Consider the following 61,165-nt stretch of genomic DNA (forward strand, 5'->3'; position numbering starts at 1 on the left):
CTGCCTCTCTCTCTAAGTCTATCATGAGTGAATTAAAAAAAAAAAACAAACTGTAGTTCATTCATTTTTCTTGCTTTATAGTAATCCATTTTAATGAATCTATGACGATTTATCTGTCCTGTCTCTTTGCTTTTTTTTTTTTAAAGATTTTATGTATTTATTCATAGAGATGCAGAGAGAGAGAGAGGCAGAGACACAGGCAGAGGGAGAAGCAGGCTCCATGCAAAAAAGAGCCTGACGTGGGACTTGATCCAGGGTCTACCAGACCACGCCCTGGGCTGCAGGCGGCGCTAAACCCCTGCGCCACCAGGGCTGCCCTGTCTCTTTGCTTTCATTTTTATGTAGGTATAATTGACATACCATAAAGTGCAAAGCATAAAGCTTTATTTATTTATTTATTTATTTATTTATTTATTTATTTATTTGAGAGAACGAGAGAGAGAGAGCGCACATGAGCTTGAGGAGGGCACGAGCAGGAGGGGAGAGAATCTTCAAATAGATTCCTTGCTGAGCACTGACGCAGGGCTTGATCCCAGGACCCTGAGACCATGACCTGAGCCAAAATCAAGAGTTGGCCACTTAACTGACTGAGCTACCCAGGTGCCCCAAGTGCAAAACCTTTAATTAAGCACACGGCTGAATGAGACATGTTCATAATAGAATTTTGGGGGTACCCCTGCGTGGCTGTGTTCTGTCTTGTTTCCAGTAGATACCCACCAAGTGGAACCACTGTTCTGACTTCTGTCATCTAGAGTACTTTTGCCTGTTTGAAAACACACAGAATCATATATTATATATAGTATCCATTATTTTTCTAAATTCTAAAACTTTTGAGGGGAAGTGATTTCAAACACTCAGAAAAGTTTCAAAAATAAATCTAGTACAGGGGCATCTGAGTGGCTCACTGGTTGAGCGTCTGCCTTTGGCTCAGGGTGTGATTCTGGGGTCCCTTCAAGAAACCTGCTTCTTTGCATGTGTCTCTACCTCTCTCTCTCTGTGTGCCTCTCATGAATAAATAAATAAAAATTTAATAAAAAGAATATACATATATTACAAATAACACCCATTGTACTCTTTACACAGATTCACACTGGTTAACATCTTACCCCATTTCCAATATAATTTGTCCTGTCTCTCTTTCTCATCTATCTACCTTACACTTTTTCTGAATCATTTAGGGTCAATCACACACAACGTGGCCCTTTACACCTAAATCCTTCGGTGTGCATTTCCTAGCAACAGAGATATTCTCCAATATAGCTGCCATAGTTATCAACTTAAGTAAAGTTAACATGGATACAATACTTTCATCTCTACTGTATTCTAATTTTGGCAATTTGAGAAGCAATTTGAAAACTTTGAAAAGAAATGGCAGACTTATTGTCATCCAGAGGCATTACCATGGTTAAAGGGAAAGTCTCTGCAACCAGATCACCGAGGTTTGATCCAGCCTCTGCATCCCATCAGCAAAGAGACCTTGGTCAGGTCACTTAACGTCTTGATTCCTCAGTTTCCCCAACAGTAAAATGGAGATACTTCCTAGGGATACATAACTAAAAATATTTATAGGCAAGTTGATACAATGTCTGGGCTTTGTTTCAAAACAATCCAGATTTTTGGGAGGTTGTGGGGAGAAGATTGTCAAGATTGGCCGTAAGTTGATCATTGCTGAAACAGGATGATGGATATATTGTATATCTACCTTTGTATGTGCTTGAAATCTTCCACAATAAAAACCTTTTTTAAAAAAATAAATAAATAAATAAAAACCTTTTTTTTTTTTTAAAAAAAAGGATTTTATTTATTCATTTGAGATAGAGACATACCAAGAGAGAACATGAGCAGGAGGAGTGCAGAGGGAGAGTGAGAAGCAGACTCCCCACTGAGCAGGGAGCCTGATGCCAGCTGGATCCCAGGACTTCAGGACCATGACCCCAGATAAAGGCAGACTCTTAAACATTTGAGCCACCCAGGCGCCCCTAAAATATTTTGTTTTCAAAGAAAAAAAAGTAAAATAAACATGGGGAGGGGTGGAGGTTATTATTAGTCACCTCCATTTAAGGGTAATTAATAATTGGGGTTAGGAGGAAGCATTAAACAATTTAATTTAAATTAAATCTAAATTAAACATTTAGAACAGTGCCTGGCACATGGCAAATGCTGTTAGCTATTACTTTTTATTTTGTTACCACCAAGTGGTGCTGTCTCCCAGCAACGCGGGAAGCTGGGCTGGGGAATGATTATTAGCCTTGAGTTTGAATTCTGCTCTGCAGCTTTCTAGCTGAGATTTGAACATTCATTGTCTCCGAGCCTTTATTCCTTTATAAAATGGGGACAATCATAGTATCAAATTCTGAGTTGTTAGGATGATTCAGAGACAATGATATAAAATGCCTGATGAAGTATCTGGTGTATATCTTTCTGGACACCTGTTTCTGGGGCTGGATCTGCCTCTGGGCGTAGTGTTCCTTGTTTTTCCTATGGAGATTCTGCTACCTGCCTGAGTGATTGTGAAACTCTGGAGAGGTTACAAACAGGGCGAGAACATTCTCCATTCCTATGGCAGATCAGTCGTCCAGCCATGAGATGAGGCTGGTCTTTCCAGAAGATGGGAACTTTTAGAAATCCAGTGCTCGGGATCCCTGGGTGGCGCAGCGGTTTAGTGCCTGCCTTTGGCCCAGGGCGCGATCCTAGAGACCTGGGATCGAATCCCACGTCGGGCTCCCGGTGCATGGAGCCTGCTTCTCCCTCTGCCTGTGTCTCTGCCTCTCTCTCTGTGGCTATCATAAATAAATAAATAAAAATAAAAAAACCCCTCAAAAACAAAGAAATGACGCGTCTTTCTTCTACATCTATTGTGTCATCCCCCCCATGAAGTGGTAATTGTAAAATATTCTCGTTGGCCAAATGGTCAAAGGACCAAAGACATAGGAAGCAATAGAATGGAATCAAAATCTTGGTTACTAGATCTTGGTGACTGAGTTGGGGGCTCTAGTGGGAAACCAGTGGCACCCTCTAGCCAGGTAGTTCGGGCGAGTTTCATAAAGGGACTCTGTCAGTTTGCTGGAGCTGCTATAACCAGATACTGAGTGGCTTGAACAATTGAAATTTATTTTCTCTCAGTTCTGGAGGCTAGAGGTTCAAGATCAAGGTGTGGGTAGGGTTGGTTTCTGGCAAGGCCTCTTTTCTTGGTTTGTGGATGGCAACTTCTTGCTGTGTGCTCCTTCCTCTATGGGCACGTGCCCTTGATGTCTCTTTGTGTGTCCAAACATCCTTTTCTTTTTTTTTTTTTTAAGATTTAATTTATTTATTCATAAGAGACATAGAGACAGAGGCAGAGACAGAGGCAGAAGGAGAAGCAGTCTCCTTGCAGAGAGCCCAACGCAGGACTTGATCCCGAGACCCAGGATCATGCCACGAAATGACAGCAGATGCTCAACTGATGAGCCACCCAGGTGTCCCCAAATATCCTTTTATTTTTTTTTAATTTTTATTTATTTATGATAGTTACACAGAGAGAGAGAGAGAGAGAGGCGCAGAGACATAGGCAGAGGGAGAAGCAGGCTCCATGCACCGGGAGCCCGACGTGGGATTCGATCCTGGGTCTCCAGGATCGCGCCCTGAGCCAAAGGCAGGCGCCAAACCGCTGCGCCACCCAGGGATCCCCCAAATATCCTTTTCTTATAAGAACTTCAGTCAGATTGGATTAGGGCCCACCCTCATGGCCTCATTTTCACTCATGGTAATTCTGAGAGATTAGGGGTTAGGGGTTCCACATATGAATCCAGCTCATAGCATCAATCCTTCCCCTCTTCCCTCCTTCCCTCTAATTTTCTGTTGTGGTTTCTCTTTAGCCACACCCAACTGGAATCAGACTGTCCATGCAATCCAGCCTCTGGTACCCAGAGCAAGGTGGAGGAGGGCAGAGAGTGAATCTAGAAGGCAAATAGAAGTTGTCTTGCAAGAAGAAGAAGAAGAAGAAGAAGAAAGAAGAAGAAGAAGAAGAAGAAGAAGAAGAAGAAGAAGAAGAAGAAGAAGAAGAAGAAGGAGGAGGAGGAGGAGGAGGAGAAGGAGAAGAAGAAGAAAGAAGGAGGAGGAGGAGAATAAGTTGTCTTGCATGATGTTCTCCTTCTGTATTTCCTACCCTACCCCCATCAACTTTTGCCTACACACAAGAACTCAGAATTCCTCTCCCACCATCCACCCCCACCACCGCATTTTAAGAGGATGGGAATCAGGGCTCTAACCCCAAATGAGTTCTTTAAAAAGTGATTCTCATATGAAAACAACAGGTGGCTATGCAAGATCTCTTTCCCCATACTTGCCTCGCCCCCCCCCCCCCCCCCGGCTCTCCAGGTTAGACAGGCAAGCCAGGAAACCAGCCACTACCCAGTCATCCAAAGGACTCATCCTTCCCAACATGGCATGCATCCATATTCTATATTTTTCCAAGAATTTGGGAGCCCCATGCAGCAACCCCTGAGCTACAATAGGCCCCTAATGGAGTGACAATCACCTATCAGAAGCAGCAACTAACTGTCTTTGTTCAGGTGATGACAATGGGCTGTCCAGTCTTTGTCCCTATTCATACCCTCTTCCTCTTCCTCACGATGCCTTCCCGCGGTCCTCAAATGTCTAATATGGAGAGGGAGATGAATGTTTACTGAGCTTGTGCTTCTCTACTGTCCATTTCTTTTTCTAAAAAAAGATATATTTATTTATTCCAGTGGGGGGAGAGGCAGAGGGAGAGGGAGACAAGTAAACTCAATTGCAGGACTCTGAGGTCATGACCTGAGCTGAAATCCAGAGCCAGATTCTTGACCAACTGAGCCACTCAGTGCCCCTCTACTGTCCCCTTCTGTCTTCCTACATTCCTGGTGGAGTCATGGAAATTACCATCCACTGATCCCATCCACAGTGAATTTTCTAGAACACGTCATTCCTGCTTAAAACCTTCCATGGCTCCCCATCATCCTTTGGATGACAGTCACTTCTCAGCCTGACATTGAAGACTTGCATCCTTGAACCCCAGACCCTTCTCCCACCATCTTTCCCGCATGTCTCTTTTCTAAGTAACCCATGCTTTTCACCAGATCCCCAAAACACCATCCATTTTCACATCTGCTGGCTTTTCTCCTGGTGATTATTCTGGAAAGTAAAGGTTCATTCTGGAACCAGGATAAGAACCCAGGCTGCTAATTTTCCAGTCTCTTGGAAAATCTACATTTTGGCAGTCACTTGCTATTTTGAGATTGTTCTGGCTCTGTTCATTTAGACCCAGGGGAGATATTTTAATTTCTAAGCATAAGATATGGAGTTCTCCAGAGGTCACTTCAGCCATGCCCCTGCCTCCACAGTCTATGTCTCCTGCCCATCCACAGAGCACCACATCCCGAGACTCCTGTGATACCTCACTTATGGAAGTCCCTGTGTTTTAGTAGCCTCTCTTGTGCACATATTAGAAGAGGAAGAAAGGGAAAGGATGAGTACATATTGAATTGAAATGACTATGTCCCAGAGATAATCATACACCATCTTTTTCTTTTTAAATATTTTATTTTTTTATTTGACACACATAGAATGCATAACTCTACTAAGTAGAGTAGCAGGCAGAGGAAAAGGGAGAACAGCAGGATCCCCACTGAGCAGAGAGCCTGACTTGGGGCTCGATCTGAAGACCCTGGGATGACCTGAGCCAAAGGCAGATGCTTAACTGACTGAGCCACCCAGGCACCCCCCTCCCACTTTTAAAAAGATTTTATTTATTTGAGAGAGAGTGCGTGGGCAGTGGGGAGAGAGGGACAGAATGAGAGGGAGAAACAGACTCCCCACTGAGCAGGGAACCCAACACTGGGCTCCATCCCAGGACCCTGGGATCATGACCTGAGCTGAAGGTAGACCACTCAACCAACTGAGCCACCCAGATGCCCCACTCATATATCATCTTACTTAATCTTCTCAACAACCTGTGGGTCTCATTATTCCCATTTCATAGAGAGGCAAGGTGATTTTGCCAAGTTACTGACAAAACTGAATTAGTTAGGATAAGTAATACCAATTTTTGTAACAGACTCCCAAAGTCCATTGACTTAACTCAATAAAAGTCTACTTTTCACTTATGTAAAGTCTAGCTAGCTGTACATAGTTGGTGGATGGACTTTCATGTGATCATTTAGAGACCCAGACTCCTTCTGTCTTGTGGATCCATCCTCTCCTGGATTTACAGAGTCTTTGTCACTCAACCAGCAAGAGCCAGGAAGAGCATCGCACGTGGGAGGTTCTTGGAGAGTAGATTTGCAATCGTCAGAAAACACGACTTCTGCTCACATCCCATGGGCCGGAATGTATCATATGACCACACCTCCCTGCAAAGTACATTGGGAAATGCTGTCCAAGCATGTATCCCTGGAGAGGAGGGACACTGGGTATTGGTGTTTGTAGGCAGAGGCCTCTGCCACAGCCACACAGAAGGCAAACTTCAGAGGGGCATGTAATGTGTTGACCAGGGTCCACCAGAAGAAGCAGGACAGGATCCCATGATTGTACCTTCATTGGAAGGAATGGACTGATAGCTGAAGTAATTTGGTGGACCACACAAGCAGATATTAGTAGGCTCCAGTAATGCTGCAGAGGGTGGAGCACAGGGTCTGACCTTAAGGCCTCCTTCTGAAAGGATTTCCTCCAGAGATTAAGGGCGTGGTGCCCAGAGTCTGTATTTGCCCTTAGAGGTGGGCTCAGATGAGGCCAGCATGCAGAAATGTCTACTGAGAAGACGCCTTGGCTTTGGCCCCATGTTCTATACCTTTGTTGGGTGAACTTGATGTTAATTCTTTGAGCTGAAGATCCCACCTCCTTCCAGAAATGACACATTATAGGTCCAAGTAGGGGTGATTTTACAGGTGTCTGAAATCTGTACAATAAAGATAGGCACCTGATAGGTGGGAGGAGCAGAGTCGGGAGGCTGAGCCCTGTGTTAACTCTTTAGGTGTTGGATTCTGGGGAGGTCTGAAGGTGCTGGGGTGGGTCAGATCCGTATGGGAGCCATGAGGGTAGATCCTCCGGGTAATAGTGGCTATTTACCAGCATTACAACCATGTCAGTCTTGATCCCAAGATTCCTAAAATGCAGGAATTTCCATAATTTAAGGACTCCATAGTTCCATATGTCAATGAAGCAATACCCAGGAAGAGCATGGAGTTAAATCTTAGACAGACTCGCCTTCAATTCTGCCCTTCCATTTCCTTCACCTCTTGGAGTTTCTGTTTCATGTATCAAGTCATACATAATAATGCTTGTCATGTACAAACACAGCATTAGTACAAAGTAAATGACCACTTCCTGGAAATGATTGCTGGGTTATTTGGGAGACAAAATGATGTTATGGCTAAAAACTTGAGCTCTGAGGTCAGGCAGACCCTATTTAAGTTGTAGGTCTGCTGCCAACTCACTGTGTGACCTTGAGTAAGGCCTTTTTCCTCACCTACATATCCTCCTCTTGTTTAATTAATTACAGCTACTGGGGTCCCCTTGCTTTTGAGAACACACCATGCCCACCTGCCTCAGGACCTTTGCACTGGCTAGCTCTTCTGCTTGAAATGCTCTCCCTCACTCAGCATATCCAAATGACTTCCAGCCTCACCTTGTCTGGGTCTTTGCTCAAATACTCTCCTTCTCAGGGGGACCTCCCCTCTGCCCAGCATTTGCTTTGTCTCCTTTCTACTTTATTTATCTGATGTACATATATTTTGTTTGTTTATTTACTGTTTCCAAACTCTCCAGACTGGAAACCCTTTGAAGGCAGGAAATTTTGTCTGTTTTATTTGTAGCTCTTGTCCTAGATACATAGTAGGTAGCAAGTAAAATTGGTTGAGTGAGTGAATAAATAAAACTGACATAGGGGATGGATGTATAAACAAAGCATGGTCTAGCCATACAAGGGGCTATGATTCGGTTTCAAAAAGGAAAGAAATTCTGACACATACAGTATGGATGAATCTTGAAGACATTATGCTAAATGAAATTAGCCAGACATAAAAGGATAAATGCTGCATGATTCCTCTTATATGAGGTCCCCAGAATGGAAACATTCATAGAAACAGAAAATTGAGTGGTAGGTGCCAGGGGCTGGTGGGAGGGGAAAATGAGGAGTCAGCGTTTAATGGGTACAGTGTTTCAATTTTGCAAGATGAAAGATTTTTTAAAAAAATATTTTATTTATTAGAGAGAGAGAACATGAACACACACATGAGTGGAGGGTAGGAGCAGAGTGAGAGGGAGATGCAGACTCCCCACTGAGTAGGGAGCCTGACATGGGTCTTGATCCCAGGAGCCTGGAATCATGACCTGAGCTGAAAGCAGATGCTTAACCAACTGAGCCACCCAGGAGCTCTTATGAAGTTTTGAAATTCGAAGGTGGTGATGGTTGCAGAACAATATGAGTGTTCTTAATGTTATTGAACTATACACTTACAAATGGATAAATGGTAAACTTTTACATTATGCGTGTTTTACCATAATTAAAAGTAAATAAATCAGTAATTGGAAACAAATCTTAAATAGGGCTTTTCAGGGATCCCTGGGTGGCGCAGCGGTTTGGCGCCTGCCTTTGGCCCAGGGCACGATCCCGGAGACCCGGGATCGAATCCCATGTTGGGCTCCCGGTGCATGGAGCCTGCTTCTCCCTCTGCCTGTGTCTCTGCCTCTCTCTCTCTCTCTCTCTCTCTCTGTGTGTGTGTGACTATCATAAATAAATAAAAATTAAAAAAAATAGGCCTTTTCATACTTTCCCCACAGTTGTAAAGCTTAAATAAGAAGGTCCATGTGAGCACTCAATAAATATATGTTGTGATTATTAATATAGAGCTCCATATTGTGGGCCCCATCACTACAGGGCTAGCATAGCATTGTGAGGCAGGTACAGTATGAACCCTGACACTCTTGAATAAACCCACTGCCAGCCACACGTGTAGAGAAAGAGTCAGTCCACTTGCCCTTACTCAGTCTCCTTGGTTTTAGAGATCTTGGTTGATTTTGATAACGGACCATTTGGGCCACTTTTTTTTTTTCTCATCCTATGCTTTACATTTCTGCTCTCCTGCTCTAAATTCACCAATAAAGAGTGAGCCCACAAAACCTTAGGTCACCACCCTTAAGACTCCAATAAAAACAGAACCACAGGCCCATGGGTTCCCTGTCTTCTTGCAATCTCACTGTATGGCGCCAGGTGTGCTGTGTAACTGCTAGGTCCTATAAATAATAAATCTTTTATTTTTTCAAAATTTCTTGATGGTTAGTGCTGAAGGGCATCTTGCAATCCTAATAAAAACTACAAGAGCCAGCCCAACCACAACATTGATACTGACAGGATGAGAATGGCACAGAACAATTGGCATAGTCGGTGGTGTTGCATAACTGCCATTGTGATTAATGGCAAATTCCCTTTAACTGGAACTTGTTTACTAACCACCTAACTCAGGTGACTAACAATCGAGGAAAGGAGCACTGCTTGCTGGGGCGGTCTGTCATGCTGCTATGTGCTTTCACATCTTGTTTCTGTCTTGTGTTGCCTGTAGTCTCCAACCCAAAGGTCACAGCTGCCGTGACAATCCACTGAATCAATGGGTCACATGTAGGCTATGTGTCCTAACCCAGAGGAATGAACTAGCATCACAACTAGGAATCAATGGCACCAGCAGAGGGAGAGCATGACCAAAGTCTGTGGTCTCTGTCCTATCACTTTACTTACTACAGTCAATCGTTGGTCTCCTGACCCCATGGGATTTTATGGGTCCAATCCCTGGCATGACGTTGCTAAAAAAAATTAATGGACAGAGACCTATGTCCTGAACATCTGATGCCAGTGCTGTCTAAGGACTCCAGGGAGGCACACTAGCTCCTTGGTAAATGCAAAACTCCATGGGCTCTTCCTGGGCCATGCAAACCAACATGCTAAGACTTCAGAAGCCTAGGGGGCTTTCTCCAAAAACTGCACATATCACGCTAGTGGAGGCAGGAGTAGACCACTCCTGGAGAGGTCTCTTGGAACACCCTGGAAAGGAATGTGGCCACTTACCAAGAGGGCTCATGGTGATATCACCCAAAACTTCCTGGTGACAACATATATGATTAAGGCAACAGGAGAAAAATGATAAGTGGAAACTGAGATAAAAAACTATAGCTTGCAGGACACTGGGGTGGCTTAGCAGTTGAGCATCTGCCTTTGGCTCAGGGCATGATCCCAATCCCGGGATCGAGTCCCACATCAGGCTACCTGCAGGGAGCCTGCTTCTCCCTCTGCCTGTGGCTCTACCTCTCTCTCTCTCTCTCTCTCTCTCTGTCTCATGAATAAATAAATAAAATAAAATAAAACATACCTTGCAACTCTTGATTTTGTGGTTGTGGGTTTGAGCCCTACAGTGGGTGTGGAGATTATTTTTAAAAATTTTCCCAAATCTCTTGGGTAACTTGAAGCTTTGTGGAATTTAGACAAGTTAAATTAAGTGGTGGGACATTCATTGAATATCTAGATTATTTCCAAATAAGATAGAATACAAAACCACAAATTGCTAAACAAGTTTAAGTTAACCTGTTTTTTGACCTCTTCTTACAGAGGAAATAAAAATACTTGCCTCTCTTAGTAAACATATCTTGTGCCATGTTGAAAACTGTGCCTTGAGGAAATGTATGTTTCTAGAAATTATGAAGTGTATTAATAAGTTTGCTGATCTAAAAATGCTGGTATAAGAGGCAGGTCACAATTGCTTCTCAGTTTTTACTAGAAATTAAGGTTTTAAGAGTTGAAAATTCTAATAAATGTAATTTAAAACTACTAGAAATTAAAAAAACTACTAGAAATAATAAGGAAAGTAGGATGAATTTTTGAATAAGAAAGATAAGGGAGTGTGGAAATGCATTTTTAAAAATATTTTATTTATTTATTCATGAGAGACACACAGAGAGAGTTAGAGACATAGGCAGAGAGAGAAGCAAGCTCTCTGCAGGGAGCCTGATGCAGGACCTGATTCCAGAACACCAGGATCATGACATGAGCCAAAGGCAGACACTCAGCCAATGAGCCTCTTAGGAGCCCTTGGAAATGCATTTTTATTAAGGGAATGAAAGTGATTTTGTCCTAAAGCAAAGCTGTTTGTTTCAGAATGAGAAAGAGGAAAAATAAAGGACAAAATGGTATAGAAAGTCGAGAAGAGAGAGAAAGAAAGGGAGAATTTGGGATGCCTGGGTGGCTCAGAGGTTGAGCATCTATCTGCCTTTGGCTCAGGGCATGGTCCCAGAGTCCGGGGATCGAGTCCCATACCAGGCTTCCAGCATGGAGCCTGCTTCTCCCTCTGCTTGTGTCTCTGCCTCTCTCTCTCTCTCTCTCTCTCTCTCTCTGTCTCTCATGAATAAATAAATAAATAAAATCTTTAATAAAAGAAAGGGAGAATTTTACCTTATGTGGTCAAGTTGGCAAAAATCAAATTGTTATTACAAGCATTTTATTTATTATTTTTAAAATTTTTATTTATGTTAGTGAGAGAGAGAGAGGCAGAGACACAAACAGGCTCCATACACCGGGAGCCTGACGTGGGATTCGATCCCGGGTCTCCAGGATCGCGCCCTGGGCCAAAGGCAGGCGCTAAACCACTGTGCCACCCAGGGATCCCCTATAAGCATTTAAAAAAATAAACTTTAATATCAATAATATGCGTATGCAATTTTCTTTCATCTGCTGAAAGAACTACGTTTTCTTTAAGTATTTGTTAGCTCCTGATAAAAAATTGTGAAAGATTTTCTTTACATTTTAAGTAATCTGCCTAGAAAGCAAAAAGTTTGTGTCCCATCTAAATAATTTCCTGTGGGGGCAACTAGCTGGCTCAGTCAGAGGAGTGTGTGACTTTTGATCTCACGGTTGTGAGTTCAAGCCCCACATTGGGTGGAAAAATTACTTAAATAAATAAAAAAATTAAGGAAAATTTCCTGTGCTTCATGTCTTACTCAGGTCTTTGATAACTTAACAAAACTGAATCTCAATATTTAAAGAGATAAGTTTTGCTCACAGCAATGTAGCCTTCCATATTTGCTTTAAAAGTATTTTGTCATTTTGGGGCTTCTGGGGTGGTGTAGTTGGTTAAGTGTCTGACTCTTGATCTCAGCTCAGGTCTTGATCTCGGGGTCGTTAGTTCAAGCCCTATTTCAAGCCAGGCGTGAAGCCTACTTAAAAAAAAAAATTTGCCACTTTTGTTATTAGATAATTAAGAATTGCTTCACAATGGTCTGTGATCCTATTTAGTCAAGTGTCTGAAACGTCTTGATATTTTTCACAAACTTCTCAAAATCCAATTCTAAAGTCTTTTTGAGGGGTGCCTGGGTGGCTCAGCTGGTTGAGCGTCTGCCTTCAGCTTGGATCAAGCCACATATCCGGGGGCTCAGGGAGGAATCTGCTTCTCCCTCTCCCTCTTCCTCCCTTCCCCACTTATGCATGCTCTCTCTTTCAAATCAAATAAATAAATAAATAAATAAATAAATAAATAAATCTTCAAACAAAAACTAAAGTCTTTTTGACCTTGGAAATAACTTTGAGATGTTTCAGAGGGTCCCTGGAACATCTCAAAGGATTTGTTCTTTCTCCTTATAAAAAGAGAGGTATTGCATTAACTGGGCTTATTTGACATGTTAAATTGCACAGGAAGCAATGTAAATAAGAAATAATGCCAAATTTCTTAATGAGTATCCTTGTATGGATATATGTTATTAATATAAGTGTTCCAGAAATTACATGAATCCTAAAAAATCAGATGTGTACTATTATCAGTCATAATTCCAATTATCAACTTAAAATATTATTTATCACAGAAATAAATTTTCTTATCAATTGCATTATAATGAACTCTCATCAGATCTTTTTTTTTTTAAGATTTTATTTATTCATTCATGAGAGACACAGAGAGAGAGGTAGAGACATAGGCAGAGGGAGAAGCAGGCTCCTTGCAGGGAGCCCAATGCAGGATTAAATCCCCAGACCCAGGGTCATGCCCTGAGCCGAAGGCAGACACTCAACCACTGAACCACCCAGGCTCCCTCTTGTCAGATCTTTAACCAAGGACATTTTTTTTTAATTTTTAATTTTTATTTATTTTTGATTGTTACACAGAGAGAGAGAGAGGCAGAGACATAGGCAGAGGGAGAAGCAGGCTCCATGCACCGGGAGCCCGACGTGGGATTCGATCCCGGGTCTCCAGGATCGCGCCCTGGGCCAAAGGCAGGCGCCAAACCGCTGCGCCACCCAGGGATCCCAACCAAGGACATTTTTAAGACTTTTTGTCATTATAGTTATTGTTTTCCTCTGATGCTTTTGTAAAAGTGCTTCATCTTCAAAGAGATTCATGAAAAGACCTCTTACAAGTTTCTGATAACTTTCAGATCAGATGACTATACTGGGTAAGAATAGAACTCTAAGGAAAGACTGGATTCATAAAACTGTTAGCAAAAGTTCAGATCAAGAATTAATTATATAGGACTGAATGGGGTGATGAGGATGATTACAATTTTTTTATGACGTTTTCTTTGAAAGAGAACTGGTTCTTTATTCTTGTTTTCTAGATTTAAGGACACTTTTTCTCTTAGGCTTACTCTGACTTACAGCAATTTAGTAAAATATACTTTTGGGAATGAGGATGAGACAGTTACCTTTTCTTCCTACTTGATCCATCCAGAATTTGGAAACTCTCAGTGAGTATTCTTATTTTCATGGCAATATAGTTATTTGCATAAGCTTCATAAGAATCTGTTCTCAGGGTGCCTGGGTGGCTCAATTGGTTAAGCATCTGCCTTTGGCTCAGGTCATGATCTTAAGGTCCTGGGATTGAGCCCTGCATTGGGCTTCCTACTCAGAAGGGACCCTGCTTTTTCTTCTCCCTCTGCTGCTTCCCCTGCTTGTGCTCTCTCTTTCTCTGTCAAATGAATAAATAAAATCTTTAAACTTGAACAGACTCCCCCCAGGGTCACTGACCTATTTTCAGGGCTAGACCCTTTCAAGTTGAGGCAATGTCTACAGACTGGATTTCAAACTGCTTCCTGGATAATTCTTATAAGATTTGCTACTATATCCCTGGGTGGCGCAGCAGTTTGGCACCTGCCTTTGGCCCAGCGCGCGATCCTGGAGACCCGGAATCGAATCCCACGTTGGGCTCCCAGTGCATGGAGCCTGCTTCTCCCTCTGCCTATGTCTCTGCCTCTCTCTCTCTCTGTGTGACTATCATAAAAAAATTTTGCTACTATAATACTTTCTGGGTTTAGGGTACCCAGGTCTGGGTACCTGGGTGGCTCAGTGTCTGACTCTTGATTTCGGCTCAGGTCATGATCTCAGAGTGGAGATCGATTCCCATGTCTAGCTCTGTGCTCAGCTTGGAGTCTGCTTGAGATTCTCTCTCTCTCTCTCTTTTTTAAAGATTTCATTTATTTTCATGAGAGACAGAGAGGGAGAGAGAGAGAGAGGCAGAGACATAGGCAGAGGGAGAAGCAGGCTCCATACAGGGAGCCCGATGTGGGACTTGATCCTGGGACTCCAGGATCATGCCCTGGGGCAAAGACAGGTGCTCAACCACTGAGCCACCCAGGCTTCCCAGATTCTCTCTCTTTCTTTTTCTTTTATTTCCCCCAATCTGTCTCTCAAATAAATAAATAAATCTTTAAAAAGTGCATTCTGGGTTACTATGTGCCCTACCTCTGATTTAGCACATCTGCAACCCAAGCAGTTAATGGCCTCACCATTGACTCTGAAGACTTGGCATCACAGGGTGTGTTATAGTGTAAACCTTGACACATTTTTTTTTCTTTTTCATTTTGTAATGCAAGTGCCTGACTTAAGATTTGGTTCCTGAGACATTTAGTTCAATGGTTCTCTCAAATAAGCACAGTGCCAGCCAGAGGCCTAGGTAGTCAGGCCACCTCCCCCTATTCAGATTCTTTAATTTTAGAGATCTTGGTTGATTTTGAGAACTGACCATTTGGGCCACTTATTTTTGTTTTCTCTTCCCCTGATTTAAATTTCTGCTCTTCTGCTCCCAATTCACCAATAAAGAGTGAGTCTACAAAATCCTAGGCCACCACCTGTAAGATCCCAATAAAAGCAGAACCCCAGGCCCATGGGTTCCCTCTCTTCTTGCAACCTCACTGTGTGGCCCCAGGTGTGCTATGTAATTGCTAGGTCTTGTAAGCAATCTTAATTTTTCCCATTTCCTGAATGGCATCTTGCAATCCTAATAATAATTACAAGGGCCAGCCCAACCACAACACTGATTCTTGATAGGCTGAGACTGGCACAGAACAGCCGGGCATTTCAAATCCTGGCTTTCCCACTTATCAGGGGTAATCTCTGTACCTCAATTCCTTCAGCTGCAAAATGGAGAGAACAGTACTCACCTCTTGAAGCTGTAGAAGGATTGAATTAATCACTGTAAAATACTGACAGCATTGCCTGTCACAGAGTAAGTGGTTAATATTTTGGTTGTTTGAAGAGCCCATGATTCTCGCATTCAACCTACTTATGATATTAACTACTTACTCTTAAAGCCCCTAAAGCCACTTTTCCCCCCAGATAAATGGGCTGTAAAATCAAAGCTCATTTAAATTAGAAACCATACAATTTATTGTCTGCACCAGGATTGTTTTGAGAGCCAAAGAGGCGCTATAAATAATTAAGCCATGGGATGCCTGACTGGCTCAGTTGGTGAGCCTGGGACTCTTGATCTTGGGATTGTGTTTGAGCTCCATGTTGGATGTAGAGATTACTTAAAAATACAATTTTTTAAAAGATTTTTTATTTATTTAAGAGAGACAAAATATAAGAGAGAGAGTTGGGGGAGGGGCAGAGGGAGAAGGAGAGAGGTAATTAAAAAAAAAGACATATTTATTTATGAGAGAGATAGAGACACAGACAGGGGATGCTCAACTGCTGAGCTACCCAGGCACTGATGCTGGGAGAGAGCTAATTTTAAGTGGGCTCCCCACTGAGTAAGGAGTAAGGAGCCCAACATGAGCCTCCATCCCATGACCCTGAGATCGCAACCTGAGCTGAAATCAAGAGTCGGCTGCTCAACTGACTGAGCCACCCAGGCACCTCAATTTTTTTTTTTTTTAATAATTGAGCCAGGACAAGGAGCGTCAACTAGGCTGTCCTGCACTCATTGGGCCAAGAATCATCTTTGGTATAACTCACCCCTTTACAGGGCGACAGCAGAGAGTGAGCCTTTTAGGCTGATCTTAAAAAATAGATTTCAGGACGCCTGGGTGGCTCAGCAGTTGAGCGTCTGCCTTTGGCTCGGGGCTGATCCCGGAGTCCTGGAATCGAGTCCCGCACTGGGCTCCCTGCATGGAGCCTGCTTCTCCCTCTGCCTATTTCTCTCTGTGTCTCTCATGAGTAAATAAATAAATCTTTAAAAATAAAAACTTAAGTCAGGGGCGCCTGGGTGGCTCGGTCGGTTAGGTGTCTGACTTCTGCTCAGGTCATGATCTCTCCAGGACCTGGGACACATTTTCAGAAGACCAATTTTACTTTTACCTGTTTATGGTAATATCTGCAATGTTAGAATGTCCTTAAGTAATATATAATTAAGTAAATCAAATAAGGAACCAGAAAGGAACGGGTTATTGAGTTATTCATAGCACACATTAGAAAATTTGAGAACACATATTAACAACAACAGCAATAAAAAACACTGGCAAGCTCAAATGCAAGTTTATATGCTGAGTTTTTTTTTTAAGATTTTATTTATTTATTCATGAGAGACACATGAGAGAGAGAGAGAGAGAGAGAGAGAGAGAGGCAGAGACACGGGCAGAGAGAGAAGCAGGCTCCATGCAGGGAGCCCAATGTGGGACTCGATCCTGGGACTCTAGGATCACACCTGGGCTGCAGGCATTGCTAAAACGCTGCGCCACTGGGGCTGCCCTATGCTGAGTTTTCTTAAAGATTTTATTTATTTATTCAGGAGAGACACACAGAGAAGCAGAGACAAAGGCAGAGGGAGGAGCAGGCTCCCCATGGGGAGCTGGATCCCGTGGCTGTGGGATCAAGAGCTGAGCCAAAGGCACATGCTCCACTGAGCCACCCAGGCACCCCTATGCTGAGTATTTTTAAAGGATTTAAAAAACATGCTCAGTTAGCATACAGCCTTTTCTCACTTATATAACAGATGCATTTCTATCTGCTTGCGTACTGCAAAGGGTTATAAACCAAATCAACTTACTTATGACTGCAGAAATGTGCTATGTGAGAAATGTATTCCATGGAATTTTCTTCACTGCTCTTACCACTGATTCTTCAAATAAGCAAAGTCCAGAGGGCCTCATCCCTTGAAACTGTTTTTAAACACCACCACTTTAAATGGAAAGATAGGTAGAAACCTAGCACTTCCTGGTATAGCACTTGGACTTAGTCTTAATTAATGTAGGAGTTGAATGTACAACAGAAAATCTATCATTCCTTTATCGTTGGAGTAGAGGAAGGGAGAAAAAGAAGAGGTGGGGGATATGGTGCAGTATTTAAGAGCTAAATAGGAGCGTGGTGACTCATAATGCCATCAATTCTACAATGAAGAACCATGGATCTCATCAATTTTATAATTCATGTTGGATCAAGAAGTTTGGTTCCCCTCTGTATATCAATGAATTCAAACCTCATACTCTCCAAAACACGAAGATGAATAATATAAGATAAACTCCAACTGCAATAGGTATATCCTAAGAAGAAGACGGAACACCAGAGGGAATCCCTCCTTCCAGCATCTTTTGATGTGGTAAAATTTTGCCAAAGTGGAAACCTAACACTTAAATATGAAATTGCTTGGCGAAGTAAGAAACTACAGCTGTTGTGGGTATTACCTTACATAATCACTACATGTATTATATATTAAACCCAGCATTACATATGCTTGCACAATTGTGCTGTGAATGATGATAGTAGTGATGATGTCCGTGAAAAAGGACCATCTTTAGCCCCAAAAGAGTACTGGGGTGGGGGCGGTGTAAACAAGTAAAAAGCATACAAAGAGATGGGTATTTTCTGGCCAGGAAAGATCAGTCTAAACACAGATATAGGGGCACCTGGGTGGCTCAGTGGTTGAGTGTCTGCCTTTGGCTCAGGTCATGATCCTGGGGTCCTGGACTTGAGTTCCACAGCAGGCTCTACACAGGGAGCCTGCCTCTCCCTCTGCCTGTGTCTTTGCCTCTCCCTGTGTGTCTCTCATGAATAAATAAACTCTTTTTTAAAAAACCCACAGAAATATAAAAAGAAAAGTATTCCCTTGTTTCCCCTATGTGAAAATAATGCAAAACATTTATATTGTAAATCAGACAAGAACACAGCTAAGTAATCCAATTCTACTGTACATTATAGAAATCATCCCTTCACCACAGTATAAGATTTAAATGCATCTGCAAAAGGGTGCACACTATATAAAAGGAGTAAGGTTGCTGCTGCCCTGCTACGCAGTTCTGGTCCCTCCCCAGGTCCTACTGTAATACTGATGGTCCCAATGGTTTTATACAAATAAATTGTGTTTAAAAAATAAAGCACTTATTTTTTTAAAAAGACTTTATTTATTTATTTGACACAGAGAGAGAAAGCACAAGCAGAGGGAGCTGCAGGCAGAGGGAGAGGGAGAAGCAGGCTCCCCGCTGAGGAAAGAGCCCAGGACCCCACGATCATGATGCTTAAGCATGATGACCCCAACAGCAGATGCTTAAGCAACTGAACCACCCAGGTACCCTCAAAAATAAAGCGTTTAAAAAGACAAGTCAAAATGCCTCAGTAACCACATCTCCGACTCAAACTTCATCTATTTAAGTGTTATATTTGCCTCCTGCTAATAAACTTTTATTTCACTCAAACTGAGCAATAAATCTTCCATGCTGAAGTGTGTTCCTTGCCCAAATAATCCAAAGGGGAAAAATGGAAATAATTAGTAGAGAAATGTAGGGACTACTAACACCCCCTTTTAATGTTTTTAAATATTTTTAAAGTTTAAAAAGTGTTTAAAGGACATCTGGGTGGCTCAGCAGTTGACCATCGGCCTTTGATCACGGCCTTTGGCGTGATCCCAGGGTCCTGGGATCAAGTCACACATTGGGGTCCCCGCAGGGAGCCTGCTTCTCCCTCTGCTTGTATCTCTGCCTCTCTCTTTGTGTCTCTCATGAATAAATAAATAAAATCTTTTTAAAAAATGTTTAAAGTTTGTAATTCCTAGTTGGAAAACATTATCTGAATGGATACCCTAATGGCAAACCACTGTAGAATGTTTCAGTTGCGTGGGGCTGAGGGTAAGGATTCGCTTCACAGCATTCCAGCCTTCTTCACGAGAAGGTCAGAGGTACACTGGTTTGTATTATTGCGACATCTATTAGGTGATCAAAGTTGCTTTTCCTTCAGCAAGGGCTTTATTTGTCAGAAAGATGTTATGCTTGACCTCCAAATTTGGCTGGCTATTTACTGATGAGGTTCATAACCTTTGGGTTGCTCTGATATTTTCACATATGTGCTGGATTCTGGGCTACATCCTGGAAGGCCACCATAACTTCTGGATCCTGCATGGCTGTGAAAACCTCTGGGTCACTAGAATTTCATTGAGCCCAGGTGTTCCTGCCTTTCCAGGCATCACCCCTCCCCTGCTATTCCAGGCATTCCTCCGGGAAAATTACTAGGCATTACCCCAGGAAAGCCACCTAGGAGAGAGCCATACTGAGTTCCTTTTTTTTTTTTTTAAGATTTTTATTTTTATTATTTATTCATGAGAGACGCAGAGAGCGCGAGAGAGAGGCAGAGACACAGGCAGAGGGAGAAGCAGGCTCCATGCAGGGAGCCTGACGTGGGACTGGATCCCCGGTCTCCAGGATCACGCCCTGGGCTGAGGGTGGCGCTAAACCACTGAGCCACCTGGGCTGCCCCATATTGAGTTCCTAATTGTCATCTGGCTTCTTCCTCCCTCTGGGTTCTCTGATTTTCTTCCTGAGCCTTCTTAACCCTTTCTATTCTTTCTTTGCTCTCTCGCTCTTCACGTTTTCACTCATACTTTTTCCTATGTTCAGCAATTTTTTGGGCCCTCAGTTGAGCTTCTTTCAGCATTGCACTAGCATCTTCATCATAATTCAGTTTATGAGCAAGGTCATGATCATATCCTGCTTCTTCCCAATGACCCAGAAGCCTGTGTGCTTTCCCTCACCACTTGAAAGGCTGAGCTGAATCAGGATTTATTTCAATAGCTCTGTTAGAGTCTCGAATGGCATTTGGCTTCTGTAATTTATTTATTTATTTTAAAAAGATTTTTAAAATTTATTCATGAGAGACACAGAGAGAGAGAGAAGCATGTTCCAGGCAAGGAGCCCGATATGGGATTCAATCCTGGGACTCCAGGATTACACCCTGGGCCGAAGGCAGGCACTTAACCGTTGAGCCACTCAGGGATCCCTGGCTTCCGTAATTTTTTTAAAGGATTTTATTTATTTATTCATGAGAGACAGAGAGAGAGAGAGACGCAGAGACACAGGCAGAGGGAGAAGCAGGCTCCGTGCAGGGAGCTCGACGTGGGACTCAATCCCCGGTCTCCAGGATCACGCCCTGGGCTGAAGGCGGCGCTAAACCGCTGAGCCACCGGGGCTGCCCCATGGCTTCTGTAATTTAATGAAGACACTGGCTCTCTTGGGATACAGAATGGCCAAGCGAGGATTCAGTTTGATGGCATCTGTGAACAAGTCAATGGCTTTCTCTAGTTCGCCATTATTTAGGGCGTCAATGGTGGCAGCCACTTTTTTTTTTTTATCATTTGCCTGATCCATCATTTCCTAAGTTATCTCTACATTTTCATCTCCCATTCCTTGAGGGGCGTCAGTATCTGACTCAATCACAGCTTCATTGTCAATTTCTAGATCACTTTCCTCACTTCATTATGTGTCCTTTTTTTTTTTTTGATGTGTCTGTCTTTATGTTTTCTTCCACCTTCTTACTATCTGTTTTTTCTTCCTTGATATTGTCTTCTGATTTCGTTTTATGAATAGCAGGTGGTATTTTACCCCCCATGCTCTCCACTCATTCCCACAGGGAGCGTATTTCCTCAGTGTGCAGAACACTTGGATCCTGCTTACACATTTTCAAGAAGGCCTGAAGCTTGCTCATTTTGTGGAGGTCCACGGTCCAGAGGTGGTGGCAGGCTGCAGGTGCAGCTGAGATTGCGACCTGATTCCAGGTGCGAGTACTAGCTCAGTGTGACCATCCAGAAAGGGGCAGCTACTGTGAGCAAGATTTACTTATTTTTAGAGAGAGAAGAAAGGTGAGCATAGAGAGGAGAAGGGAGAGAGAATCTTAAGCAGACTCTGCGCTGAGTGCAGAGCCCTATGCAGAGCTTGATCTCAAGACCTTGAGATCATGACCTGAGTCAAAACCAACAGTCCAACGCTTAACCAACTGCGCCACTCAGGCACCTCTTAGCTAAATCTTTCCTGATTTCCTTCTTGAACATATACCTTCATTCTCCCATGAGCCAGGATGCTATATTCTCTTATCTACCTGTGAGGGCAGGTGCATCCTAGGTGGTCATCTTAGAGAATGTGGACAGCTCCATCTGAGAAGCAAAACCACCCCTCTGTCCAAGGAGGAGCTAAACAATGGCACTTTTTTTTTAATTTCTAGAAACATGTACCTCTTAATAGTACAATCTTTCAATATTGCACAGAACATGTTTACTAATAGACCCAGTTTCTCTAGGTTGTGTTTTCTTAACAGAATTAAATTCTTTTCTACATATGCCCATATTCCTTGAAATGTGTGGGGAAAAATCCTTCTAGAACAGGTTAAATAACCTTAACCTGCTTAAATTTTATTTAGGTAGCTCCAAGTGTTATACAGACTTTATTTTTACCCTGTTTATGGTTCTAGGATCCAGAACAGAGCGCGCGGGGGGCGGAGGGGGGGAGGTTGTATATTTTTTTAATTGAAGTTCAATTTGCCAACATATAGCATAACACCCAGTGCTCATCCCCTCAAGTGCCCCCCTCGGTGCCGGTCACAGTCACCCCAACCCCCCGCCCACCTCCCTTTCCACTTGTTTATTTCCCAGAGTTAGGAGTCTCTCATGCTGTCACCCTCTCTGATATTTCCCACTCATTTCCTCTCCTTTCCCCTTTAATCCCTTTCACTATTTTTTATATTCCTCGTATGAGTGAAACCATTTAATAATTGTCCTTCTCCTATTGACTTACTTCACTTAGCATAATACCCTCCAGTTCTATCCACGTCGAAGCAAACGGTGGATATTAATCGTTTCTAATGGCTGAGTAATATTCCATTGTATATATAGACCACATCTTCTTTATCCATTCATCTTTTTTTTTAATTTTTAAAAGATTTATTTATTTATTCATAGAGACACAGAGAGAGAGAGAGAGAGACGCAGAGACACAGGCAGAGGGAGAAGCAGGCTCCATGCAGAGAGCCCGACGCGGGACCCGATCCCAGATATCCGGGATCAGGCCCCGGGTTGCAGGCGGCGCTAAACCGCTGCGACACCGGGGCTGCCCTCCATTCATCTTTTGATGGACACTGAGGCTCCTTCCAAAGTTCGGCTATTGTGGACATTGCTGCTATAAACATTGGGGTGCAGGTGTCTTGGCTTTTCAGTGCATCTGTATCTTTGGGATAAATCCCCAGCAGTGCAATTGCTGGGTCGTAGGGCAGGTCTATTTTTAACTCTTTGAGGAACCTCCACACAGTTTTCCAGAGTGGCTGTACCCGTTCACATTCCTTTTTTTTTTTTTTTTTAAGATAGTCTTGTAAAAATTTATTTATTTATTCATGAGAAACAGAGAAAGAGAGAGGCAGAGACACAGAAGAGGGAGAAGCAGGCTCCATGCAGGGATCCCGATGTGGGACTCAATCCCAGGACTCTAGGACCACACCCTGGGGCAAAGGCAGGAGCTAAACCGCTGAGACACCCAGGGATCCTCCCAGTTCACATCCCCACCAACAGTGCAAGAGGATTCTCCTTTCTCCACATCCTCTCCAACATTTGTTGTTTCCTGTCTTGTTATTTTTCCCCATTCTCACTCGTGTGAGGTGGTATCTCATTGTAGATTTGATTTGTATTTCCCTGATACCAAGTGATGCGGAGCATTTTCTCGTGTTTGCTGGCCATGCGTATGTCTTCCTCTGTGAAATTTCTGTTCATGTCTTTTGCCCATTTCATGATTGGATTGTTTGTTTCTTTGCTGTTGAGTTCAATAAGTTCTTTGTAGATCTTGGATACTAGTCCTTTATCTAATATGTTATTTGCAAACATCTCCCATTCTGTAGGTTGCCTTTTAGTTTTGTTGACTGTTTCTTTTGCTGTGCAAAAGCTTCTTATCTTGGTTAAGTCCCAATAGTTCATTTTTGCTTTTGTTTCCCTTGCCTTCATAGATGTATCTTGCAAGAAGTTGCTGGTGGCCAAGTTCAAAAAGGGTGTTGCCTGTGTTTTCCTCTAGGATTTTGATGGTTCTTGTCTCACATTTAGCTCTTTCATCCATTTTGAGTTTATCTTTGTGTGTGGTGTAAGAGAATGGTCTAGTTTCATTCTTCTGCATGTGGCTGTCCAATTTCCCCAGCACCATTTATTGAAGAGACAATCCTTTTTCCAGTGGATATTATTCTCTGCTTTGTCGAATAGTAGTTGACCATAGAGTTGAGGGCCCATTTCTGAGTTCTCTATTCTGTTCCATTGATCTAAATGTCTGTTTTTGTGCCAGAACCACACTGTCTTGATGATCACAGCTTTGTAGTACAACTTGAAATCTGGCATTGTGATGCCCCCGGCTCTAGTTTTCTTTTTCAATATTCCCCTGGCTATTTGGGGTCTTTTCTGATTCCACACAAATCTTAAGATTATTTGTTCGAACTCTCTGAAGAAAGTCCATGGTATTTTGATAGGGATTGCTTTAAATGTGTAAATTGCCCTGGGTATCATTGACATTTTCACAATATTAAAGTGTTCTGTAGTTTTTAGGATATAGATCCTTTATCTCTTTGGTTAGGTTTATTCGTAGGTATCTTATGCTTTTGGGTGAAATCATAGATGGGATTGACTCCTTAATTTCTCTTTCTTCAGTCTCATTGTTAGTGTATAGAAATGCCACTGATTTCTGGGCATTGATTTTGTATCCTGCCACACTGCTGAATTGCTGTATGAGTTCTAGCAATCTTGGGGTGGAGTCTTTTGGGTTTTCTATGTACAGTATCATGTCATCTGCAAAGAGGGAGAGTTTGACTTCTTCTTTGCCAATTTGAATGCCTTTTATTTCTTTATGTTGCGTGATTGCTGAGGCTAGGACTTCTAGTACTATGTTGAATGGCTGTGGTGAGAGTGGACATCCTGTCATGTTCCCGATCTTAGAGAAAAGGCTCTGAGTTTTCCCCCACTGAGAATGATATTTGCTGTGGACTTTTCATAGATGGCTTTTAAGATGTTGAGGAATGTTCCCTCTATCCCTACACTCTGAAGGGTTTTGATCAGGAATGGAGGCTGTATTTTGTCACATGCTTTCTCTGCATCTATTGAGAGGATCATATGGTTCTTGTTTTTTCTCTTGTTGAAGTGATCTATCACATTGATTGTTTTACGAGTTTTGAACCAACCTGTCCCTTCCCAGGGATAAAGCCCACTTGGTCATGGTGAATAATCTTCTTAATGTATTGTTGGATCCTATTGGCTAGTATCTTGTTGAGAATTTTTGCATCTGTGTTCATCAGGGATATTGGTCTATAATTCTCCTTTTTGGTGGGGTCTTTGGTTTTGAATTTTTAAAAATTTATTTATGATAGTCACAGAGAGAGAGAGAGAGAGAGAGAGAGAGAGAGGCAGAGACATAGGCAGAGGGAGAAGCAGGCTCCATGCACTGGCAGCCCGAGGTGAGATTCAATCCCGGGTCTCCAGGATCGCACCCTGGGCCAAAGGCAGGCGCCAAACCGCTGCGCCACCCAGGGATCCTCTGGTTTTGGAATTAAGGTGATGCTGGCCTCATAGAACAAGTTTATAAGTATTTTATCCCTTTTCATCTTCCGGAACAGCATTAGTAGAATAGGTATTGTTTGTTCTTTAAACATTTGATAGAATTCCCCTGGGAAGCCATCTGTCCCTGGACTTTTGTGTCTTGGAAGGTTTTTGATGACTGCTTCAATTTCCTCCCTGGTTATTGGTCTGTTCAAGTTTTCTATTTCCTCCTGTTTCAGTTTTGGTAATTTGTGGTTTTCCAGAAATGCATCCATTTCTTCTAGATTGCCTAATGTATTGGAGTATAGCTGCTCATAATACGTTTTTAAAATTGTTTGTATTTCCTTGGTATTAGTTGTGATCTCTCCTCTTTTGTTCACGATTTTATCAATTTGAGTCTTTTCTCTTTTATTTTTAATACAGCTGTCTAATGGTTTATCTATCTTATTTTTTTAATTTTTTATTTATTTATGATAGTCACAGAGAGAGAGAGAGAGGCAGAGACACAGGCAGAGGGAGAAGCAGGCTCCATGCACCGGGAGCCCGATGTGGGATTCGATCCCGGGTCTCCAGGATCGCGCCCTGGGCCAAAGGCAGGCGCCAAACCGCTGCACCACCCAGGGATCCCTATCTATCTTATTAATTATTTCGGAGAATCAATTCCTGATTTTGTTGATCTGTTCTACAGTTCTGGTCTCTATTTCACTGAGTTCTGCTTGAATCTTTATTATCTTTATTCTTCTGCTTGGTGTAGGTTTTATATGCTGCTCTTTCTCCTGTTCCTTTAGGTGTGAGGTTAGCTTGTGTATTTGAGTTTTTCCCAATTTTTTGAGGGATGCTTGTATTGCGATGTATTTTCCTCTTAGGACTGCTTTTGCTGTATCCCAAATATTTTGAACAGTTGTATCTTCATTTTCATTAGTTTTCACGAATCTTTTGAATTCTTCTCTAATTTCCTGGTTGACCCACTCATCTTTAAGTAGGATGCTCTTTAACCTCCACGTGTTTGAGTTTCTTCCAAATTTCTTCCTGTGATTGGGTTCTAGTTTCAAAGTATTGTGGTCTGAAAATAATGCAGGCAACAATCCCAATCTTTTGGTATCAGTTGAGACCTGATTTGTGACCCAGTATGTGGACTATTCTGGAAAAAGTTCCATGTACACTTGAGAAGAATGTGTATTCAGTTGCATTTGGATGGAAAGTTCTGTATATATCTGTGAAATCCATCTGGTCCTGTGTATCATTTAAGGCCCTTGTTCCTTTGGTGATGTTGTGCTTAGAATATCTGTCATTTGCAGAAAGTGCTGTGTTGAAGTCTCCTACTATTAGTGTACTATTATCTAAGTATATCTTTACTTTGGTTATTAATTGATTGACATACTTGGCAGCTCCCACATTAGGGGCATAAATATTCATTATTGTTAAGTCTTCTTGTTGGATAGACACTTTAAGTATGATATAGTGTCCCTCTTCATCTCTTACTACAGTCTTTGGGTTAAACTTTAATTTATCTGATATGAGGATTGCTACCCCTGCTTTCTTTTTTAGGACCATTTGAATGGTAAATGGTTCTCCAACCTTTCATTTTCAGGATGTAGGTGTCCTTAGGTCTCAAATGAGTCTCTTGTAAACAGCAAGTAGATGGGTCTTGCTTTTTTATGCAGTCTGAAACCCTGTGTCTTTTGATAGGATCATTTAGCCCATTCACGTTCAGAGTAACTATTGAAAGATATGGATTTAGTGTCATTGTAATACCTATTCAGTCCCTGTTTTTGTGGATTATTTCTTTGGGCTTCCTATTTCTTTTACAGGGTCCCCCTTAATATTTCTTGCAGAGCTGGTTTGGCGGACACATATTCTTCCAGTTTCTGCCTATCTTGGAAACTCTTTATTTCTCCTTCTATTCTGAATGAGAGCCTTGCTGGATAAAGTATTCTTGGCTGCATGTTCTTCTCATTTAGTACCCTGAATATATACTGTCAGCCCTTTCTGGCCTGCCGTGTCTCTGTGGAGAGGTCTGCTGTTAATCTAATATTTCTCCTCATATAAGTTAGGAATCTCTTGTCTCTTGCTGCTTTAAGGATTTTCTCTTTATCTTTGAAATTTGTAAGTTTCACTATTAAATGTTGAGGTGTTGAATGGTTTTTATTGATTTTTTTTTGGGGGGGGAACCTCTATCTCCTGGATCTGAATGTCTTTTTCCCTCTCCAAATTAGGGAAGTTCTCAGCTATGATTTGTTCAAATATGCTTTCTGGCCCTCTGGCCCTCTCAGTGCTCTCTGGAACCCCAATTATACATAGATTCTTCCTTCTGAGGCTATCGTTTATTTGCCTTAACATTTCCTCGTGGTCTTTTGTTTTTCTCTTTTTTCCTCAGCTTTCTTTCTTGTCCTCAACTTGTCTTCTATGTAGCTCACTCTTTCTTCCACCTCATTAAACCTCATCATTAGGACCTCCAGTTTGGATTGCATCTCATTTAATTGATTTTTAATTTCAGCCTGATTAGATCTAAATTCTGCAATCATGAAGTCTCCTGAATCCTTTTGCTTTTTTCCAGAGCCACCAGTAGCTTTATAATTGTGTTTCTGAATTGGCTTTCTGACATCGAATTGTAATCCAAATTCTGTAACTCTGTGGCAGAGAGTACTGCTTCTGATTCTTTCTTTTGTGGTGAGTTTTTCCTTCTAGTCATTTTGCTCAGTGCAGAGTGGCTGTATGAGTGGGCTGAGTTAAGAATATCAACCATGACCTAAGTAAATTTCACCCTAGATGATTCTTGCTAGAAGCGAAAACCCTTCTCTCTGTAGCATTCCGGCTGTTACCTCTTTAAATCTCAGGTCGAATTTGTAGGTGTTCAGGATGATTTGAAAGTTATCTAGGTAAGTTGGTGGGACCAGGTGAGTTGAGGATGCCTACTCCTCCACCAGCTTGCCCTGCCTTCCAACAATGACATTTCTGGTATCTTCCCAGAGTGTTTGAAGTGCTGTGGCTTACAAAGACCCCAGACTCAATCATGTTTTAAATATGCCACAAAGTCAGATGGGATACCATGGATTCGTGGTCACTGCTTTAGATCATCCTTGGGTCTGTGTCCTCCTATCTTTCAATAGTGGTCCGTAAAATCAGGCAGTGGATGTATGTGACCCAGTGGATGTATGTGACCCAGAAATCCTAGCCATTGCTCCTTCAGTAATATTCCCAGATGTGGCCCAAGACCCATGCAGAACAATGTACACTGGAGCCAGGTGAAAACAGAAAACAATCGCGTGCTATGGGAATGAGTGAATACATCATGGTACATCCACAATAGAATGCCATGCAGTGGTTAAGAAGAATGGGTTAGAACTCCATGTGCTCCAATAGTATAATGTTCAAGATGCGTGGTTAAATGGATATTTGTAAAACACGTATTTTCATATTTACACTTGCATTTGCTTAGGCAAATTCTAGAAGGATACGCAAGAAACCATTAACTGTGCTTATTGCTAGGTTGTGGGACTTAGAATCTAGGGAATAGGACAGGATCAGGAGGAAGACTTTACTTTCATTTTATGTTCTTGCTCTGCTTGATTTCTTTCTTTTTTAAAAAGATTTTATTTATTTATTCATGAAAATAAATTTATTCATGCCTCTCTCTCTGTGAAAGAGAGAGGTGGAGACATAGGCAGAGGGAGAAGCAGGGTCCCTGCAGGGAGCCTGATGTGGGACTCAATCCCAGGACCCCGGGATCATGACCTGAGCCGAAGGCAGATGCTCAACCACTGAGCAACCTGGGCGTCCCATCTGCTTGATTTATTTTCTAACAGGTGTTTGCATTATATATAATTAAAAACTAGTTTAAATAAAAATACTACATACTACTAGCTATGTATTAGAAGCTAATACATAGCTTCTAATTTTCAGATAGCTGTAACAAGAGTGGTCATTTAAAAAAACATTTGTTATTTTGAATTAAATGTGCTATTTGTTTTATCTAGAATTTGAGGGTCATACTTACTTTTTAGAAGTTTTTATTTTTAGCAAATGAAAAAAATTTTAAAGCTTTTTAAAAAATGTTTTTCAAGGATTAGTATAATCCTCACTTCCTGAGGGAGGATCAACTGTGGTTGGAACACACCTGGGCTCTCTATTCACCCTCCTTACGTAAGTCTGGCCTGTAGCATCTGTCTTCTGAACCAGCAATCAGAACACCACTTGCTTATGTTAAAGAGAGGGAAGGTGTCCTCCCTGGAGCCACATAGCAGCCCCTGGTCTGGACAAAAGCATGGATGCTGAGCTGCAGAGAAAGACAGAGAAGCAGAGTTCCTCTGAAAAGCTCCCTGGCACCCAGGAGCCTCTGGGGCTGGAAGGAGAGAGTCCTAGAATTGATCAAGGAAGGCAGATTAGAGCAGCAGGAGTACCATGGTGCTCTATGGGAGGAGCTGGTCTAGATGTTTATGGCTGCCCACCCAGGAAAGCCCCCAGAGGTATGCTTCTGGCACGATGGCCCAAAGCTGCCTGGTCTTGTTGGCCCTCAGCAACAGCAGCGTGGGGAGACTGTGGTCACTGAATCCCAGCTCTGTCACTTCCCAGTGAGGTGACTGGGCAGGTGACATCTCTCTGAGTCTCAGGAAGTCCATCTGCAGAGTGGGCATACTAGTACCTATTCAGAGGAGTAGGTGAAGTAGTGAGATCACTTGGCATATGGTAAGCACTCTATAAATGATTGCTATTACTCAGAGTTATGCATGAGGTCACAAAGTTGTGCCTTGCACAAGTAGGACTAAAATCTCAAAAGGGCCCCCCCTTTCATGCCACGCATTCAACAGGCCACTTGCCTGGAGGTGGTGCCTTTCTCACAGAGGGGCACCATAAAGGCTAGTGGCTGCCCTGGTATTATTTACGTCACTTCTGACCTCAAAAACAGGTTTCAGCCCCTTCTGAGAACATGTAGCTATTCTATACTGTCTGTAGCTCTTTTGATTGTTTTTGAGCATGCCTTAGGTTTTTTAACCTCTCTAAGGGTACTCTACTGTCAGTTCCAGCAAATAAGTAAGCATGCAGCCAGTACTAAGGGCATTTGGGAACATTCAGGCCACTGGGGACCACTGTATGGGCACTCTCTTGGCAAGTTGCTCTCTTCCCTGGCACCACTCACACCCTCTTCACACCCCCGAGGGATCATACCACCTACCCTAAGTCTCACGGAGACTTTGCAGGTCCTTGAAATCTGATGCAGGCACACCCTACTTTATTGCATATCACTTTACCATGCCTTGTAGACATAGTTTTTTTTCAATTGAAGGTTTGTAGCAACCCTGTGTGTAGCAAATCTATCAGTGCATTTCTTTTATTTTTTTTCAATATTTTATTTATTTACCTGAGAGAGAGAGAGACAGAGAGTGTGAACATGCACAAGGGGGTGGGGCAGAGGGAGAAGGAGAAGCATGTTCCCTGCTGAGCAGGGAGTCCCAGACAATGTGGGGCACTCGATCCCAGGACCCCAGGATCATGACCTGAGCTGGACCATGACCTGAGCTGAAGGCGGATGCTTAACTGACTGAACCACCCAGATGCCCTGTCAGTTCTTCAGAAGCATTTGCCTGCTTCATGTCTCTATGTCACATTTTGGTAATTCTCAAAATATTTCAGACTTTTTCAGGATTATTATATTTGTTTTGGGGATCTGTGATCAGTAATTACGATGCACCAGATGATGGTCAGCATTTTTTAGCAATAAAGTTATTTTATTTTATTTTTTAAAGATTTTATTTATTTATTCATGAGAGACACTTAGAGAGGCAGAGACATGGGCAGAGGGAGAAGCAGGCTCCTTGCAGGCAGCCCAATGTAGTACTCGATCCCTGGACCCAGGATCACGCCTTGAGCCAAAGGCAGACACTCAACTGCCAAGCCACCCAGGCATCCCAGCAATAAAGTATTTCAAAATCAGGGTATGTTCATTGTTTTAGATGTAATGCTATCACACACTTAATGCTTATCACAGACTGTAGTGTAACTTTTATATGTGCTGGAAACCAAAATATTAATTTGACTCACTTTATTGCACTATTATCTTTGTTGTGGTGATCTAGAACCCAACCAGCAATATATCTGAGGTATGCCTGTATTTATGCTGTAACTCAGGCCTGGAGAGGGTGTCTGAGGGGGTGTCTCAGGAGCAGACCCAGACCTGGGCATGAACCCAAAAAAAGTGAACACAGAGACTTGAAGCGATAGTTGCATGCTCATATTCATAATAGCATTATTCATAAGAGCCAAAAGGTGCAAGTAACTAAAATGTCTACCAGCAGATGAATGGATATGCAAAATAGGGCCCATCCTTACAATAGAATACTATTCCGCCTTGAAAAGGAAGGAAATTCATAGGTGCGCTATAACACGAATTGACCTCAAGAACATGATGCTAAGTGAAATATACCAGTCGCAGAAGGACAAATACTGTCTGTTTTTATTTTTATTTTTTATTTTTTATTTTTTACATGAGATCCTTACAGTAGTCAAAGTCACAGAGACAGAAAGAGTGGTCATTGCCAGGGTCCGGGGAAAGGAGAGAGGGGAGGTGGTGTTTAATGGATAAGAATTTCAGGTTTTGGGGGGCACCAGGGTGGCTTAGTGGTTGAGCATCTGCCTTCGGCTCAGGTTGTAATCCCAGGGTCCTGGGATTGAGTCCCACGTCAGGCTCCCCATAGGAAGCCTGCTTCTCTCTCTGCCTATATCTCTTCCTCTCTCTCTATGTCTCTCATGAATAAATCAAGAAAATCTTTAAAAAAAGAATTTCTGGGGATCCCTGGGTGGCGCAGCGGTTTAGCGCCTGCCTTTGGCCCAGGGCGCGATCCTGGAGACCCGGGATCGAATCCCACGTCGGGCTCCAGGTGCATGGAGCCTGCTTCTCCCTCTGCCTATGTCTCTGCCTCTCTCTCTCTGTCTCTTTGTGTGACTATCATAAGTAAATAAAAATTAAAAAAAAAAAAAGAATTTCTGTTTTGCAAGATGCTGATTTGGGAGATGGATAGTGGGGATGGTTGCACAAAATGTGAAGGTACTTAATGCCACTGAATTGTACACATAAAAATGGTTTATTTTTTATTTAAAGATTTTATTTATTCATGAGAGGCACAAAGAGAGAGAGAGGCAGAGACACAGACAGAGGGAGACATCTGGCTCACATGGGCAGAGGAACAGGATGGAGCTGTACGTGTGAAGGAAATAGAAGTGAACCTGGGGCCAGAGTGACTCACTCTGAATGGTCACATTCCTTTGAGGAACTCTGAGAATATCCAGATCAAACCTTGCTTTCTAGGTGGTTGAGAAGGTTTCTTTGCCAGGGAAGGAGGAGAAGCCGTGCTTTATTTGACGGTTGTTGGTTGATATGACACTGCCAAATACTTAGTGAAAGTTGGACCATCACTGGTGCCCTGCCCTGTGTAGTGGTCCCTATGGTGGTCTCCCAGACCTGCTTTGTGACTGAGACATCTGGTTGTAACAACAAATAGGGGGCAGCCTGGGTGGCTCAGTGGTTTAGTGCCACCTTGGGCCCAGGGCCTGATCCTGGAGGCCTGGGAAGGGCCTGATACTGGAGACCTGGGATTGAGTCCCACATCAGGTTCCCTGCATGGACCCTGCTTCTCCCTCTGCCTCTCTCTTTCTCTCTCTGTCTCTCATGAGTAAATAAATAAAATCTTAAAAAAAAAAAAACCAAATAGCTAAATTTTTTGAGCATTTACTATGCTCCATTAAGCCACTCACAACCACACAGTGTAGGTAGTACAATTGTACCCCTTATATAGAAGAAGAGACTGAGGTCCAGAGAGATTGATTTAGTTGTCCAGAGTGGCAGAGCTGGGAAGTGGTGGTACAGGGATTCAAGATGACTCCAGAGCTCTAGTTCTCAACTGTGGCACATTGGTGCTCCACTGGGGAGCTGGCAATCTCATCTCTGCTTGGGTTGAAGGAGGTGAGGTGGGGATCAGGCCTTGGAAGGACCCAGGAACCAAATACTGAAAGGCCCAGTCTGGCAGCTCTACCCAGGAGATTTGAAACACCAGCTGAACTCAGAGGACCCATATTCAGCCTGTACCATGGGGATGTGGTATCCCCAGAAGTGGGTGTCCTGGCTGACAGCATAGGGTACACGCAGAAGTATGATGTCTAGGAGCCTCAGGATATTGGGGAGGACAACGCCAGTATTTGGCACCCAGGCCCTGTCCTCCAGGCAGCATGGTCTCTCTCCTCACCAACCAGTCACTCTCTGCGTGACCCTGGCTCCACTCAGAAAAGGATGGGAAAAAGTTGTGATCATGGGAAGGCTTACTGCCCTGGGCATCTCGCCCCACCTTCAACTTCCCAGACTTCAAGCCCAGGATTGCATTAATGGCAATCACCCTGCATCCTCTAAAATGATACTCTCCCATGGAACATACTAGGAGTCCTAGATCCTTGTACCCAGCTTTGAAGACATCAGGCTGAGAGGCTGAGTACCCTGTGGGTACTTCAGGGGGATCTGGAACCCATATCTGAAGTAGTGTTGGTTGTCTCCATCCTGGCAAAAAAAAAGATGTCAAGAGTGGGACTGAGCAAATTTTCTTGGTTGAATTCTGTGTGTGGGTCCCCTTGCTCCTACATACAAAGGACAGAATGTCAGAATCAGAGAGGAGCCTAAAGAGGCCATCTATCTTGACCAGGGACGGCAGACACATGGCCCTCCTTAGTATACTTCCACTTCCTTGGTCTTTGCCCACAGCAGGCAGCACCAATCAATCCCAGCACTCTTGTGCACTAAACCTCAGAATCCTTCTCAGGCTCCCATTATCAAATGAACAAAGTTAACACACGAGATGAAGCCCATTTATAATTCAAGATCAAGACCAAACACCAGAAATTGCCACCAGAAGCTCTGTATTTCAGAGAGCTAGGAGGAGGGCTGGCAGAAATCCCTCCTTCCCCCTCTCCATTTCTCCCTCCCCCACAATGTAATAGATGCCTCTTAGATGCCGCACCTTTGTGTAGTGCACAACCTGAACAACCTCCCTGACACAAGTCCTTAGAGCCTTCACCTGAGCCAAACTTTTGGAATGGAATATGCTTTCCCCATTTTTAAGCTTGACTAAACACTACTCCTGCTGCTATTCATGTCTCAGCTCAGACATCCACTCCTCCAGGAAGTCTGTAACCACTACTATCCCTCCATCACCACCATTCAAGAGTAGGTCAGGATCCTCCTCTGGATTTCTAGGAGCCCTGTGATTCTCCCATTATACTACTGACTCTTCTGGCTGATGGGGAAAGCCCAGAGGAGGTTCTTGACCAAGACAAGTAGGAGGGTTTTGAGAAGGTTCCCTGGAGATATCTACACTGATATTTGAGATGAATAGAAGTTGATCAGTTTAGAGAGAGAAGAGGTAAAGAAGAAAGCATGAACAAAGATCCAGAGACAAGAGAGTTTGGTGCTCTGGAGAAACTTGAAATGTTGCATTTTGCTGGAGCCTATGGAGGTGGTTAGACACAAGGCTGGAGCCCCCAGGAGGGGCTAGCAATGTGAGGTCCTCTTATTTACGTTAAGAACTTGAACTCTGGGGCTGCCTGGGAGGTTCAGTCTGTTAAGCATCTGCCTTTGGCTCAGGTCATGATCCGCGAGTCCTGGGATTGAGCCCTGCTTTCAGTTCCCTGCTCAGTGGGGGGCCTGCTTCTCCCTTTGCCCCTCTCCCTGCTCATGCTCTCCTGTGCTCTCTCTTTCTCTCAAATAAATAAATGATATTTTAAAAAATTAACTTGAACTCTGTCTTGAGTGCACTGTGGAGCCATGGAATGATTTTGAGCGGGGAGTGGCATGGCCAGATGCATACTTGGAAGGTATCACTCCAGCTGCCATGAAGAAGGTAGACTGGGGCAGTTGACACCTCCTGGTCCTGGCACAGGCACACCCTTTGACCCCACCTTCCTGATTTGGTGCCCTCTCTCCAATATTATCTATGATTTTTAGTCATCATTTTGACTATCAGGATGAGGACTTTAAGACTCTAGGACTTCCTAGGGCTTCTAGCTGAAAACCTGAGCAGGTGGACATGTTTTGGGTGTAGGTAGCTGCTGAAGCCACCTCACCACCACCCCATAGCCCTTTCTTCAAGACCCTGTCATTCAATTCAAATGTCTGCCATGAATTCTGATCTTGTGTCCAGCTCTTTGCTGGGTACTAGAGACACAGCAAGGGCCAAGATAGCCCAGTACTGTCCTTATGGGCTCACAGTCTAGTGGGATAGACAGACCTGTCACCAGATACTGATGACCCAGTGTGACAAATTTAACAGTCATTTGATTGATGTGTACTGAACCCACTGCACTATGCCAGCCTATAATGGGTGATGCTGAGACACAGGGGTGACCTGGAGCCCTGGGACCTGCCTTCATGGAGCTTTCAATCCAGAGGAGGAGATGAAACAGTCACAAGACAGCATCAGCTCAGAATGGACAATTCTGGGAGGTGGAGAGAGATAAGAAGAGGGGTTAGGGCTGAAGCTCAAGCAATTGTGGCACACAGAGGCAGTGCCTGCCACAGTCTGAAGGTCAGGGAAGGCTTTCTGGAGGAGATTCCATCTAATCTGAGACCTCAGTGATAAATAAGCATGAGCCAGCAGAAGTGAGAAGTATGGGGAACAATATCTAAGGCAGAGGGAACAGCAGGTGCCAAGACATCTTTTCTTCAGGGCCCCTTTCTTCCCAGGACTTCAATGACACCTTTCCCATTCACGTGCAGCAAGGGAGACTTGGAGCAAGATTCATTCCATTCTGGAATCTGTGGGGGCTGAGGGTCTTGGAGCATCCTTGGATGGGACTCAAGAGACCTGGGTCCCAAATCATCCCACTCTATACCTCTTCGTTTCCTATATGACCAGGTACAATTTTCTCCACATCTCTGGATCTCAAGTTTTCCATCAGGAAAACTGATAGACTGATAACAGCTTTTGGTCTAGATCTTGAATTATAAATGGGCTTCAGCTCATGTGTCAACTTTGCTCATTTGATAATGGGAGTCTGAGAGGGATTCTGAGGTTTAGTGCACAAGAGTGCTGGGATTGATTGGTGCTGCCTGCTGTGGGCAAGGACCAAGGAAGTGGAAGTATACTAAGGAGAGCCACATGGTCTGCCATCCCTGGTCAAGATAGATGGCCTCTTTTGGCTCCTCTCTGATTCTGACATTCTGTGATTTTGTGTGTAGGAGCAAGGGGACCCACACACAGAATTCAGCTACACTTATCTATATCTATATCTATATCTATATCTATATCTATATCTATATCTATATCTATCTATATCTATATTTATCTATATATCTATCTATATCTCTTGAAATATCATTTAGACTTGTTACCACTCTGAAATTATAGTGCTGTCGACCCATGACCAGATCTTGTTATCTAATGTGTTTATGAGGAAGAACATACTACATCACACATTTGATTTATTTTTAAAATCTGATAATTTGGGGGGTGCCTGGGTGGCTCAGTTAGTTAAGTATCTGCCTTCGGCTCAGGTCATGATCTCAGAGTCTTGGGATTGAGCCCCACCTCTGGCTCAGCACAGAGTCTGCTTTTCCCCTTGCCCCTTCCTTCTCCCTTCCCCACACCTCGCTTTTGCTCTCTCTCAAATAAATAAATAAATAAATAAATAAATAAATAAATAAATAAATAAAATATTTTTAAAAAATCAATAAAATCTGATAACTTTCAATAAAAATAATTTTATGGGAATTCTAGGAATTAAAAATTTAAATTATGGTAAAATACACATAAGATTTACTATTTTAACTATTTGAAATTAAGCTAAGTGGCATTAAGTACACACATGACATTGTACAACCACACCACTAACTAGTTCCAGAACTTTTTCATCACTCCAAAAGGAAAATCCGTAGCATTAGGCAGTCACTCCCCATTCCTCCTCCCTTACTACCTGGTAAAGATGGATCTGCTTTCCGTGGATCTGCCTATTCTGGACATTTCATATCAATGGAATTACAGGCAATATGTGACCTTTTATGTCCAGCTTATTTCATGAATTCAATATTTTGCAGTTAAAAACATTATCCTAAGAGCCCATAGCACCATAGTGCCTTGTGATGTGTAAGTGAACAAAAGAAGATTTATAGCAAACTTCTTGTTGCATGAATTGGCTTTTGGCAGAAAAACAAATGTTTAGGGCACCCTGGGTGGCTTAGCAGTTTAGCGCCTGCCCTTCAGCCCAGGGTGTGATCCTAGAAACTCAGGCTCCTTGCATGAAGCCTGCATCTCCCTCTGCCTCTCTCTCTCTCTCTCTCTCTCTCTCTCGCTTGCTCTGTGTGTCTCTCATGAATAAATAAATAAAATATTTTAAAACCCCCAAATGTTCAGTGAGTGCACACTATGTGCCAGGGTCTATCTAAGTGCTTTACACATATAACTGAAATCTCACAGCATTCCTGGGGGTGGCGAGTGAGCATAAATTATACCCGTTTAACAGGTGAGGAGAGAGGCACAGAGAGGTTAAGTAACCCTCCAGCTGTCCTACAGAAAGTGCTAGGGTTGGGACTTGAACCCAAGTTAACCATTAGGCCTTGATACATTGCCCTTTCTCTCAGCCTTTCAGCTGGGTTTCTAACTCTCATTGCCCCAGCTCCCCACTCACTCTTTCTGCCCCTCACTAGCTCCTTCTGCCCCTCGCTAGTCCCTCTGCTCCTTTAGTCCCTCAGCCCCTTTAGTCCCTCAGCCCCTTTAGTCCCACAGCCTCTCACTAGTCCCTCAGCCCCTCACTAGTCCCTCAGTCCCTCACTAGTGCCTCAGTCCCTTGCTAGTCCCTCAGCCCCTCGCTAGTCACTCAGCCCCTTGCTAGTCCCCCCTGCCCCTCACTAATCCTCAGAACCCACATCTTTCCATTGTGTCTCTTAGTGAGACTTCATGTCTCCATGTGTCTGTCTGTCTGTCCGTCCTCAGTCTCTGGGCTCCTGTGTCTCTCTGGCCATCTCATCATCTCTCTACCTCCCTTTTTGCCACATCTTTCCCTTCACAGCCTCAGGTATCACAGTTCCATCCTTGTGCCTCCTGCCCTGATAGGGAAACGTGCTGCCCTCACACTGCCTTATGCTCAGCAGGCACAGGCACCGACCCACTACAATGGGCGCTGGAGGAGAAATGACCAGCAAGGACAAATGAGGGTATGATGCCTGAATATCACCCTGTCACTCTGAATTACTCTGTATTTATTCTGTCTCATTGTCATCTGTCCCTCTCACTCGCATGTTAGCTCTGTGAGAGTCAGGTATTTACCTGTCTTGTTCACTGCAGCCTCTCTAATTGGTGCCTAGAGTAGTGCCTGGCACACAGGTGCCTGATAAATATTTGTTGGATCAATGAGTGAATGTTCGCCATGTGTCTCACTATTTCACCATCAGGTTTCTCACTCTCTTGCCCTCTCGGTCACGTCACAAGTCCCTCCTTCTGGGCCTGTCTGATCCTCTGCTCCCATTAGCCTCAGCCTCTGGGTCTCTCCTGTAGCCATTGTGCATTCATTGAGCACTTACTATGTGGTAGGCCACGAGTATTGGATCGCATCTCCATCCTCATAGTGACCCCACAGGCTAGGTACCCACACCACCTCCAGGAGGTGACCTGAGACTCACGAGGAGCAGATACTTGCCTAAGTGTCTTTGACATGACAAGTATAGGGTGAAGCTGAGATTTCAGACTGAGTCTGTCTGACTCTAAAAATTAGTGCTTTATTCTGACACATGAGCATGTCCTAGAGTGTGTTATTCAGATCCTTAGACCTGGAGGTGGTCTAAGAAATAAAATAAAAAAAAAAAAGGAAGGAAAGAAAGAAAAAAATGAAAGATGTGTTGAGGAGCTACTGTTGACTCTCCTTGCCTCTTGCTGGGCTATTAATGATGAAATTAGTATTCTAAAATCCCTGAAAAGTCCTGCAAGAAAGGAACCAGTTTGCCTTTGTTTAATCTAGTCTCTCCCTTGATTATTTTTCCAAAGAATCCCTTTTCCCCAGAACTTACTGTCCTCTTCTATCTCTTATCTTTTCTTTTTCTTTCTGCCTTTCACTGTCTGCTATCTCTCCATGTGTCCTCGTGCCTCTCCATCTGTGCCTCTGTGCCTCTGTGCTTCTCAGAAAGGCAGCAGAGTGAAGTGATTGAATAGCATGTTCTGCAAATGAGACTGGATTTGACACCTGATTCTACTTCAAGAGTGCTGTGTGATCTTAGGCAAGGTCTTAACCTCTCTGGGTTAAGACAGCAATACCTCCCTGAGAGGGTGAGGATTAAGTGAGTTCCTCCATGTGAAGCACTTCATGCCTCCTGGGGTTGAAATGAGGCCCCAAGCTCAGTGCTAAATCACACAGCACAGCAAGAGCCAGGGCCTTCGGTTAGGAAAGTCCACAGTGGCACCTCTCCATGGTCAGGAAAGTACACATTCTACCTCTGAATTCAAAGTATCAGAATTGTCAGTCCCCCCTTCCTGGATAGAGGTGTATGGGGTAAAGGTTGGCCTGGCAGCTTTGACTTTCAGACTCAGATAAAGCATTGACCTTGCCTCACTCCCATGCATGTGGGGTGACTCAGAATCACAGAGGTGTATGCCCTTGATAACTGAGCTTCAAAACACATTAAGCAAAAACAAATAAAACTGCGAAGGGGGCATAGACAAATCCCAGTTATATTCAGAGATTTGATTACCCTTCTTTGAATAACTTATAGAACAAGTTGGTGGAAACTCAGCGGGATATAATAGCAGTGAACAGCACTATCAACCTAAGTGACATTTATAGCACACTGAACCGTGCAACAGCAGAGTACACATTGCTTCCATGCCTTGGCTGTTGCAAATAATGCTACAATAAATGGTGTGTGTATGTGTTTGTGTTCAGATCTTTTTGAGTTAGTATTTTCATTTTCTTCAGGTAAATACCCAGAAGTGCAATTGCTAATTTTATGGTAGGAACCTCCATACTGTTTTCCACACTTGCTGTGCCAACTTACATTCTCACCAATGGTACACAAGGGTTCTCTTTTTTCCACATCCTCACCAACACCTTTTGTTTCTTGTCTTTTTAAATTTTTTTTTAGAGTAATCTTTATACCCAATGTGGGGCTCAAACACACAACTCCAAGATCAAGAATCACATGCTCCACCGACTGAGCTGTCCAGGTGCTCCTGCTTCTTGTCTTTGTAATAACAGCCATCCTAACAGGTGTGAGGTGATCTCATTCTGGTTTTGATGAGCATTTCCCTGATGATGAGTGATGAGCCCATTTTCATGTACTTGACCTTTAACTGGCCAACTGATTACATCATTGGTCTACTTGAATAATCCCAGTATAACCTGAATGAAGATGATAACAGTACTTACTCTATGTTTCTCATCATTATCAAATGAGGCAATAAGAGACAAATGGTCAGTAGCAGCTGGCTTTTTTGAACATTTACTACGTGCTAAGCACCTTACAGAGATCCTCTTAGTCTTCGCAACAATCCCGTGAGGTGGCCTTGCTATTTCTCCCATTTTACATACGAGGAAACTGAGGTACAGAGAAGTTAAGTAACTTGCCCAAGTCCCACAGCTAGCAAGTCATGGGCTCAAATGTAGGGTCTTTTGTCATTAGAGTGCCTGTGCTTCCCACCACACCAGCACTGCACCAGCCGTGGATTTCCTTTGTAAGGCTGTGTGCTGCTCTTTGTATACTTTTATGATAACCCTTTTGGAAGCAGGGGTGGGAGCCCCAGATGCCCCCTGTGGGCCCATCCCTGGCCTTTGCCTCTCAGCTTGTACCAGCCTGCACAACCCTTTTAGGTTTCTGGAGCCATTGCTTCCAGGATGTGAGTCTGTACAGCCCCTGCCACTTCCCAAATGCTTATATTTTATGCCAAGGCTGCTAGGAAGGTTCTGTGGCAGCCTCAAACAGAGCCTGTGACTTCCCCACTTCTGAAGCCCCAGCTTCCCTCCCAGAGTCATGTATATTCTAAGCCCCATCATCATCCACCCACTTGAGATCAGGTTCCCACCACAGAGGCTCTGTGCCCCTAAGCCAGGCCTGGCTGTGGTGCGGCCCGAAGCCCAGAGAGGAGAGGTATGAGCTGGTCTGTCAATCCCTGTGTGGCGTTCAAGGAAGGACCGCAGAGCTGCCAAACATCCTGCAGCTCGGAACTGGCATTCTCTTGATGTTGAGGGGCTCAGCTTCAATGGGCATCAGAAACCCTGCAGAGAATGAATGAGGAGCCGATGCCCAGTGTGGTTGTCTCAGTGATGGTACCCAAAGATCCTAGGCCCCAATCTCTGCAAGCTATATTTTGAAAAGAAAAAGGGTCTGGGAAGATATGATTTTAGGCAAGGGTCCTAATGTGGGGGAGATAATCCTGGATTATCTAGGTGGGCCCTAAATCCAATCATGCATGTCCTTTGAGGAGAGAGAGATTTGACACACGCATCAGAGGACAAGGTGATGTAAAGACAGAGGCAGAGATGGAGAGATGGAGCCACAGCCAAGGAATGCTGGCAACCATTGAAAGCTGGAAGAGGCAAGCAATGAGCTCTCCCTTCAATCCTCTGGAGGGAGCACCATCCTGTTACCCCCTCGATCTTGGACTTCTGGCCTCTGGCCCTTGGAGAGAATACACTTCTGTTGTTTATGCTATCAAGTTTGCAGTATTTTGTGACAGCAGCCCCAGGAAACTGATATACACAGCAAGTGGTCAGGAACAAAGGAATGTGGGTTTTAACCAGTTCACTAGGTGATTCTGAGGGCTCCCACCTCATTTGGTGGTCCTTAATTTAATCTCATCTACAAAATCCCTTCTGTCATATTAGGCAGCATTCACAGGTTATGGGGATTAGGACAAGGACATATTTGGCAGGCTATTTTTCAGCTTACCCCAAACTTCAAAATAATGATACCAAGTGGAAAGAAGGCAGGCAAAAAATAGTGCATATCACATGGTTCCACTTCACATAGAATTGAGAAAGTGCAAGGACGCCTGGGTGGCTCAGCGGTTGAGTGTCTGCCTTTGGCTTAGGGTGTTATCCCAGGGTCCTGGGATCGAGTCCCACATTGGGCTCCCTGTGGGGAGCCTGCTTCTCCCTCTGCCTATGTCTCTATGTCTCTCATGAATAAATAATCTTTAAAAAAGAGAATTGAGAAAGTGCATGCTAATCTCTAGTAATGAACAACAGATCAGTGGTTGCCTGGGGAGGAGATTAAAAATGGGAAGGGAGGTGTACAAAAGTGTCATGAGAAAACTTTCATTGTCTTGTTTGTGATGATGGTTTCACAGGTGTGCAATATTTCAGAATTGCCCAAATTTTACTTTACATGCAGCTTATCATATGTCAGTTATATCTCAGGAAAGCTATTAAAAATGAAAAAAAAAACCCACAGATTTTCATATATGAAAACCAGCTCTTTTGGGGTGCCTAAGTGGCTCAGTCAATAAAACGTCTGTCTTTGGCTTAGGTCATGATCCCCAGGTCCTGGGATCGAGCCCCACGTCACGCTCCCTGCTTAGCAGAGAGTCTGCTTCTCTTTCTACCCCTCACCCCATTCGTGTGTGCACTCTTTCTCATATAAATGAATAAAACCTTCAAGAAAAAAAAAAAAAGAAAACGAGCTCTTTCGTTGAGACCAGTTCTGCTTGTGCCCCCCACAGACCCTGTCCCTCTGTCTTTGTAACTCTGCCTCTCTCTTGCTCTTCTGTTCTCTTGCTGTCTCTCTTGCCCCCTCCCTTTCTCTGCCTCCATCCTCATATTATAGTCCTTGTCTATTTCTTGGCCTCTGCCTCTTGGCATATCTTCTTCTCATTATAAGTCTTTGTAATCTGGTGTGTATTTTGCACTTATAGGGCATTTTTATTGGGACTTTGACTTTTCTTCAGAAATACTTGATCTAGGGACACCTGAGTGGCTCAGTCAGTTAAACATCTGCCTTTGGTTCAGGATATGATCCCAGGTCCTGGCATACAGCCAGTTGGCCTCTCCCTCTCCAGCCCCTTCCTCCTCCACTGCTCGTGCTCTGTCTCTGTCTCTCTCTCTCAAATAAATAAATAAATAAAATCTAAAAAAGAAAAAAAGAAATACTTGATCTGTGTTTAGATTTCATGAGATTTATAACTGAAAAAGTAGATTCACATACCTAAGTTGTTCTAAATGTACTTAGAAGTTTTCCAAGAACTGAACTGAGTATCAATTTCTACTTAAAATTAAATTTCACATTTTCTGCTAGCCATATTTTGAGTGCTTAATAGTTGCATGTGGCAAGTGGCTACTATATTGAACAACCTGCTGTGTGACTTTGAGTAACACTCTCAACATCACTGTGCCTGGCTCTCCCCATCTACAAAGTGGGGATGACAACCATAGTTACCTCAAAAGGTGAGGATTGAGTGAGTTATTCTGTGTAAAGCACTTCATGGGTCCCCATCAGCATTCCCTGGGGCTGGAATGAGTCCCAAGTTCAGTGCCAGATCACAGGGCACACCAGGAACCAGGACTTGGGTCAGGAAAGTCCGTGATGGCACCTCTCCCAGGTCAGGAAAGTGCAGATTCTACCCCTGAATTCAATATATCAGGATTATCAGTCCTTTTCTCCTGAGTCAGAGGAGTGTGAGTCAACTGCTAGGGTCAGGGTCCTGGGTCCCGCAACGGGACCCAACATTGCAAGACAGATGCTGCCTCATCTCCCCCCAATTCCCTTTTGAAGATTTATTTATTTATTTATTTATTTATTTATTTATTTATTTATTTATTTGAGAAAGAGAGAGAGAGAGAGAGAGAGAACAGCAGGGAAGAGAGACCTCAAGCAGACTCCCTGCTAAGTGCAGAGCCAGACATGGAGCTCCATCTCATGACCCTGAGATCATGACCCAAGCTGAAATCAAGAGTCAGATACTTAACTGACTGAGCCACCCAGGTGTCCCCACCCCACCCCCCCGCCCATTTCCTTTTGAAGGAGAGAGACAGAAGTGAAAGCCAGGCCCGGGGCATGACAGGTGGATGTGGCCACCTTCAGTCACATACTGGGAAATACAAGACTGATCCTGCCAGAAGCCGAGAGTGATGATGATGGAGAAAGACATGGGCCTAGGGGAACTTCAACCAAAATGGACCTAGTCTCTGTGCTCCTGGAGCTTAGAGTCTAAAGGCAGTAACAGAGACACCAAGACAGAGGGATATAGCAAGAGAAAGAGAGAGAGTCACAAAGAAAGGATCAGAGAAGTGTCCTACCATGAAGGCAGAGCCAATGGCAGAGAGAGAAGTGTCAGGCACTGCACAGAGCAACCAGAGAGCCAGGGAGCCTGAACGCTATACCTGCTGGGCCTCAGTCTCTGTCTCTCTCACCAATTCTGTGTCTCTTCCCTCCCCCGCCTCTCCTGTCGCCCCATCACTCCTAGCTGTGGCTGTTGCCAAAGTGCGGGTGAAGGAAGGAGGGTTGGAGGTAGACATGGAGCATCTGAAGGCCCTGCAGAGACAGAGACAGGGCAGAGATACAAACACGTGGGCACACAAAGACTCACACACAAGGATGTACATCGCCACCATCACCCAAATGCTAAACATATCCTCACATAAGAAGCCTCATAAAACCATACATTTGCAAAAATATATAAACAACCTCATGTAGATTCACACATCAGCGCATTCACATAAATACAAACACTGCTTCACATATAAAATCATACAGGCATACACACAGGTGCAAAGAGGTATGGGAGAGCAAATGCAAGCATAAGCACCCAAGTGGACAGTGCATGCTCACCCATACCTGCAAAACAAACACAACTGTGTGCCATACACATCCTCATGTGGACTTTGGAATCACTAACACATTGTACCAACAGGTAGGGTTGCTTGAGCAGGAAATATGGGTCTGTAATCACCACTCCTTCAAGTTCACATTCCTGGCCATGATGAGAGGAGAGGCGGGGAAGGGATGAAGTTACATAACTTGGTGGGGAGGCAGGCTCCGGATAAAAGGCTCAGCTCGAGGCTGCAGTTGGGAGGAAGGCACGTGGACCAAACCATGGAGCTCAGCGTCCTTCTCCTCCTTGCTCTCCTCACGGGGCTCTTGCTTCTGATGGCCAGGGGCCACCCAAAGGCTTATGGCCACCTCCCACCAGGCCCCCGTCCTCTGCCCATCTTGGGGAACTTTCTTCAGATGGACAGAAAAGGCTTACTCAAATCCTTCCTCAGGGTGAGATGCACATTGGATGGGGTATGAGGGTTGCTCCCTGCCTCCGTATTTGGGGATCACTCACCAGGAGTGAGGGCATCTTGTCACCCTAGGGGGTGGGGTGAGGAAGGGGCATGGAGGTGAAGCATGCTGGATGGTGGTCAGGTAGTCAGGTGTCTCTGCTCAGTTGGAGTGTGTGGGCCATGTCCCTGCAGTGAGCAAGTGGGCGTGAAGAGGCGTCTGGGTGCGAGCCATGGTGTAGAACTCCATTCTTCTGCCACCCTCTGTGGAGTATCTGGGTGCCTGCCACCCTCCGTGGATTGACCTGGGCACTGAAAGAGAGAGAAAAAAGGGATGGTGTCACCACTAATATAGATCTCTCCTCTGCCAACAGAAGAGGTCAAAGACTAGCCCAGGTCAGTGCTGGCAGGAGGAGGGGTGAGGACAGGAGGCCATGCACAGAGCGCTTAGCCATAATGACCATGAGTGAGCTGTAATAGCTAACTCTGGAGGATTTACCAGGCTCCGGATCACAGCTTTCCTGGCATGATTTCTTGTTTGATTATCCATTTATCTTTTAATAATATCATCCACACCATGAATCCACTTCCTAACAGAGGAACTGGATCACCAGCTTCCAGCTGCCCCTTGCTGCCCTGTTCACTGTCCCCCCACCCCCACCTTGCCTCATGATGACCACACTCCTGAATCTTGGCCTTCTCATCCCTTTGCTTTTGCTTACCAGAGAGAATTTTCCCACATATGTGGAAGCACCAGGTACATATTATTTAATTCTCATTGTCTTCAATGCATCACAAGGGCACCGTGCTTTCCTGTAGACTCCTGGGCTTGATTTCCTCGCTCAAAATTACGTGGCTAGAATTTATCTGTATTGCTGCAGGAATTCATCAGGTCTGGTTCACCACGACCCTGCGGGCTAGGTAAGGTGCTACCCCTATCCTCGAGGTATGGACTGAGGTTCAGCCCGAGAGGGACACTTGTCTGCAGTCACACACCTGAGACTGCATGGAAGGAACACTGAGGTCCAACATAGCATATCTTCATCTCCAATGCTCTCCTAGACTGAACTGCCTAATATTTGGGGGGATCACAAAATACCTTGAGAATTTGGTTAAGCTGTGGGCTCCCTCCCCTTCAAATGTCCATAAACACTTTTGCATATAATTTTGAGAGTTCCAGACCCCCTAAATCTCTTCCATGGACCTTCCAGGATTCCCTAGGGGTCCATGATCCTCTATTATCATATCATCTTTGGGAATAGAGAGGAAGAGAATGACCTAGTGGGGGTCATGATGGGACAGCTTGGAGAGGGTGGCCCCACTCCTCCTCTGTTCCCCAATACTTTCCCAGATCTTTCTAGAGAGAAATAGATGTGGATTTTGTTTTCTAGATTCAACTCTCACTGAGTTTCAGTTCCTTCCTCTGTAAAATGAGATAGTGATAAGAAGGCATGACTCATAACATTGTTGAGGATGGGTGGCATATTTCATAGAGCCTGGTGTATATTAAGTGCTCATTAAATGGCAGCTACTTTGATCCATTTATTAATTTATTCGCTCATTCAATATCATTTCCTGGGCATCTTCTGTGTGCCTGGAATATTCTAGGCATTGATGATATGACTTTGGACAGAGCATAGAAGATAGACAAGGAAATATGAGGGAGACAAAAGCTATGATTAAAAGAAAGCAGGTTTAGAAAGTGTGGAGCTACTATAGATGGAATGGTGAGGGAAAGGCTCTGTCTCACTTAGTGAGCAGAGACTCTGAAAGATGCAAGAGAAGAGGCAGGAGCAAGCAGGGCATTTTTTCAGGACAACATGAAGGCAGGATTGGAATAATGAGTGAAGGGGAAAGAGAGAGGACAAGCAGAGGAGTGACGGAGCCATGGTGGATAACTCAGATCTTTTTTTTTTTTTTTTAAGATTTTATTTATTTATTTGAGAGAGAGGGAGAGAGAGCCAGAGAGCACCAGCAGGGGGAACAGCAGAAGGAGAGGGAGAAGAAGATTCCTTAGCAGGGAGCCTGATGAGGGCCTCCATCCCAGGACCCTGGGATCATGACCCTGAGCCAAAGGCAGACACCCAACTCCAGAGCCACCCAGGCACCCTGAGAACTCAGATCTTACTCTCTGTGCAGTGGGACCACTGGAGGGTTTGGAGCAGATTAGGGGTATTAATTAATTTACATTTTCATGGGACTACTCTGGCTTCAGGGTAGGGTGGGGTGGGTGGTAAACCGATTGTAGGGGAATGGGAATGGAAGTGGGGAGACCAGTAGGGAGGCTTTGCAGAGATCAGTATGAGAGATTTCTCAGTAAACTTAACCTTTTAATGATTTTTAAAAAGATTTTATTTATTTACTCATTTGAGAGTGCATGTTCACACAAGTGGGAGGAGGGGCAGAAGGATGGGGAGAGAGAGAATTTTAAGCAGGCTCCATGCCCAGCCCAGAGCTGACTTGGGGCTCACTCTCATGACCCTGAGATCATGACCTGAGCCAAAATCAAGAGTCTGATGCTTAACTGACTGTGCCACCCAGGCACCCCTTAACTTTTCATAATTTTAAGACAACTTTTATTGAGGTTTACCCTAAAAGTGCACAACTCATGTGTTCAGCTCAGTGAATTCTCTCAAATGAACATACTCATGTAATTGACATACAGATACATAACAATACGTTTATCCCCAGAAATCTCCTTCCGATCACCACCCTCCCACTATCTTGACTTCATATAAATAGGATTATGACCAGAGTGCCTTGGTGGTTCTGTTGTTTGGGCATCGGACTCTTGATTTCAGCTCAGGTCATGATCTCAGGGTCATAAGATTGAACCTTGCATCCAAATCCACAATGGGCGTGGAGCTTCCTTAAGATTCTCTCTCTCTCTCCCTCTGCACCTCTGTCTCCCCTCCTTCTCCTTCCCCCCTTGCTTGCACACTTGCACTCTTTCTCTTTATAAATAAATAAATAAATAAATAAATAATATTATGAATTATGGACACTTGTGTGTCTGGTTGCTTTCATTCAACTCTATGCCTGTGAGTTTCATTCATGTTGTTGGCTATAGAGCAGGTTCTTTGTAATTGTTACATAGTACTCCATGGCATGAATATATCATTATATATTTATTCTCTCTCTGTGTTGTTGAGCTTCCATGGATCTTACTGTTTATATTTTCGTGAACCTATGTGCACATTTTTGTTGGGCAGGCATCTGGGAGTGAAGATGCTGAATCACTTAGTATCCATGTGTTTAGTTTTGATAAATACCACTGAGCAGTTTTGCAAGTGGCTGCACTGATGTTATGATTCCTCAGATTTCATGATCATCCCAGAAGCCATTGTTTTCCCTTTTCTGTCTACCAGGTAGGTGGTTCAGGGTAGGTCCCTAGGGGAAATAGTCAGGAGGCAGACAGCAGGTTGACCTTGGGTCACAAGAAGTATGACCCTTCAATTTCAATGCTGGGGAGATCTGGCTAGAGTCACAGGTATGGGTAGGAATGAGAGATATTTAACCATCTGTGTTGCTTAGGGCACCAATCATGCAGACCCTGGCTGGGCCACGGGTTAATCCTTTAGTTGCTGGGTCCTGGGAAGGGGAAAGGCACCCTGGGCTGGAGGGTCTTGTCTCACACAAGACCAATCTATGTGTAAGTGTTTTTATGGTTTAACAACTGGTATGGCTGCATAGGTGCATATGGACTAATAGTAACCCTGGTGTGGATATGCTTTGCAGCTCCAAGAGAAATATGGGGATGTTTTCACGGTGTACCTGGGGCCAAGACGCACGGTCATGCTATGTGGGATAGACGCCATACGGGAGGCCCTGGTGGACAATGCTGAGGCCTTCTCTGGCCGGGGAAAAATTGCTATAGTGGAGCCAGTCTTCCAGGGATACGGTAAGGGCCTCAAAGGCAGCAGGAAGGGAATGCTGGAGAAGGGGAATTGGAGAGGATGAATTTGGGAAGAGAAGATAAGGGGTGCACAGGGACACAGGGTCTCCTTCCAGTCTCCTAGGCAACCTATGCCTTCTCTACACACCCAGGTGTAGTCTTTGCCAATGGGGAACGCTGGAAGACTCTTCGCCGATTCTCTCTGGCCACCATGAGGGACTTCGGGATGGGGAAGCGGAGTGTGGAGGAGCGGATTCAGGAGGAGGCTCAGTGTCTGGTGGAAGAGCTGCGGAAAACTGAGGGTGAGTCCTGTGTGATGGCTATGCGGGGTGCATGGCAACAGAAAGACATAGGGGGTACCCATGGACAGAGAAAGAGAGGTAGAGATAGAAAATGATCCCAAGGGCACCTGGGTGGCTCAGTGGTTGAGCGTCTGCCTTTGGCTCAGGTCGCGACCCCAGGGTGCTGGGATCGAGTCCCACGTGAGGCTCCCTGCAGGGAGCCTGCTTCTCCCTCTGTCTATGTCTCTGCCTCTCTGTGTGTGTCTCTCATGAGTAAATAAATAAAATCATAAAAAAAGAAAATGATCCCAAGAGACCATCAGACAGAGGGATAGACAGTGATGGGGAGGAGAGGAACACAGGAAGCCAGAGAGATGTAGAGTGTATAGTGTTGAGAACAACTCAAAGGCATAAACTTTAGGTGCTAGCATGCTGTTTACTTGAATTCAGAGAAACCAACTCATGGATTAATTGTATCTATCAAGAACAAAAATAGGACTTATAAAAAGAAGGCAGAGAGAGAAAGGGGAAAATGACAGATACTTTGAAAATGATAAACTGGGTTTTCCTTTCCTTGGGTGAACTGCTGATGAGCTGGCAGTGCGCAAGGAGGGCAGCCGGGGCATTCCACTCTCAGACAGCTATACAAGCTGTCAAAGAAGCACTTCTGCCTGATTTGGGATTCTCCATAAAAAGGTGTTTATGAAAAAAAAAAAGGTGTTTATGAGACAGGGTCCTTCCATAAGAGATATTTTGGGACATAAATGCAGAGGTTGGGAGGGAGAGGCAGAGGTAGAAACACATGTAGCTGTAGAGGACTAGGGACAGAGAACAAAGAAGCAGACCGGAGGATACAGAGTGACTCAGCTGGAGAGACAGGAAAGGAGAAAGAGACAGAGAGGGAGGGACCAAAACAGAGAGAGACTGGAAGAGCCTGGGAGAGGCAGAAAGAAACCAAGGCAGAGAAAATTAGACAGACAGACAGACTTGCTCAGAAAAGGCTCTGATGGGGACCAAAGAAGATGGACAGGTGAGACCCGCAGAGAGAGAGGCTGATCACACGTTGCTCCTGGGCATAGTCAGGATGTATACAGACAGTGCAGGACAATTCCCTGGAGACCAGAATGCCCTGGAGGTGGAAAGAAGAGATGAAGGGAGAGTGACAGGCCAGGGATAGGGAGAACAGAGTTCTTTACTTTGCACAGGTGATTGACTGAACGCCTGCTCTGCATCCCTCTGTCCCTGGGACTTAACTCCCTGCTCCCAGGGTCAGAGCTGAGGCCGGAGAGGGACAGTCCCTAGAGCTGGGCTGCCTGGGTCTGAATCCCAATCCCAGGGATGAGGAGCTGGGTAACACTGGGCAAGTTACTCAACCTCTCTGCCCAACTGTGGAATGGAAATAATAACAGAACAACACTTTCCTCCCAGGATTGTGGTGGGAAATTTAATGAAATAATACATGAAGTGCTTAGAATAGAGCCTGGCACATCATCTGGGCTAGTGCTTGTTAGCTGTTGTTGTCTCCCTTTCTTTACCACCACTGGGTGAGGGAGGGCAGACACACAGACATGGGGCAGTAGCCAAATGCTCCGAAGGCCTCTGTTTGAGTCTGTGTCCCATGACCTGTGCTGCCTCCTCCTAGGAGTCCTCCAGGACCCCACCTTCTTCTTCCACTCCATGACCGCCAACATCATCTGCTCCATTGTCTTTGGAAAACGCTTTGGCTACAAAGACCCTGAGTTCCTGCGCCTGATGAACTTGTTCTATGTGTCCTTCGCACTCATCAGCTCTTTCTCCAGCCAGGTCAGGGAGAGGGAGTGGGAGGGTGGGCATGAGGTGGACATCTGGGGCAAGGCAGAGGGGCAATCTGCTTTGGGGGCCCAGAAATGCACCTACAGGCTGGAAGAGGAGCAGAGACAACAAGGAGGGACAGGGGCACTGAGTGCTGGGTGGCAGGAGGGAGGGACAAGAGACGGGCAGAGAGCATAGTATGACGAGGCTGAGATGAAGAGACAAGGGGACAGAATATGAATCAGGATATCAAGCTCTCTACTCTTCTGTCCCCAATTTCTTAAAATCTTCACCTCTGTCTTTGGCAAAGCCCCTCACTTGAAGCAGTTCAAAGGATATATGAAAAAAGGAATGACATTTCTTTGTTTACCCCATTCTCCTTCCTCTGTTTTTTTTTTTTTCTTTCTTTTAAATGTCTCTCAGGTTGTAAAGTAATATCCTCTTCTTTTATAACAGAATAGTGTGATTTCTCTTTCTCAATGAACCTGGAAATACCCTAATTGTATATTAAGTTAAGAAAATTAAACTTCGGGGGCACCTGGGTGGCTCAGTTGGTTAAGCATCCAACTCTTTGATTTCAGTTCAGGTCATGGTCCCACGGTTGTGAGATGGAGTCCTCCCTTGGGCTCCACGCTGAGCATAGAGCCTACTTAAGATTCTCTCTCCCTCTCCTTCTGCCCCTCCCCCACTTCCCTCTCTCTCTCTCAAAAAAAAAAGAAGAAAAAGAAGAAAGAAAGAAAGAAAGAAAGAAAGAAAGAAAGAAGAAAGAAAGAAAGAAAGAAAGAAAGAAAGAAAGAAAAGAAAGAAAGAAAAGAAAAGAAATTAAACTTCAGAGCACTATGACTATGTTTCTTAACTAGTAGTATATGTCAGATTCATGCATAGGATTGTCACAAATACAAATTCCCATGACCTCCTACTGGAGAGTCTGATCCAAAAATCTGGAATGGGGCCCAAGGTGAGTATTTGGAAGAAGCCCAACAGGTGATTTCACTTTTCCCCTTCCATGGAAAACCACAAAGAGAAAACTCTAGAAGGAGATTCACCAGAGTTAACAATGGTTATCCCTAGAAGGAGCGATTAAGAAAAAGTTTTCTGGGGAATTCCTGGGTGCCTCAGCGGTTTAGCACCTGCCTTCGGCTCAGGGCTTGATCCTGGAGTCCTGGGATCCAGTCCCACATCGGGCTCCCTGCGTGGAGCCTGCTTCTCCCTCTGCCTGTCTCTCTGCCTCTCATGAACAAATAAAATCTTAAAAATAAATGGGAGGAGAACAGATCAAAGGAGACCTAGAATCAGTGAGTGGGTGAGAGACAGAGACAAGGGAGACAGAAAAAGAGAGACAGACACAGGGAGATGATACCCACCACCACCCCTTCCCGGGTGTCAGGGCCAGGGAGGTCTCCCTCCACTGGGACCCACAGCTCAGCCCCAGGACGATCTCACAGCCCCCCTTCTTTCCCGCAGATGTTCGAGCTTTTCCACAGCTTCTTGAAGTACTTTCCTGGCACACACAGGCAGGTCTACAATAACCTGCAGGAAATCAAAGCCTTCATTGCCCGCATGGTGGAGAAGCACCGGGAAACCCTGGACCCCAGCGCTCCGCGGGACTTCATCGACGCCTACCTGATCCGCATGGACAAAGTGGGGTTTGCGGGAGGGGGATGGGAGACGCAGGGAAGGAGGAAAAGATGAGGAGGGGGGCAGAAGGCAGCGGCGAGGGGAAAGGAATGGGGGGGAAGGACACGGGATGCCAAGGGATCTTGGAAAGAGGAGGGGAGAGGCAGAAAGGAAACGAGGGGAAGAGTTAAAAAGGAGAAAGGAGGACAGAGGAAGGGAGAGAAAAACAGGAAGCGCAGGACACGGGACAGAAGTCCAGCAACAGGTGGCAGGACTCACAGAGGCCAAGAGAGGCTGGGAGCGAAAGGGGGACGCGCACAGCAGGGGATGGCAGAGGGATTGCAGCCCAGGCAGCGCGCAGAGAGGCGGAGACGGATTCGCGGTTGGGGGCGCAGAGGGCGCAGAAAAGGAAGGCTCCAGACCCTGCGAGAGACCCTGAGGAGGGGAGGGCGCCCCGAGGGAGGAGCGCGCAGCCAAGCCCCCCGCTTCCCCTCGGATCCAGGAGAAGGCCGAGCCCAGCAGCGAGTTCCACCATCGGAACCTCATAGACACGGCGCTCTCGCTCTTCTTCGCCGGCACGGAGACCACCAGCACCACGCTCCGCTACGGATTCCTACTCATGCTCAAATACCCCCACATCGCAGGTGGCTGGGTCGGGGCAGGGGGGATTTGTGACCCCTTTGGGGGCTGCGGAAGTGGGGCTGAGGTCCTTCCCTTTTTTTTTTTTTTTGAAAATTTATTTATTTATTTATTTATTTATTTATTTATTTATTTATTTATTTATTTAAATTGAAGTTTGATTTGCCAACATATAGTATAACACCCAGTGCTCATCCTGTCAAGTGCCCCCCTCAGTGCCCGCCACCGAGTTACCCCAACCCGCTTGAGGTGCTTCCTGAATGAGAGAGGTGGAGTTCCTTTCCTATACCTGTAGCACTCAGGTTTTCAATGAATCCCTCACTAAGCCAGCCCTGTGGGTGGGTGGGTGAAGTGTGTCAGTATGTTCTCCCACTGTTTCTTCCCATCGTTTACAGGCTGACTCATCTACCTCCCCAGCCATCCATGCACCTGTCTGTCCTTTTATTTATTTATTAACCTGTGTACTCAGATTCTTTAATCAATGATTAATCCGACGACATCAACTCCCATTCTTTATGTGGATTAATTTTTTTCTTTATGTGGATTAATTGCTTCATCTGTTGATCTTTTAATTTTTTTTTTAATTTATTTATGATAGTCACACAGACAGAGAGAGAGAGAGAGAGAGAGAGGCAGAGACATAAGCAGAGGGAGAAGCAAGCTCCGTGCACCGGGATCCCGACGTGGGACTCGATCCCGGGTCTCCAGGATCGCGCCCTGGGCCAAAGGCAGGCGCCAAACCGCTGCGCCACCCAGGGATCCCTGTGGATCTTTTAAAACAGTGATTAATCGAATGAACTATTTGTCATTGATTCATCGGCTCATCTGTTCGTGCGTGCATCCATCTGTCCTATGAACTAGATTTCATTCCTTTTTTAAAAAAAGATTTATTTATTTATTTATTCGTGATAGACATAGAGAGAGAGAGAGGCAGAGACACAGGAGGAGGGAGAGCAGGCTCCATGCCGGGAACCTGACGTGGGACTCGATTCCGGGACTCCAGGATCGCGCCCTGGGCCAAAGGCAGGCGCCAAACCGCTGAGCCACCCAGGGATCCCGAAGATTTCGTTCCTTAATTCTCCCATCGGTCTTTCAATCCATCCTTCATCCATCTATTATTCCTTTACTAATTCACTCAGTTATCCATCACTAATTTATGGATATATCATTCAATCCATCCATCCATTCATTCCTATATTTACCTATTCCTTCACTAATTTATTTATTTACTTATTCTTCTATAGATCTAGCCATCCATCCATTTATGGGATTTTTTGGTTAATCGGGTTCATGTACTTTTCTATGGGCCATTTATTAATTAATGATTAATGATTCATTAATTCCTACATTGAGTGATACATACATCCATTCATTAATGTTCTTCCACTCATAAATCATTAGTTGATTGCTTTATGTTTTCATTTATTTATCCAGTTGTTGGTGGGTTAATCTGTTGATCTATTCATTGTTATATTCCTGAGGACCTAGCACAGTGTGTCATCAATAATACAAACAATAATAATTATTAGTTCATTTTCTACTCTTTTTAGAGGGAGAATTTTGACAAGCTTATAGTCTTCATTTCTTAATCTGAAATTCTATACAAAATTGTGATGTGTATATGTGTGCGCCCATGGGGGAGAATTTGTAACATTCATTAGATTTCAAAAGGTGAGAATTCTTGCTTCCTCCTCATTCCCCTACCCCAGGCTGGTGGCTCTGAGGGGTGTCAATGACCTAATCCTTTATTATATTATATATATTGTTCCTGACTCATTCGTCCATAGAAAGCAGTATCCCTGCTAAAATGTCTTTTTATTTTTTTAAAGATTTTATTTATTTATTCATGAGCGAGAGAGAGAGAAGCAGAGACACAGGCAGAGGGAGAAGCAGGCTCCAAGCAGGGAGCCTGACACATGGGACTCGATGCCCTGAGCCAAAGGCAGACGCTCAACCGCCTAGCCACCCAGGCGTCCCTGAAATGTCTTTTTAAAATGAAGTTCCCCTAGATGGTATTATGCTGAGTGAAATAAGTCAGTCAGAGAAAGGCAATTATCATATGATCTCACTCATATGTGAAATTTAAGAAACAAAACAGAAGATCATGGGGAAGGGAGGGAAAAATAAAACAAGATGAAATCAGAGAGGGATACAAACCATAAGAAACTCTTAACCCTAGGAAATAAAATGAGGGTCCTGGAGGGGAGATGGATGGGGGGATGGGGTAATGGAGTGATGGACATAAAGGAGGGCACATGATGAATGAGCACTGGGTGTTATATAGACTGACAATTCACTGAACTCTACCTCTGATACTAATATACACTCTATGAATTAATTGAATTTAAATAAAAATAAATAAAATTTAAAAATGAGATTCCCTGGTCCCACTCATCTATGCAGAGAGAATCTACAAGGAGATTGACCAGGTGATTGGCCCACACCGTCTTCCTTCCCTTGATGACCGAGCCAAAATGCCATACACTGATGCAGTCATCCACGAGATTCAGAGATTTGGGGACCTTCTCCCCATTGGCGTGCCCCATATGGTCACCAAAGATATTTGCTTCAGAGGGTACATTATTCCCAAGGTGAGGCCAACTGGGCTCCCACATCTCTCCTATGTGGCCAGTCTGGGTGCTCTTAATCTCTGTACTTGACCTGTTGTTATTGTTTGTTTGTTATTGATTTTGTTTTTTAATCAAATGGGTTGAGGAAGGGAATGGCAATATCTTCTGACCATGTGACCCTCCCTTAGGGCACTGAAGTATTTCCCATCCTGCACTCTGCTCTCAATGATCCCCATTACTTTGAAAAACCAGATGTCTTCAACCCTGACCACTTTCTGGATGCCAATGGAGCACTGAAGAAGAATGAAGCATTTATCCCCTTCTCCATAGGTAAGCCAGGCCCACACTCCCTTTCCCAGATACCATAGTGCAGATGCCACCCCCTCCTTGAGACAATCCAGGAGAGATCTTTGCTTATGGAGCATTTAGTATGTGCCAGTTGCTTTACCTGCTTTAATCTGCTCCATCTTCATTACAACCCAGGGGGGTTTAAGAAGTAAGATCATGTTCCAAAGGCACATCTTGGTAAGTTGGACCATGGGAAAGTATTTTAACCTCTCTATACCTTGGCATGAAATATCCGGGAGCACTACTCTGAGCTCAGTACTCTATTGGAGGCTGAAGATAATGCACTGGACAAGTCTCATGGAGACATGGTTTCTGCCCTGGGAAATTTATCATCCAGCAGGGAAAATGGGCATTTGTCATTTGGCCACAATAATGTACCTAATTAAATTAATTAATGCTTGCCATGTGATTAGGACTGTTTGGAACAAAGTAAGTGCTCATAGAAGTGGTGATTATTATTATAATTAATCCTAATTGTGATAGATGCTCTAAAAGGGGCTTTGGAGATGCAACATAGGAAGGACTGACTACTCTTAGTGGTTCATGAAAAAAGCTTCCCTGATGTACTGGCTTCAAAGCTAAGAGATCAAGGATAAATATCAATTGGCCACTAGAAAGAGTGGTCCAGGCAGAGCAAGGTCAAAACCTGAGGGTGGAGACAGCATGGCAGATTTGAGACGCTAGATGAGCCCAGAGAGCCTGGAGTATAGATTATAGAGGGGGTCAAGGATGAATCGCTCAGCTGGAGGGCCTTGAAAGCTGGGAGGTAGTTGCATTTATCCTGCTGGCACTGGGGGCTAGAGAGTGTCTTGATGTGCTCTTACTTGTCTCTATCCCCAACTCTCCACACTTTGGCCTCATGCAGAGAAAACCCCAATGCCCGGGTTCCTCATCCTTTGGGAGAGAAGAGGACCCTGGAATCAAGGCAGAGATATAGAGAAAGAAAAGGACAGAGACAGACAGACAAAGAAGGAAGGAGTGAGTGAGAAACAGAGAGACACAGAGGGAGACAGTGACGGGGGACATAGTGACAGAGACAGAGTGAGCATGAGACGATAGAGTGAGAAAGAGGAGAGGGAGACAGAAAAGGAGGGAGAGAGAGAGAGTTTCAAGTGGAATCAGAATCAAATGGACAGAGACAGCGAGTTTAAGATTGAAGAATGTGGGCAAAAGATGAGGGAGACAGAAGTCAGATAGGAGATAGAGACAGAGCAGAAGTCTGAGGCAAGCTCGCCATGGGGGGAAAGAAAGGCAAACTGAGCCTAAAAAGATGTTAGAGCCAAAAGGATAGCAAAGGAGTCCCACAATAGACAGCCCCAGGGATGAGGAAGACAGGGTGAGAGGGAGAGAGTAGGGCCAGGCTGTTCTGGAAAGAACTGGGTGACAGAACGAGTTGCAGGACCTAGCCCTGCCCTGAGTTTTCCTAAGTTCCTATGTCCTCACTTCTGATGTGCCAAAAAAGATATGGAATACACTCCCCCCCCTCTTCAAGAAACCTCCACACAAGCCCAATGGAAGGTCTAGGAAATGTCTGGAATGGTCTTTCCAAGGTGGCCAGCCTGCAGATTAAGAGCCATTGAAGTAAAGGAGCAGGCTTTCAGCATCTCTGCCTGAGGTTTCCATGCCCTGTGTCCTCATTTCTCGACAAGCCCAAGCTCTGTAACCTACTGGGGGCTTTCACACCTCTGGAGTCAGCCCGAGGCCATAGACTCCCACTTCATGTGCAGTTTGATTTTTCCCCAAAACTCTTGAAGCCCATGGCTCCCACACTGAGTTCAGACGACAACTCAGAGAGACAATCACACAGTGCCACATACACCCCCATAAACACTCCCCACCACACTCACAAAACCCACCATACGACTCCCCCCCACATGCACACTTCTCACCACCCGTTCTCCTCACCACACACACACACTCCACACACTCCCCACCACACAATCACACTCTGCACCACACAACTCCGCCCCCACATGCACACTTCTCAACACACGCATTCTCTTCACCACACACATAATCCCCACACACCCACAATATCCACCACACAACTTCCCACCACACAACTCTCCCCCACATGCACACTCCAACCACAAACAAACACACTCCTACCACACACAGACCCTCTCACTACCCCCCACATTCCCTACCACACACACACTACCCCCCGACTACCCCCAACTACCCACACACTCCCTGCCACAAACATGCACATTCCCCCACATGCACACTCCCTACCACACACTCACATTCCCTACCACACATATACGCACTTCCCCCCACACTCCCGACCATAACACACTCCCTGACACAAACACACACACACACTCCCAAACACACACATGCCTTCCCTTCCACATACATACTGCTCCCCAATGCACATATTCCCTACCACACACACACACACACACACACACACACACACACACATTCCCCACCACACACACCTAGAAAGAAACACAAAGCAACAACCACCTACAGTATCCTTAGTACAGGGCAGGTACTAGTCTAAGAATTTTTACAAATACTAATTTCTTTAACGTCATGATAGCCCTAGTTGATGGGTACCATTCTCCCCACGTTAGAAATGAAAGACATTAAAAATGTTGTCAGAAATGTGCACACACCTACACATGTGGAGGCAGACAGACAGACACACAGACACACACACACATTCTCTGAGGGGCCACTGAATCCTCTAGAAACCCTTTTAACAGAAACTAGAGACTCTCCTGGTATAATGTGCAAGGCCAATCCACCCAAATGTTTGCACCTGGTTTCAGAGAGCCTGGGAACTCCCTAAAAGTCCACCCTGAATTTCAGGTCAAAGGGCAATCCCAGACAAATGTGTTGCAATGGACACAGATATATGGGTTTGGGATGTGACAGGGCAAAGGATGTACATCAGCTGAGTGCCCACAATGATGATCTTCTGTGCCCACAGGGAAGCGCATTTGTCTTGGTGAAGGCATCGCCCGCATGGAATTATTCCTCTTCTTCACCACCATCCTCCAGAACTTCTCTGTGGCCAGCCCCATGGCCCCTGAGGACATTGACCTCACACCCCAGGAGATAGGTGTGGGCAAATTGCCCCCAGTGTACCAGATCAGCTTTCTGTCTCGTGGAGGGTGCTGAGGGAAGGGGGGTCAAAGGATTCCAGGATCATGAAATATGTCCACTACTTCAGAGAACAGCTGCTTGCCTCTCTCTGGGTCTTCCTGCCACTGAAAGACCCACTTCCAGCCAGTGTCCTTCCCCTCCTTGATTGCTGCCTCCCTGGGAAATTCCTCTCTGCCATCTCATCTCACCCCATCATTCTGCAGCTCTTGTAAAGGCTCATGGGGGTGTGTTTCTTTCCTTTGTCAATAAAGTTACATATGTGGTGTAGAGCTAGAAGCTGGGGATTAAGGGGAGATTTGACTCAGGTGCTCTCTGCATTTCTGCCTCCCAAACCACAGCTTCCCCCAGTGACTCCTCCCATCCTCAGAACAACCACCACCTCCACTGAGCAACCATTTGTGCTCCATGATCTGTGCCTATGTGAGCTCACTTGAATCTTCCTTCCAGTAGTCCCATGGGATGGCTACAGTGATTGTGTTTTACAGACGAGTAAACAAAGGCCAGGCACTGGCATCAGTTTTCCCAGATCATATGGCTGGGAGTGGAGGAGCAAGATTCACACTCTGTCTCCCTGGTTCTCAAACTCAAATTCTTCACCTAACCACAACCCCCCATTATATTTTTAAATTATAGTAAAATTCACATCACATAAAACAAGTGTTTTAAAGTGTATAATTTAGTGGCATTGAGTTCATTCGCAATGTTGTACAACCACCACCACTATCGAGTTCCAAACATTTTCATCACTCAAGAAGAAAACCCCTTACCCAGTAACAGTCACTCTCCATTTCCCTTCCCCCTCAGCCCCTGGCAAACACCAATCTGCTTCCAGTCTCTGTGGCTTTGCCTATTCTATGTATCTTATGTAAATGGAATCATACAATATGTGCTCTGTTGTGTCTGGCTTCTTTCACTCAGGATAATATTTTTGAGATTCATCCACATTGTAGACCATTGCTGTACCCTACTGTCCTCATTCTTACTGACTCTCCTTACTGCTTCCCTCTGTGCAAAGGGCTCCTTGGCTCCTTGGCCCATGGGCTCCAGGCCCATGATTCTAATCTAGTGCCTAAACTGGTTTCTTTACAGTGCCCTTCAATTCTCTGAAACTCAAATAAACATCAAAAGCCTGACATCCCCTGGTCAGGTGGTGAGCCATGCCATTTTGTGTGAGACCCATTTATTGTCAGGTCACTAGGGATCTTTCTGGGAGGTAAGAACTTCTTCACTACAATGCCAGCTCTGAAAAAGCAAAATATTTGCTGAGGAATGAATGGATGGATGGATGGATGGTTGGATGGATGGATAAATCAGGCAACCCCAAATGCACCCAACATGGAGTTAGCCTTCCCCCATCAGACCTTGTCTTTTTCCTTTCCTTTTCTTTCTTTTTTCTTTTTTAGATTTTATTTAGTTATTCATGAGAGACACAGAAAGAGGCAGAGACATAGACAGAGGGAGAAGCAGGCTCTCACAGGAAGCCCAATGCAGGACTTGATCTCCAGACTGGGATCATGCCCTGAGCCAAAGGCAGATGTTCAACCACTGAGCCAGGTGTCCCAGAATTTGCCTGTGTCTTCATATCTTACTCTTTTTTGATACCCAGAACAAATGAAGACAGGATGCCCCAATTCTGCCTTCTAGCTATTCTCAGTCCCTCGTGATGCAATACCACCCTCT

At 44.5% G+C, this 61,165-nt stretch overlaps 1 protein-coding gene and 1 pseudogene across 1 annotated transcript; one reads left to right on the plus strand and one right to left on the minus strand.

Moving 5' to 3' along the window:
- Positions 1 to 19,452: 19,452 nt before the first annotated feature.
- Positions 19,453 to 44,567, minus strand: LOC144311589 (hsc70-interacting protein-like; annotated as a pseudogene).
- Positions 44,568 to 45,015: 448 nt separating this feature from the next.
- On the plus strand, positions 45,016 to 60,648 carry LOC144285596 (cytochrome P450 2B11). Its single transcript, XM_077850851.1, has 9 exons — positions 45,016 to 45,228; positions 48,966 to 49,128; positions 49,275 to 49,424; positions 51,046 to 51,206; positions 52,659 to 52,835; positions 53,314 to 53,455; positions 55,854 to 56,041; positions 56,209 to 56,350; positions 59,310 to 60,648. The coding sequence occupies exons 1-9, from the start codon at positions 45,058 to 45,060 to the stop codon at positions 59,498 to 59,500; spliced, it is 1,485 nt and encodes a 494-aa protein (XP_077706977.1). The 5' UTR covers positions 45,016 to 45,057; the 3' UTR covers positions 59,501 to 60,648.
- Positions 60,649 to 61,165: the final 517 nt, after the last annotated feature.

The sequence above is a fragment of the Canis aureus genome, chromosome 1 (genome assembly GCF_053574225.1).
Source record: "Canis aureus isolate CA01 chromosome 1, VMU_Caureus_v.1.0, whole genome shotgun sequence".
Classification (NCBI taxonomy): Eukaryota; Metazoa; Chordata; class Mammalia; order Carnivora; family Canidae; genus Canis; species Canis aureus.

Excerpts from the sequence above, each read along its gene's own strand:
- LOC144285596 (XM_077850851.1), top strand. The coding sequence starts at position 45,058 with ATGGAGCTCAGCGTCCTTCTCCTCCTTGCTCTCCTCACGGGGCTCTTG. Across the intron at positions 51,207-52,658 it reads TCAGCTCTTTCTCCAGCCAG|ATGTTCGAGCTTTTCCACAG; the intron begins GTCAGGGAGAGG and ends TCTTTCCCGCAG. Across the intron at positions 56,042-56,208 it reads GAGGGTACATTATTCCCAAG|GGCACTGAAGTATTTCCCAT; the intron begins GTGAGGCCAACT and ends ACCCTCCCTTAG.